At 44.9% G+C, this 72,089-nt stretch overlaps 1 protein-coding gene across 1 annotated transcript; it reads left to right on the top strand.

Moving 5' to 3' along the window:
* Window positions 1-20,492: 20,492 nt before the first annotated feature.
* On the top strand, window positions 20,493-70,081 carry LOC309553006 (alpha-2,8-sialyltransferase 8F-like; the record flags this gene model as incomplete). The annotated part of the gene is made up of 6 exons (XM_082253909.1): window positions 20,493-20,632; window positions 34,584-34,670; window positions 64,081-64,222; window positions 65,584-65,693; window positions 65,803-65,889; window positions 69,622-70,081. 6 exons carry the CDS (start codon window positions 20,493-20,495, stop codon window positions 70,079-70,081), a joined length of 1,026 nt encoding a protein of 341 aa, XP_082110035.1.
* Between the last annotated feature and the right edge of the window lie 2,008 nt (window positions 70,082-72,089).

Here is a 72,089-nt window from a genome sequence, read left to right as displayed (position 1 = left end):
GGTGGTGAAGTGGTGCTGTTCCGCAGAGCGACTCACGCGTGCGTGCTGCAGCTGAAACTCCACTATGGCCTGCTGCTGCTCGCACAGTCTTTCCAGCATGTGCAAGGTGGAGTTCCACCTTGTGGGCACGTCACATATGAGGCGGTGAGCGGGAAGGCCGAAGTTACGCTGCAGCGCTGCCAGGCGAGCAGCAGCAGGGTGAGAACGCCGAAAGTGCGCACAAACGGCCCGCACTTTCTGCAGCAGCTCTGACATATCGGGGTAGTTTTTAAGGAACCTCTGCACCACCAAATTCAGCACATGCGCCAGGCAAGGGATGTGCGTCAAACCGGCTAGGCCCAGAGCTGCTATGAGATTTCGCCCGTTATCGCACACCACCAGGCCGGGCTTGAGGCTCGCTGGCAGCAACCACTCATTTGTCTGCTGTTCCATGCTCCTCCACAACTCCTGCGCGGTGTGTGGTTTGTCCCCCAAACAGGCAAGTTGTAAAACTGCCTGCTGTCGTTTACCCCTGGCCGTGCTGAAGTTGGTGGTGAAGGTGTTACGCTGTCCGGATGAGGAGGCGGTAGAGGATGAGGAAGCGGAGTAGGAGGAGTTAGGAACAGGAGGCAAACTGAAGCGCCCTGCAATCCTCGGTGGTGGAAGGACATGCGCCAAATTGCTATCCGCCTCAGGCCCATCCGCCACTGCATTTACCCAGTGTGCCGTTAGGGAGATATAACGCCCCTGACCGTGCTTACTGGTCCACGTATCCGTAGTTAGGTGGACCTTGGCACAGATGGCGTTGCGCAGTGCACACCTGATATTTTCCCCCACTTGGTTGTGCAGGGAAGGGATGGCTTGCCTGGAAAAGTAGTGGCGGCTGGGCACGACGTACTGTGGGACAGCCACCGACATAAGGTTTTTAAAACTGTGCGTCTCCACCAGACGGAATGACAGCATTTCAAAGGCCAATAATTTTGAAATGCTGGCATTCAGGGCCAGGGATCGCGGGTGGGTAGGGGGGTACTTCCTCTTCCTCTCAAGTGTTTGGGAGATGGAAAGCTGAACGCTTCCACGGGACATTGTGGAGATGGTTGTTGGTGACCCAGGTGGTGGTGTTGCTGACAGATCGTCTGTTTGCGGGGTGGCAGGTGCCGGTATCACTACAGATGTGGCTGGAGCGGCCGAGACTGCAGCAGAAGAGGAAGCAGGATGAGCCAGAGACGTTTCTTGGTTTTGAAGGTGTGTACTCCACTGCAGCTCGTGCTTTGCACTTAGATGCCTGATCATGCAGGTTGTGCTCAGGTTGAGAAGGTTTATGCCTCGCTTCAAGCTCTGATTGCACAGGGTGCAAACCACTCGTGTCCTGTCATCAGCACATTTTCTAAAGAACTTCCACGCTAGAGAACTCCTTTGAGCTGACTTTGGTGCGCTCGTTCCCTTGCTGCGTTGGGCAGTAGCGGGCGTAGTGTCTAGGGCACGGCCGCTCCGCTTCTGCACCCTGCTCCCTCTTCTGCTGTGCTGGTGGCTCTGTGCGACCAGCGCCTCTTCCTCCAAACTACTCAGGTCACCTGCATGACGTTCATTCCATGTGGGGTCGAGGACCTCATCGTCCTCCACATCATCTTCCACCCAGTCTTCACCCCTGCCCTCCTTGTCGGTCTCCACAATGCTGAACGCCGCAGCAGTTGGCACCTGCGTTTCGTCATCATCGGAGACGTGCTGCGATGATCCTTGCATGTACTCATCTTGAGAAATAAGTGGTTGGGCATCGCTGCACTCAATCTCTTCCACTTCTGGGGCAGGGCTAGGTGGATGGCCCTGGGAAACCCTGCTGACAGAGTCCTCAAAAAGAATAAGAGACTGCTGTATGGCTTGGGGCTCAGACTGCTGGCCTGATTTGCAAGGGGGTGAGGTGAAAGACGGTTGGACATTGGCTGCAGGTGCCAACTCTGACCTTTCTGCAGTAGACTGGGTGGGAGACAATGTGAAGGAACTGGAGGCACTGTCAGCAGCAAACCAATCTACTATCGCCTCAACTTGTTCTGGCCTCATCACTTCTAGGGGCGTTTGATGCCCTACCAAATACTGATGCAGGTTCTGTCGCCTACTCACACTTGAGGAAGGTGTTTCACTTGTGCGTGTAGCTGGCACAGATCGACCACGTCCTCTCCTTGCAACAGGAGCTCTACCAGCAGCACCACGACCCAGGCCACGGCCCTTATTTGACGGTCTCCTCATATTTCTATAATTTAAGATCTTGCCCTAGAAAGGTTTTTATTGAATAGCGGAATAGGAAATATGATCCAAAAAAGTGTATGTATCTCGCACGTACAAAACCACACTAGGCCCCAATTACTATTGTTTCTACCCCTAAAAGGATGGATGAGGAGTAGGAGGAGTATGGAACAGACAGCACCCTCAAATCTTCAGAAGTATGAGATGAACCCCAAAAACTTGGAAAGGTGGATCTCACACGTACCGACACAGACTATCCCGCAATTCAATTGATCCTCAAAGGTTTTTATTGAATAGCGGAATAGGAAATATGATCAAAAAAAGTGTATGTATCTCGCACGTACACAACCACACTAGGCCCCAATTACTATTGTTTGTACCCCTAAAAGGATGGATGAGGAGTAGGAGGAGTATGGAACAGGCAGCACCCTCAAATCTTCAGAAGTATGAGATGAACCCCAAAAACTTGGAAAGGTGGATCTCACACGTACCGACACAGACTATCTCGCAATTGAATTGATCCCCAAAGGTTTTAATTGAATAGCGGAATAGAAAATATGATCAAAAAGAAAGTGTATGTATCTCGCACGTACACCACCACACTAGGCCCCAACTACTATTGTTTGTACCCCTAAAAGGATGGTTGAGCAGTAGGAGGAGGAGTATGGAACAGGCAGCACCCTCAAATCTTCAGTAGTATGAGATGAACCCCAAAAACTTGGAAAGGTGGATCTCTCTCACACGTACCAACACAGACTATCCCCCAATTTAACTGATCCCCAAAGGTTTTTGATTAAATAGCGGAATAGAAAATATGATCCAAAAAAAGTGTATGTATATCACACGTACACAACCACACTGGGCCCCAATTACTATTGTTTGTACCCCTAAAAGGCTAGATGAGGAGTAGGGGGAGTATGGAACAGGCAGCACCCTCAAACCTTCAGAAGTATGAGATGAACCCCAACAACTTGGAAAGGTGGATCTCTCTCACACGTACCAACACAGACTATCCCCCAATTTAACTGATCCCCAAAGGTTTTTGATTAAATAGCGGAATAGAAAATATGATCCAAAAAAAGTGTATGTATATCACACGTACACAACCACACTGGGCCCCAATTACTATTGTTTGTACCCCTAAAAGGCTAGATGAGGAGTAGGGGGAGTATGGAACAGGCAGCACCCTCAAACCTTCAGAAGTATGAGATGAACCCCAACAACTTGGAAAGGTGGATCTCTCTCACACGTACCAACACAGACTATCCCCCAATTTAACTGATCCCCAAAGGTTTTTGATTAAATAGCGGAATAGAAAATATGATCCAAAAAAAGTGTATGTATATCACACGTACACAACCACACTAGGCCCCAATTACTATTGTTTGTACCCCTAAAAGGCTAGGAGTAGGGGGAGTATGGAACAGGCAGCACCCTCAAACCTTCAGAAGTATGAGATGAACCCCAACAACTTGGAAAGGTGGATCTCTCTCACACGTACCAACACAGACTATCCCCCAATTTAACTGATCCCCAAAGGTTTTTGATTAAATAGCGGAATAGAAAATATGATCCAAAAAAAGTGTATGTATATCACACGTACACAACCACACTAGGCCCCAATTACTATTGTTTGTACCCCTAAAAGGCTAGGAGTAGGGGGAGTATGGAACAGGCAGCACCCTCAAACCTTCAGAAGTATGAGATGAACCCCAACAACTTGGAAAGGTGGATCTCTCTCACACGTACCAACACAGACTATCCCCCAATTTAACTGATCCCCAAAGGTTTTTGATTAAATAGCGGAATAGAAAATATGATCCAAAAAAAGTGTATGTATATCACACGTACACAACCACACTAGGCCCCAATTACTATTGTTTGTACCCCTAAAAGGCTAGGAGTAGGGGGAGTATGGAACAGGCAGCACCCTCAGACCTTCAGAAGTATGAGATGAACCCCAACAACTTGGAAAGGTGGATCTCTCTCACACGTACCAACACAGACTATCCCCCAATTTAACTGATCCCCAAAGGTTTTTGATTAAATAGCGGAATAGAAAATATGATCCAAAAAAAGTGTATGTATATCACACGTACACAACCACACTAGGCCCCAATTACTATTGTTTGTACCCCTAAAAGGCTAGGAGTAGGGGGAGTATGGAACAGGCAGCACCCTCAAACCTTCAGAAGTATGAGATGAACCCCAACAACTTGGAAAGGTGGATCTCTCTCACACGTACCAACACAGACTATCCCCCAATTTAACTGATCCCCAAAGGTTTTTGATTAAATAGCGGAATAGAAAATATGATCCAAAAAAAGTGTATGTATATCACACGTACACAACCACACTAGGCCCCAATTACTATTGTTTGTACCCCTAAAAGGCTAGGAGTAGGGGGAGTATGGAACAGGCAGCACCCTCAGACCTTCAGAAGTATGAGATGAACCCCAACAACTTGGAAAGGTGGATCTCTCTCACACGTACCAACACAGACTATCCCCCAATTTAACTGATCCCCAAAGGTTTTTGATTAAATAGCGGAATAGAAAATATGATCCAAAAAAAGTGTATGTATATCACACGTACACAACCACACTAGGCCCCAATTACTATTGTTTGTACCCCTAAAAGGCTAGGAGTAGGGGGAGTATGGAACAGGCAGCACCCTCAAACCTTCAGAAGTATGAGATGAACCCCAACAACTTGGAAAGGTGGATCTCTCTCACACGTACCAACACAGACTATCCCCCAATTTAACTGATCCCCAAAGGTTTTTGATTAAATAGCGGAATAGAAAATATGATCCAAAAAAAGTGTATGTATATCACACGTACACAACCACACTGGGCCCCAATTACTATTGTTTGTACCCCTAAAAGGCTAGATGAGGAGTAGGGGGAGTATGGAACAGGCAGCACCCTCAAACCTTCAGAAGTATGAGATGAACCCCAACAACTTGGAAAGGTGGATCTCTCTCACACGTACCAACACAGACTATCCCCCAATTTAACTGATCCCCAAAGGTTTTTGATTAAATAGCGGAATAGAAAATATGATCCAAAAAAAGTGTATGTATATCACACGTACACAACCACACTAGGCCCCAATTACTATTGTTTGTACCCCTAAAAGGCTAGGAGTAGGGGGAGTATGGAACAGGCAGCACCCTCAAACCTTCAGAAGTATGAGATGAACCCCAACAACTTGGAAAGGTGGATCTCTCTCACACGTACCAACACAGACTATCCCCCAATTTAACTGATCCCCAAAGGTTTTTGATTAAATAGCGGAATAGAAAATATGATCCAAAAAAAGTGTATGTATATCACACGTACACAACCACACTAGGCCCCAATTACTATTGTTTGTACCCCTAAAAGGCTAGGAGTAGGGGGAGTATGGAACAGGCAGCACCCTCAAACCTTCAGAAGTATGAGATGAACCCCAACAACTTGGAAAGGTGGATCTCTCTCACACGTACCAACACAGACTATCCCCCAATTTAACTGATCCCCAAAGGTTTTTGATTAAATAGCGGAATAGAAAATATGATCCAAAAAAAGTGTATGTATATCACACGTACACAACCACACTGGGCCCCAATTACTATTGTTTGTACCCCTAAAAGGCTAGATGAGGAGTAGGGGGAGTATGGAACAGGCAGCACCCTCAAACCTTCAGAAGTATGAGATGAACCCCAACAACTTGGAAAGGTGGATCTCTCTCACACGTACCAACACAGACTATCCCCCAATTTAACTGATCCCCAAAGGTTTTTGATTAAATAGCGGAATAGAAAATATGATCCAAAAAAAGTGTATGTATATCACACGTACACAACCACACTAGGCCCCAATTACTATTGTTTGTACCCCTAAAAGGCTAGGAGTAGGGGGAGTATGGAACAGGCAGCACCCTCAAACCTTCAGAAGTATGAGATGAACCCCAACAACTTGGAAAGGTGGATCTCTCTCACACGTACCAACACAGACTATCCCCCAATTTAACTGATCCCCAAAGGTTTTTGATTAAATAGCGGAATAGAAAATATGATCCAAAAAAAGTGTATGTATATCACACGTACACAACCACACTAGGCCCCAATTACTATTGTTTGTACCCCTAAAAGGCTAGGAGTAGGGGGAGTATGGAACAGGCAGCACCCTCAAACCTTCAGAAGTATGAGATGAACCCCAACAACTTGGAAAGGTGGATCTCTCTCACACGTACCAACACAGACTATCCCCCAATTTAACTGATCCCCAAAGGTTTTTGATTAAATAGCGGAATAGAAAATATGATCCAAAAAAAGTGTATGTATATCACACGTACACAACCACACTGGGCCCCAATTACTATTGTTTGTACCCCTAAAAGGCTAGATGAGGAGTAGGGGGAGTATGGAACAGGCAGCACCCTCAAACCTTCAGAAGTATGAGATGAACCCCAACAACTTGGAAAGGTGGATCTCTCTCACACGTACCAACACAGACTATCCCCCAATTTAACTGATCCCCAAAGGTTTTTGATTAAATAGCGGAATAGAAAATATGATCCAAAAAAAGTGTATGTATATCACACGTACACAACCACACTAGGCCCCAATTACTATTGTTTGTACCCCTAAAAGGCTAGGAGTAGGGGGAGTATGGAACAGGCAGCACCCTCAAACCTTCAGAAGTATGAGATGAACCCCAACAACTTGGAAAGGTGGATCTCTCTCACACGTACCAACACAGACTATCCCCCAATTTAACTGATCCCCAAAGGTTTTTGATTAAATAGCGGAATAGAAAATATGATCCAAAAAAAGTGTATGTATATCACACGTACACAACCACACTAGGCCCCAATTACTATTGTTTGTACCCCTAAAAGGCTAGATGAGGAGTAGGGGGGGTATGGAACAGGCAGCACCCTCAAACCTTCAGAAGTATGAGATGAACCCCAACAACTTGGAAAGGTGGATCTCTCTCACACGTGCCAACACAGACTATCCCCCAATTTAACTGATCCCCAAAGGTTTTTGATTAAATAGCGGAATAGAAAATATGATCCAAAAAAAGTGTATGTATATCACACGTACACAACCACACTAGGCCCCAATTACTATTGTTTGTACCCCTAAAAGGCTAGGAGTAGGGGGAGTATGGAACAGGCAGCACCCTCAAACCTTCAGAAGTATGAGATGAACCCCAACAACTTGGAAAGGTGGATCTCTCTCACACGTACCAACACAGACTATCCCCCAATTTAACTGATCCCCAAAGGTTTTTGATTAAATAGCGGAATAGAAAATATGATCCAAAAAAAGTGTATGTATATCACACGTACACAACCACACTAGGCCCCAATTACTATTGTTTGTACCCCTAAAAGGCTAGATGAGGAGTAGGGGGAGTATGGAACAGGCAGCACCCTCAAATCTTCAGAAGTATGAGATTGTGTTCACTGTACCCCACAAAGATTGAGTTCACTGCACCCCACAATGATTGTGTTCACTGCACCCCACAAAGATTGTGTTCACTGCACCTCACAAAGATTGTGTTCACTGTACCCCCCAAAGATTGTGTTCACTGCACCCCACAAAGATTCTGTTCACTGTACCCCACAAAGATTGTGTTCACTGCACCCTAAAAGGATGTTGTTCACTGCACCCCAAAAAGATTGTGTTCACTGTACCCCCCCAAAGATTGTGTTCACTGCACCCCACAAAGATTGTGTTCACTGCACCCCAAAAAGATTGTGTTCACTGTACCCCCCAAAGATTGTGTTCACTGCACCCCAAAAAGATTGTGTTCACTGTACCCCCCAAAGATTGTGTTCACTGCACCCCACAAAGATTCTGTTCACTGTACCCCACAAAGATTGTGTTCACTGCACCCCAAAAAGATTGTGTTCACTGTACCCCCCCAAAGATTGTGTTCACTGCACCCCACAAAGATTCTGTTCACTGCACCCCACAAAGGATTTTGTTCACTGCACCCCAAAAAGATTGTGTTCACTGCACCCCAAAAAGGATTTTGATCACTGCACCCCAAAAAGGATGTTGTTCACTGCACCCCAAAAATGATTTTGTTCACTCCACCCCAAAAAGATTGTGTTCACTGCACCCCACAAAGATTGTGTTCACTGCACCCCAAAAAGATTGTGTTCACTGTACCCCCCAAAGATTGTGTTCACTGCACCCCACAAAGATTCTGTTCACTGTACCCCACAAAGATTGTGTTCACTGCACCCCAAAAAGATTGTGTTCACTGCACCCCAAAAAGGATGTTGTTCACAGCACCCCAAAAAGGATGTTGTTCACTCCACCCCAAAAAGATTGTGTTCACTGCACCCCACAAAGATTGTGTTCACTGCACCCCAAAAAGATTGTGTTCACTGCACCCCAAAAATGATTTTGTTCACTGCACCCCAAAAAGGATTTTGTTCACTGCACCCCAAAAAGGATGTTGTTCACTCCACCCCAAAAAGATTGTGTTCACTGCACCCCAAAAAGATTGTGTTCACTGCACCCCACAAAGGATTTTGTTCACTGCACCCCAAAAAGATTGTGTTCACTGCACCCCAAAAAGGATGTTGTTCACTGCACCCCAAAAAGGATTTTGTTCACTGCACCCCAAAAAGATTGTGTTCACTGCACCCCACAAAGGATTTTGTTCACTGCACCCCACAAAGATTGTGTTCACTGCACACCAAAAAGGATTGTGTTCACTGCACCCCAAAAAGATTTTGTTCACTGCACCCCAAAAAGATTGTGTTCACTGCAGCCCAAAAAGATTGTGTTCACTGCAGCCCAAAAAGATTGTGTTCACTGCAGCCCAAAAAGATTGTGTTCACTGCAGCTCACACACAGAAAAATGGATGTGGATCACTGACACCTGCCTATCTCCAATCCCACACCACACAGCAATATCGATTGTAGTTTGTAGAACACAGTTTCCCTAAAATTCAGCAGACTCTGTCCCTAACAGGATTGAGAAGAGATCGTAGATCAGGATTGAGTGCAGATTCACCCCACCCCCCACACAGCAATATCGATTGTAGTTTGTAGAAGACACTGACCCTATAATTCAGCAGACTCTATCCCTAAAATGCCTACAACTCGCCCTGCCTAAACACTCCGACCTGTCCCTCAATTCTATCCGGACACAAATGGTTTTTTCCTGCCTGTCTTTCCCTAATCAGCAGCCAGCACATTGATGTGTGCTCTGTCCCTTAGCTAAGCAGCAGAATGACGCTGCTGCGGCGGCTGCCTCGAACTTATAAAGACTTGGTCACATGCTTCAGACGGCCAATCACAGCTACTAAGACATTTGCAGGCATGGCTGGGATGGCTTAAGGCACACCAGTTAAACGATTGTTGATTGGCTGTTGAAAGCCCGCCATGAAAAGAGCGCCAAAGCATGCAAAACCCGGAAATAAAACGACCGAACACGGATTTTTACCCAAACATACAGTAAAGTGTCCGTGTCCGTGTTCGGGTAAAAAAAATCCAATTATTCGGTACGAACACGAATAATACAGTCCGTGTTCGCTCAACACTAGAGTGAGTGCATTAAGCATGGTAGAGTAAAAGAGTAGTACCAGAAAATGAACACTGGGGTGACCCGAGAAAAAGGGGGTGATAAAAAGTAAAGTGGTGATGGGACATGAGGGTGACCTGCACTCCAAATACCCCAATAGGGTGCAAAAAAAGGGAAGAACGAATAACCATCAAAATAAAATGAGTGGTGCTGTGAAGAAATTACCTGAGTAGAGAAGTAGTTGTTTGTAAGTGGTCAGGCCAATGTGCAAGTGAAAAATAGCAAGTGAGAATCCCCAAATGAGGAGGTGCTTATATACCCCCTTTGGACAAGCGCAGAGAGAGCTCCCAGCGTCACGTGGCTGTACAGGAATATGGCGCCAAAAATTCCTCACAAGTGAACGCTGATGTGAAGTCAACGTGCCAGTGACACACTGCCGCCGTGATGGCGTCATGTGTAGCACGGAGTGGGCGTGGCGTCGATGCGCTGCGGCCACCACCCGCCCACACCTCCCCATCCAAAAGAACAAGTAGAAGGAAGTGAGCAGGAAGTGGCAGGGGCCCATCACAGTTCCCAGGACAAGGCAGAGCACAAGCCTTTGATCCCCCTGGGGTCAAAGGAAGCCAAAATCAAAATGGAATGACAGAATGATAACATGTGTGTGTCAACCAATGTGGTCATTATGAATACATACAGCATGACAATTGCCGACCCCAACAGTAAAACAGGGTCAGCCCCCTGGATGTCAGTGACATCAAACAAGTAACAGGGTACAATCAGAGTAGGTAAAATTCCTCCATCCCTGGAACATATATATCTATGGAAAGGGGGGTTTGGGACTTTAAATGAGGTTACAACGGATCATTGTACCTCCATCCCTATATTCGAGAACAAAAAAGGAAGAGGTTGGGACTTTGAGTGAGGCATATAACTGAGTCTGATGTGGTCAGAAGTGGAAGCCTGTTTTCGGTTTGCTGATGCAGCAAACTAATATGCAATTTTGCAGCCATAGCAACCAACTGCTAATAATGAAAAAAGTAAATAAAGTGCGCTATCCTAACATAAAGTAAATACTTGCATGTGGAATGTATTTTCAAGGCTAGAATCTTTGAAAAAAAGATTCAAAAAATGTATCACTTTATCAGTGTATATGGATACAATGTGAATATAAATGAAAAAACAAACATCAAACCATTGAAAACAAATCGAAGTATATAACAAATATCACTGAGTATAAATCAAATAATAAATCAAAATAACCTCTGTGATAAACAAAAACAAACAGTGAGAGAAAAATTCAATCCCATGAAGAGAAAGAAAAATCCACAGATAGTGACACAATGTTATTTGTGCTGAGAAGGATAATCTTCCAGGTGCTCAGAGTTCCACCCTTGTGTTGAGTAATAAAAATTGGCCGCTTACCAAAAGGCTGCGGTCATGCAGCATGATAAAAAAATCCACCACTTAGATAGATTCATACAACTTAAGTTTCTCCACAGGGCGTACTACACCCCACTTAGGCTATCCCGTATATAGCCCCAGCTGGATCCCAAATGCACCAGGTGTGGCATGGAGATTGGGTCCTTTTGGCACATGGTCTGGTCTTGCCCTATAATCCATTCCTTTTGGGAGGCGGTGGCATCTACTCTTGGTGGGCTGTGGGATATGGTGGTCCCCTTGGACCCTCTGATCCTTCTGCTGAGTCATTTTGAAGATAGAGGGGGACAGAAATACTAAGCTTTGCCTGACCTTCACCCTGTTTTATGCTAGGAGAGAAATCCTGCTGAGAAGGAAGTCTGGAGATCCTCCTACCCATAGCTCCTTGCGGAGTGCAGTCAATCCGGCTCTACCTCTGTATAGAATTACATACGGGAGTCGGCAGTGTCCGAGGAAATTTTACAAATTCTGTTCCAGATGGATAGATGCGGAAGGATAAGTGTATTTTCCTCCTTCCCTCTACTGTGTTGTTAGGTTCCCGAGACCTCTACATCCTTTGATTTGTATGGTGGTGGGTTGGGAGGGAGGGGTGGGTGAAGTCAATCTATGACATAGCATGCAATATACTGAGTATCTGTCAGGGAAATGGCCATAAGAGAGCTGGCAGCATTGCTAGTAGAACTAATGGACGCACTCGGCGCACCCCTGTATGCCTGACGTGAGAACAGCATGCAGGCGTTAGCAACGGCCTGAATTGGCGAACGCGCGTACGCAATGCGTGACAGACGGAGCCTTTTACTGGCCTATAATACTTGGCTGTGGGATGCCTCTCATTGCTGGATTATCCTCAGCTTCCCCATGTTCCTATGCCTCCTGTATTCTGCTATCGGATTTCCTGTTGTGACCCGGCTTGCTCCTGACTCTGATTGATCTGCTCCTCCTTGCTTGACCTTTAGCTCTCTCCACCGACTTCGCTTCTGCTTATCTCCTGTGCATGAACTCAGCTTCCACCGCAGACCTCGCCTGTTCCTGTTTCTTCTACCCAGCTCACCTTCGGATTGCTCTCTGTGTTTGACCCACTGCCTGGACTTACCTCTGCAGTAGGTTGCCTGGCTTCTCAGAACTCTCTGGAGGCTACTACCCTGCTGGGCTTCCAGCTCTCCCAGTAAACTCCTGGAGTTCGCCAGCTCTACTAATCTGTATCCTGCTGGCAACCCGTGCTACTTTGGGCGCTACACCTCCTGTATCACCTTCAGGGGTGTGCTGCACTTAGCCACAAGGGGAGCCCTCTCAGCACCTTGGCCTCAGATCAGGTACCTGACAGTATCTAGGGTTTAGACTTCTGTTAGGTACGATATGATTAGGGGTTTTACCCCGAAAATGTTCAAACTTTTCCATCCTTTAATTTTTGTCTGCCTTTCTCCTTTGTGGCTGATGAACTAATGTTGTGCATTTCTTGTATGCCTGTATATGTTTCTTTTCAGAGGCGGCTCTAGACTTTTTGAGGCCTTAGGCAAAATTAAAATATGAGGCCCCCCTTGCGCGATAAAAAAAATAAATAAGCAGACTATATTATTAACTGTATAAATTGCATATTTTAAGGCAAACATTAATACATCTCATAACCTCGGTATTCAACGCAACCTCTATAGGGTCCAGGTATCTCCTCATGCTACCAGTAGTGACACTGATCCTAGCCAAATGCAAAGCTAGTGAAAAACAGTCATAAAAGGAAAAATTCAGTGTCCTCCACCTGGAAAACCATTCCTGTTGCCCTGTTGCCCATCTAGTGCCCCTGTTAATTTCATGAACACCAAAGCAGCTGAAACTGATAAACAACCCCCTCTGCCATTTTACTGACCAGATCAATATCCCAGAAGTTTAATTGACTTGATTGCTATACTCTGATTAAAAAAGTGTTCCTTTATTTTTTTTGAACAGTGTATATATCATAGTTTGCAGACGTGATAACTTTTACACAAACCAATCAATCTACACTTATTGGGATTTTTTTTTTATCAAAAACATGTAGCAGAATACATTTTGGCCCAATTTAATGAAGACATTCTATTTTTTTTCATTGGATAGGTTTTACAGCAGAAAGTAACACATATTTTTAACACCAAAAGAAAAGCTCTATTAGTGTGATAAACTGTATTTGAGTATAGCGCTGCAACTGCAAGAGCTGCAATAGCCAGTTAAAGTAATGCAGTGCCGAAATAGGAAAAAATGGCCTGGTCATAAAGGGGGTAACATGTTCTGGAGCTGAAGTGGTTAAAAGAGTTAGTGAATTGTTAATTGTTTATATTAAAAACCAATAAAAAAAAGGCTGCAGAGACGTTATTAATCCAGTTTGGTGTGTCCAGTATTCTTTGTATATTTGGAGTATATGTAATGCCACCTACCGTCCCCCTGTTACATCACTTCTGCTTTGAACGCAAAACATGTCGTCACTTTGACACCTGCGATTCATGAAGTGTACCATATTTTTGACCAAACTCTGTGTGTGTGTGAGTGTGTGTAAATATATATATAAAAATAAAGTATATCAGACGGGGTTTCTCTTTTCCCCCCTATCTTTTACCACTTGCTGACCAGCCACCAAAACATATACTGCAGGTTGGCAGATTCCCGCAAAATGATGTGCCCATATGTTGCTTTGCAGGAGCGCACGCACCCATTTGCTAGGGCAGAGGCAGTGCTGTATTTTGGCCTAGGCCAACAAGGCCCAGGCCTAGGGCAGCAATTTGCAGGGGGCAGCAAAAAAGTCCCCCCCTCCACCTGAGAATCTTTTTGGCCAGTGGTTGCTAGAGCTGCCTCTCGCACCCCCCTCCTCTCTTTCTCACCCTCCCTCTTCCCTCTCTCTCATTGCCCCTCTCTCTCTCACCCCCCATCTCTCCCTCCCACCCCCCCCTCTCTCTCTCTCCCATCCCCCCTCTCTCTCTCTCATCCCCCTTCTCTAAATCTCACTCTCTCTCATCCCCCCTCTCTCTCTCCCTCTCTCTCTCTCTCTCTCTCTCTCTCTCTCGCTCTCATCCCCCCCTCTCTCTCATCCCCCCTCTCTCCCTCATCCCCCCTCTCTCTCTCCCACCCCCCTCTCTCTTGCTCTCATCCCCCCTCTCTGTTTCACCCCCCCTCTCTCATCCCCCCTCTCTCATCCCCCCTCTCTCTCTCTCATCCCTCTTCTCTCTCTCCCATCCCCTCTCTCTCTCTCATCCCCCCTCTCTCTCTCCAACCCCCTCTCTCTCTCTCGCTCTCATCCCCCCTCTCTCTTTCACCCCCCTCTCTCATCCCCCCTCTCTCTCTCTCATCCCTCTTCTCTCTCTCTCTCATCCCCCCTATCTCTCTCCCATCCCCCCTCTCTCTCTCTCTCTCTCTCTCTCATCCCCCCTATCTCTCTCCCATCCCCTCTCTCTCTCTCTCATCCCCCCTCTTTCTCTCTCTCTCATCCCCCCCTCTCTCTCACCCCCCACCTCTCTCTCTCATCCCCCCCTCTCTCTCATCCCTCTTCTCTCTCTCTCATCCCCCCTATCTCTCTCCCACCCCCCCCCCCTCTCTCTCTCTCTCTCTCTCTCTCTCTCATCCCCCCTATCTCTCTCCCATCCCCTCTCTCTCTCTCTCATCCCCCCTCTTTCTCTCTCTCTCATCCCCCCTCTCTCTCTCACCCCCCACCTCTCTCTCTCATCCCCCCTCTCTCTCTCTCACACCTCCCTCCCTTACCCACCCCTCTCTCTCTCCCACCCCCTTCTCGTGAGATCTCAGGGGTTCATGCTGGGACTTGTAGTCCACAAATTTTGGAGGGAGTGTCACATCCGTTAAAAAGGAAGGAGTGGAGAAAGTTTACATAGGAGCAGGGGGGGGAGGGGCGCCCAATTTAAGTCTTGCCTAGGGCAGCACAAAACCAAAATACACCACTGGGCAGAGGGGAAGCTGATCTTTGAATAAAATAACTGGAAGGTACCTCACTATGGAGATCTCTTTTTATACCCATGGGGGGTGCTATGTAAGAGGCACCGTGACCCAAGGACTTGACTGAGAGCCATGTTTATGCCACGGTCTTATCTTCAGAAGAAGTTCTGCTGAAGATAAGACCGTGGCATAAACATGGCTCTCGAGTCCTTGGGTCACGGTGCCTCTTACATAGCTCCCCCCATGGGTGTAAAAAAGGAGTTCTCCATAGTGAGGTACCTTCCAGTTATTTTATTCAAAGATCAGCTTCCCCTCTGCCCTAGCAAATGGGTGCGTGCGCTCCTGCAAAGCGACATATGGGCACATCATTTTGCGGGAATCTGCCAACCTGCAGTATATGTTTTGGTGGCTGGTCAGCAAGTGGTAAAAGATAGGGGGAAAAGAGAAACCCCGTCTGATATACTTTATATTTATATATATATTTACTCACACACAGAGTTTGGTCAAAAATATGGATACACTTCATGAATCGCAGGTGTCAAAGTGACGACATGTTTTGCGTTCAAAGCAGAAGTGATGTAACAGGGGACGGTAGGTGGCATTACATATACTCCAAATATACAAAGAATACTGGACACACCAAACTGGATTAATAATGTCCCTGCAGCCTTTTTTTATTGGTTTTTAAAAAAATTAACAATTCACTAACTCTTTTAACCAGTTCAGCTCCAGAACATGTTACCCCCTTTATGCAGAAGTGCAGGCAGTCTACACCATTCATCTGGGATCTGGCACCTTATTAAAGCTGTGACACCGTGACCGGCGTTTTTCCCTTGAGGCCCGGTTTACACTGATGCGATGCGGGAAGGCTGTGAATTCGCAGCCTGTTCCCGCATCGCACACGCATCCCCGGCAGTTCACACTGCCATATGCGATACGCAGGGGGTGTCAATGTAATCTTAACGACACCCCCAGTTTGATCGCATATCGCAGTGCAATCTTGCAGTTCGCACAGGATCGGATCGCACAACTGTGAACCGCTGTGAGATCCGATCCTGATGCGGCTGCAAAAAAGGGTCATGTGCGAGTTTGCTGCGGGTGCAGTGCGAATTTAGCCATACAAAGTGTATGGCTAAACTCGCACCGCACAGCCGATCGCATGTAATGAAGGAGCAGTGCGCTCCGACATTACATGCGATCGCCGCAGCAGCATCAGTGTGAACCGGCTGTGAATTGTACGGTGAGAACTTGGGGGGGATTGAGAGGGGAGCACTGAGTGGATGCACTGGATAAAAAATAAATTGTGAGGAATCTATCTGACTGAGCAGCACAGAGCACTTATATAAAGAAAGAAAAAAAACATACAATTTGGTTGTCATAAGATAAGAACTAGCAGCATGATACATGAAGCAGAAGCACTGAGACTGAGCACTTTATTATTATTATTTTTTTTTTCATCTAATTTTTTTCAATTGCATAGCGTTTCGTTTCCCATATCGACTTTTAATTTTAAGCCAGCCTGGATGGTAAGGTATTATTTAATTTATTCATTTAGATTCAGAATAAGGATGACAGGAGTCAGGACTGACACAGTAGGACACAGTACTAGTCACTGCAGGGCCGGCGGCGGGCTGGCTGCCTTTTGGACAGGAGGACAGGCCTTGTTTTTACATTTAGTCACGCAGCTCCAGACTCCAGTACTTACCTTTTCTTCTTCTTCTTCTCGTCTGCTGTTATCTGCAAGTTCTCCTCATGGTACAGAAGCCGGGAGAATGCAGGGGTGGGGTTACGTGACATCACGTTGTGACGTCATCGCAATCCCCGACCATGATTGGTTGAATGAAGGAGCAAGAGGCGGAGACAGTGCAGCAGCCCAGCCAGCCAGGAGAAACCGATCTGAGTGCGTGCGGGGCCGGGCCTGGCTGGAGTGATGCAGACAGTCTAGACTAGAGACACTGACAGTGACAGTCTCCTACGCTAGCGCGTAGCGCCGCTGCGCCGCAATGTGCGGAATGTGGAGCGCGGATGCGGCCCCCGGCGACCTGGCGTGTTGCATGGTGAAGGTCAGGACAGGACTAAAAAAAAAGAAAAAGTTTGGGAAGGATGCGAGGCCTCTTTCAGTGCGAGGCCTTCGGCGGCCGCCTTACCGGCCTAATTAGAGAGCCGCCTCTGTTTCTTTTGTTATACTGCTTTGTTTAATAAAATCTTCTGTTAAAAAAAAAAATACATCACTTATAAAACAGCTCGGGATCGGGCTCCAGCACAGATCAAGGACCCAGCCAAAGAAATATGGATGCAGGGTGACAGATTCGCTTGTTATAGGATAAAATCATATGTGGCGAAAAAGGAGCATTATCTTATGTAGCACTGTCCCCTTCGGCTGTTGCTGGTTTTTAACCCTTTTGGATTCCCCTGGGTTACCCGTAGCAAATGCATCCAGAAATCTTAGCACTTTACGTTCTTGGCTCAGTCAATGATCAGTCTAGGGGTTGATGTTTTTTTTGTTTTTATTTTATATTGGGATGGGAGAAGGGATGAATGGGATACTCCAACACTTGAACTATTCACAATTCTGAGGACTTCTAACTTGAGAATGCGGCAAGGCCGCTACTTCAGTCTGCCACTGGATGAATCTGAAGCAAATGTTCCTTCTGGTATTTCTCTTCAGGGCATTCACCTAGTACCCCCTTTCCTCCACCAGCTGACACCCGTCCACTGACTACACTACTCTGGAGTGGTCCCCTTCCTGGGCAGACTCTTAGGCAGGATCCTCTGTACTCACCATACTGCTTTCCAGATTCTCGCAGTGCCCCAACGCCTCAGTCAGCTCTCCTGGACCTCTGGGCTCAGCTCCACTCCTCTGTTTCACCAGGCCGACTGCCTGTGACCACACACCAACTACTTCAGAAGAGGAGGCAGCGACCACCATCCTTCTGAGAATCTGCTTCCCGCCAAAGACCTCGTGCACATGTGCCCCTGGCTTTATATACTACACCCCACAATGCACCAAGACAGCTGTCTGTGCCAATCCCTAGGGCTGTATCAAAGCCTGTGTCCTCATTGGCCAGGTTTCCTACATCGTCCAATGTGCCTCCCCATTGGGCACAATGGGGACACTCCCTCAGACCATATGAATCACACGCTGGGCACACTGAGCAGACCTAACTCATAGATCCTGCTCCCTGTTAAGCAGAGTGCAATATAGAATTTGCCTGCTGCTCCTCTGATAGGCAGACAAAACTATACTCACTGCCTAGCACCTATCTAGGAGGGTGCTACACTTAAAACACATTGATTTATTAAAAGAATTGTTGCACTTACATAGTTGCCAACATTTGAAAAAAATTTCCAGGGACACTTTGCAGCACAGCTATCAATTACTTACCACACCCACTTCTGTGAAGCTCCGCCCACACGGCATAATTAATCTCCGCCTACTTATCAGATTATAGTGTCTACTTCATAAAGAGAATTACAGGAAATTGAAAAGGGAATTGAAAACTTGAGGCTAAAGTAGCAGAGTTGGAATAATTCTCCCATTCAGCTGCACTACTTCTGCCTAAAGTTTAAAATTCTCATCACAATTCCCTGCAATTCTAAAGTGTCAGCTTGTCGGAAGGTGCTCTGCCTCCCCCTGCTGGCGGATTTCGGAAAGTGCACCATGCTGACACCCTGGCTTCGGTGCAAATGTTAAATTTGCGACAGACGAGAGTGAGCGGGCACCGAGAGAGAGAGACAACCTGCTGCCAGAACTACAACACATAGCTGGGGTGAGAGCGACACTGTGTGGAACAAAATTAAAAAAAAAAAAAAAAAATATATATTTTTTTTTTAAATGATTTACATTGTCCCTGATTAACAGGGACAGTGTAAATGACCCGGGACAGGCTCCTATTTGCCGGGATTGTCCCGGGAAAAACGGGACAGTTGGCAGGTATGCACTTACATCAAACACGGGGTTATAGGACATTCATAAAAACAGATGTGCCCGGAGGAGGAAGCAGTGCTGGATCAGTAATCTGTATATAAGGAGACAGTGTGTGTCTTATCAGATAGTGGAGGAGGAAGCAGTGCTGGATCAGTAATCTGTATATAAGGTGACAGTGTGTGTCTTATCAGATAGTGGAGGAGGAAGCCGTGCTGGATCAGTAATCTGTATATAAGATGACAGTGTGTGTCTTATCAGATAGTGGAGGAGGAAGCAGTGCTGGATCAGTAATCTGTATATAAGGTGACAGTGTGTGTCTTATCAGATAGTGGAGGAGGAAGCCGTGCTGGATCAGTAATCTGTATATAAGGTGACAGTGTGTGTCTTATCAGATAGTGGAGGAGGAAGCCGTGCTGGATCAGTAATCTGTATATAAGATGACAGTGTGTGTCTTATCAGATAGTGGAGGAGGAAGCAGTGCTGGATCAGTAATCTGTATATAAGGTGACAGTGTGTGTCTTATCAGATAGTGGAGGAGGAAGCAGTGCTGGATCAGTAATCTGTATATAAGATGACAGTGTGTGTCTTATCAGATAGTGGAGGAGGAAGCAGTGCTGGATCAGTAATCTGTATATAAGGTGACAGTGTGTGTCTTATCAGATAGTGGAGGAGGAAGCCGTGCTGGATCAGTAATCTGTATATAAGGTGACAGTGTGTGTCTTATCAGATAGTGGAGGAGGAAGCAGTGCTGGATCAGTAATCTGTATATAAGGTGACAGTGTGTGTCTTATCATATAGTGGAGGAGGAAGCAGTGCTGGATCAGTAATCTGTATATAAGGTGACAGTGTGTGTCTCATCAGATAGTGGAGGAGGAAGCAGTACTGGATCAGTAATCTGTATATAAGGGGACAGTGTGTGTCTTATCAGATAGGAAGCAGTGCTGGGTCATCTCAGTAATAAAGGTTACAATGTATTTTTTGTCAGGTCATCCAGAAGGAAGCCTCAGTCTCAGTCAGCATTCTTTGGGAACAGAGTTCTCTTCGTCCGTTCTTTATTATAGGAAAATCCTGCATGGAGGCAAAGTACAGGATAGGTTTTATGATGGATGATTGCGGAGATCTGGAAGATCTCAGAGGACGGGACTCATGTCAGTATACACACGGCTCTCCTATGTAGACAATATTTGTTCAGCTCGGATTCCAGACTTAAAGTTTGAACTCTCTTCTCTGTATCACTGGCGGTTGGTGAAGGGTTGAAAAAAGAAAAGAAGGTCGGGCAATGGGTCTGGAAATTTTCTAGCATGGCAGAGAAGATATGAGATTCTCTTATGGCAGGTTATATCATTAGCCAAAGTAATAAAGACACGCCTTTCCAGTGAAAAAGGTCACTTCAACGCGCACTCCTGAGATATCCACTCTGCTCTGTTCTAATATCTTATCATATAATGAGGAGGCATTGGATGGGCATCCTGACCTTGGTTACTGTCCTGGCATGTTACCTCTTCTACAAGAAACTGCAGAGCCAACCAGGACCTGGAAGTTTTCACAACCAGCTGGGATATGGAAGTCGGCAGAACCAACTGGGACCTGGATACTACCGGTAAGCCTCTGTAGATATATTATCCTAGGGGCACGCGTTGGGTTCCACCATGTATATACACTGCTCAAACAAATTAAAGGAATACTTTGTAATCAGAGTATAGCATCAAGTCCATTATACTCCTGGGATATTGATCTGGTCAGTTAATTAGAAGAGAGGGTTGTTAATCAGTTTCAGCTGCTTTAGTGTTAATGAAATTAAAAACAGGTGCACTAGATGGGCAACAATGAGACAACCTCCAAAACAGGAATGGTTTTACAGGTGGAGGCAAATTACATTTTTTCCCCTACACATCTTTTCTGAACGTTTTTCACTAGTTTCGCATTTGGCTAGGGTCGGTCAGTGTCACTACTGGAACCATGAGGCGATGCCTGGACCCTATAGAGGGGGTCAGTGTCACTGCTGGTAGCATGGAGGCCATACCTGGACCCTATAGAGGTTGCCCAGGCAGTCCAACTCCTCCAGGATGGCACATCAATACGTGCCATTGCCAGAAGGTTTGCTGTGTCCCCCAGCACAGTCTCAAGAGCATGGAGGAGATTCCAGGAGACAGGCAGTTACTCTAGGAGAGCTGGACAGGGCCGTAGAAGGTCCTTAACGCATCAGCAGGACCGGTATCTGCTCCTTTGTGCACAGAGGAACAGGATGAGCACTGCCAGAGCCCTACAAAATAACCTCCAGCAGACCACTGGTGTGAATGTCTCTGACCAAACAATCCGAAAAAGACTTCATGAGGGTGGCCTGAGGGCTCGATGTCCTCTAGTGGGCCCTGTGCTCACTGCCCGGCACCATGGAGCTCAATTGACATTTTCCATTGAACACCAGAATTGGCAGGTTCACCACTGGCGCCCTGTGCTTTTCACAGATGAGAGCAGGTTCACCCCGAGCACAGACAGACGTGAAAGGGTCTGGAGAAGCCTTGGAGAACATTATGCTGCCTGTACCATCATTCAGCATGACCGGTTTGGTGGCGGTGTCAGTGATGTTCTGGGAAGGCAAATCCATGGAGGGACGCACTGACCTCTACAGGTTAGACAATGGCTCCCGGACTACCATTAGGTATTGGGATGAAATCCTTGGATCCATTGTCAGATCCTATGCTGGTTCAGTGGTTCCTGGGTTCCTCCTGGTGCACAACAATGCCCGGCCTCATGTGGCAAGAGTATGCAGCCAGTTCCTGGAGGATGACGGAATTGATACCATTGAATGGTCCCCAACGCTCACCTGACCTAAATCCAATAGAACACCTCTGGGACATTATGTTTCGGTCCATCTGACGCCGCCAGGTTGCACCTCAGTCTGTTCAGGAGCTCAGTGATGCTCTGGTTCAGATCTGGGAGGAAATACCCCAGGACACCATCTGTTTTCTCATTAGGAACATGCCCCAACATTGTCCGGCATGCATACAAGCACGTGGGGGGCCATACAAACTACTGAGGACCATTCTGAGTTGCTGCAATGAAATTTCAGCAAAATGGACTATCCTGCTGCATCATTTTTTCACTTTGATTTTTGGGGTGTCTTTGAATTCAGCCCTCTGTAGGTTGAATCATAAATAAGGACCATGTAAGACGGGCAAACCCTGAGGAAAGGCTTTCACTTATAACGGAACTGTTCCCTCACTGGCCCGGAAACACTGTTCAATTTCGTTGATAGCAAATCAACAACTTCCAGAGTTGTATAAAGTACTCGAAACCCATACTTGAGTAAAAGTACAAGTGCTCGATCAAAAAGTGACTTGAGTAGAAGTACTAAAGTATTCAACATTTTTTGTACTTAAGTATTGCAAGTAGTTTTTTTTAAAATTTTGCTACTCAAGTACTGAAAGTAAAAGTACAAGTACTGTGTTATGTAGTTATTAAAGAAAGAAGTCAAAAGTTTGAACATCATATTGTTTTTTATTATTTCAAATGCAGCTTTTATTTATACATACAGTAGCATTTATTTTCGTATGCGCTGATAATACACATGTTTTGAGCTTCATGAAAACTGCCATCTACTGTTCTGGCAGTGGTAATTTTTATAATTGTAACGAGTAACTATGCAGCACAAAAAAAAAAATATCGGAGTAGAAGTATTGAAATCATTGAAAAAATGTAGTGAAGTAAAAGTGGAAGTAGGAGAAAAAAATTCTACTCTAGGAAAATACAGATACCGCCTTTCGGTACTTAAGTACAGTAGTGAAGTAGTTCTACTTAGTTACTATACATCTCTGGCAAATTCCTGGTCCAGCCAGATAGGGGGCAATTTTGCTGCGAGAGGTAAATGGGCACTTAGCGATGTTGTCACTGGTGAGTCATGGGCAATGCTGGGAAAAGGTAATCTAGTGCCCGTGCCAAATATGCCAATTTAGAACAGCCAAAAGGAATCGATAGCTGCTCCAATGATTACAGAGGATCACAGTGTTTTTTCTTTATTTGCTGATTTTTTTCCCCATGAAAGTAGAGTTACTCTTTAACAGATACTGTGCCACAATAGTCTACACATCAGCAGTATGATTCAAAGTGCTGTAATAAAGTTGACACATATGTAGGTGTCAGCATTGGCGATATTCGTCAGGCTACTGGTTGTCAGATGTAAGCGATATTGCTCAGATGTATTGCAAACTGGTAGATCCTCAGTGTTTAGGTTGGAAACAATCGGTTTCCAGGAGACAACTACGACTTCAAAACCTGTTAAATGTGAGTTTTAACTATTGGAATAAAAACTATTTTATTTGAACGTACTACCCAATGAGATGTCCCCTTTGTATTTATGAGCCTCATGAGCCTCTGGAGAAGTTCGGAGTGGATTTAAAGCCATATTTTGAGGATCTTTGGGAATGGAAAGGTGCCTGTGTCCTAAATGCCAAAGGATAGTGACAAGCCCTTTTGACCTTCTGTTTAGGGGGTCCACATCCTGGAGGTAGTGTGTTTGGTGTTGGTGGTGGCTCTTCTTGGACTTTCTACTTGAGCTCCATTCGCACTTGATTCTTTGTTTATTATTCAATCTTTTTAGATCTGTTGGACCTTTAACATCAGCACTTTTTTGTGATATTGTATGTTCTTATGCCGTTATTCCTGCATACGTGTTAGCAGCTGGACTTCACTGCTTATATATCATAACTAGTATTCTTGGTATCCTAGCGCAATTTTATCTTATATAATTAAATCCACAGTTTAGCTTACAAAAGGCCCAGATAGTAAATCAAAGTAGATAGCAACAGGTGCAAGTTCAGCTTGATTGTAGAAGTACGTGCTGACATAGCAAGGCAGCTGCCTAGAAACTCACTTGTGCCGCTGCCAGGCATCCCAACCTGCAAAAACTCATTTCAGGGAGGTGGAAAACTCATTTCAGGGAGGTGGCAATCCGCATCGCCAAAGCACCCCCCCCCCCCCCCGCACTAATTTAACACAACTAGAGGATGATGAAATTAAATGGAATCAGTATATAGAGGTTTACGTCAGTGAACTTTGCGGTAGTGTACCGGGATGATGCCCCCCCCCCCCCCCTCCTATCTAGGTGTACAGGGGAGCCACACTAGCTAGAGGCATCATCCCGGTACCGTGGTTTGAAGCCGACGGTCGACTTTCCGTCGGTACCGACCGATGCGGCTCGGGAGCCACTCGATCGTTACCCGGGGGGGGAGGGGACGTCCCCCCCCCTCCCGCCGCCTTCCGTGGCTTTGCTCGGGGCTCCCGTCCCACCGGGAGCCCCGAGCACCCAGCCGGCGCGTCCGCCGGCTGGATGGAGTCCCGATGAATGCCTGAAACGGCATTGATCGGGTCTCCGATGACGTAACCCGGAGGCAGTGTCCATGACGTCACGTCCGGGTTACTGTGCTGCAAAAGGCGGCAAATTTGAAAAACGGCTGTATGCAAAAATGCCGTTTTCGGCGTTTTGCATACAGGGAAGTGTAGTGGAGGGGTCTAGGGTCTTTTAGACCCTCGATCCCTCCATAAAGTGTACCTGTCACTACATATTGGTGTCACAAGGGATGTTTACATTGCTTGTGACAGCAATAAAAGTGATCAGATTTTTATTTTTTTTTAAAACTTTAATAAAGTTAAAAAAATAAATAAAATAAATGGGAAAAAAAAAATTTAGCCGCCCCCCGTCACCGTTAGCTCGCGCACAAAAAAAAACGTATACGGAAGTCGAGCCGCAAATGAAATCGCTGTTCAAACCACACATGTGAGGTATCGCCGCGATCGCCAGAGCGTGAGCAATAATTAAAAAAAAGAGCTACACTCTAACTCAAAACTGGTAACCGTTAAATAAATTTAAAGCGTCGCAGATTGAGATCTCTTTACCGCCACTTTAGCGCGACTTGTGAATTATTTTGCGCGACTCATATGACAGACGACTTTGTATTTGGCCAATCAGAATATGATGTGTTGTGACCTAATTCCCCTTTTCTGTTTTTTTTTTACTCATTTCCTCATTGCCCACCAGTGCCACGTATCAGTGTCCACTATATATATATATATACCATATACCATATAGGCATGACTGCAATGTGGGGAATGCCTGGCTAATCTCTTTCTTCTTCCTGAAAAGTCTGATAACAAGTCACTTCAATTACGATAAGGAGGCGACTCCCATTGAAGTATATGGGACAGTCGGATCACAGGTCGCCTCAAAGTAGTACAGGACCCTTTTCTGAAGTCGGAGCGACTTCAGTAGTGCCAATTAAGACGGCACTGATTGATTAACATTGCTTTTGTTATGTCAAGCAACTTGCGCTGACTTGAGGGCACACAAGTCGCCTCACAAGTCGCGCTAGTGTGAATGGGCTCTATGGGAAAAAAATTGTCAGCATTAGCGGTGTCACTGAAATAAAAAAATGTACCCCAGTCGGTGGTGTGACCGGAATGAAAAAAGATCAGTGGTGAAAGAAACACCACCACAAAGCTCTACCCCCTATTCCCTGGTATAAAGCTGTTCACTTAACCCCTCAAACCCCCCCCCCCCCACTATAAAGCAGGGGTTGCAATTGCAACTGGGCCCCATGCTCCAGGGAGCCTGTGTGGCTCCCCTGTACACCTGGATAGGAGGGGGGGGGGGCAGCATGTAGAGAAACACTGTCCTACTTTTTCCTCCTGTAGCTGCAGGTGGAAAATGGAGAAGATTGGTTCCTCTGTATGCTGCCCCCGCCCCTCCTCCAATCCAGTTCACTTGTGTTCTGCTGTCTCTGGGCCCCTGTGTGCTCCCCTGCCCCTCTACTGTGCTGCCCCCCCCCCCCCACAATAGAGAACCAGTAAGGGTTCTGTAAATATGCTCCTTCCTTTTCTGAATGGACAGAGTCATAGTCAGTGACATTGGAAAAAAATGAAAATAAAATGATAAAATAATAATACAATTAAAATACCAAAAAATAAAAACTACTGATACCAGTGGGTGAACTTCCAGGATCGCAAATGTCACACTTGCAACCGGGCCCTGGCATTCCACCATCTTGGGGCGGCCCCAGGATGGCAGGAAGGGAGCCCACTTCAAAACTTGTGAAAGGGTCCCACAATGAGAGTAAAGGGCCCCAGGATCAGTGGGAAGAGCCCCAGACTTGAAGGGAAGGGCCCTTCATGATTTCTTGCACCGGTGCCCTGAAGGTTCTAGTTACGCCTCTGTTTCAGTCCATCAGTCAAGTCCACATAAGAAGGCCAATCAAAAGATCACCAAACAGACAAATTCCTTAGCACTTATAAAGTATTGTAAAAATAAGGGACCTAACTAAAAGCCAAATTCTAAAATGGTCGGTGCTTCTAATCTACAAAGCACTGGCCCTGGTTTTAGGAGGTGATCCTTCTCCTATACCTCCAGCTTGCATAAAAAGAAGCCAACCAAACAAATGCAGGGAAGTAAAGGGATAAAGCGGAGTTCCGCCCCCCCCCCCCCCCCCTTAAAAAAAATCAAAAGTCAGCAGCTACAAATACTGTAACTGCTGACTTTTAAATAGTAGAACTTATCTGTCCAGGGAGCCTGCGATGTCGGCACTGGAAGCCGATTTACGTATCAGCTCTCGGGTGCCGCCGCCGCCATCCAGGATAAGGGAACCCAGCAGTGAAGCCATAGGTTTCCTACAGCGCATGCGCATAGCGCAGCACGCTTTGTAATTGCCCGAGCGGTGGAGGAGGGAGGAGGGGGCCGAACTTCCGAGGGACATTGCCGCGCTGTCTCCCAGGAAGTGGGAAAGGGTACCTTTCAGCTTCACTGATGGTTCCCTACTGCGCATGCGCATAGCCCAGCGTGCTTTGTAATTGTGTGGCTCCTGTCACAGGCGGACTGCATTTCATATCACTCCTCCTGTGACAGAGGTGGAACTATACAGGAAGCAGCGGCTCTGTCACTGACATCCTTAGTCTTCCGCGGCAGCCGGGAGATCGCAGGGCACTTGCGGGGGTCCGTGAGCCACCGACCAAAGGCGGGAGATTCCCACAAGTCACGGGAGACTTGGGATGTCTGTGCTGCAATCAGCATATACAGCCATGGCCAAAAGTTTTGAGAATGACAAAGGCTTTTATTGACAATGACACTGAGTTTATACAAAGAGTCAATATTTGCAGTGTTGACCCTACTTTTTCAAGACCTGTCCAATTCGCCCTGGCATGCTGTCAATCAACTTCTGTGCCACATCCTCACTAATGGCAGTCCATTCCTTCATAATCAATGTGTGGAGTTTGTAAGAATTTGTGGGATTTTTTTTGTTGACCCACCTCTTGAGGATTGCCCACAAGTTCTCAATGGGATTAGGTCTGGGGAGCTTTCTGGCCATGGACCCAAAATTTTGATATTTTTTCCCCAAGCCACTTAGTTATCACTTTTGCCTTATGTCAAGGTGCTCCATCATGTTGGAGAAGGCATTGTTCCTCACCAAACTATTCTTGGATGGTTGGGAGAAGTTACTCTCGGAGGATGTTTTTGTACCATGGCCGTGTTCTTAGGCAAAATTGTGAGTGAGCCCAGTCCCTTGGCTGAGAAGCAGCTCCACACATGAATGGTCTCAAGCAGGGCCTCTGTTAGAAATTATGGGGCCCCATGCAGCCTTCCTAAAGGGGCCCCCCAACACCACCCACCCCCAGGGTGCAGTGAAACAGCGGCACTGACTTGATCCGCCTACGCCTCAAAAATGAAATAAAAAGAAGTCCCTCTACTGCTCCTACCTGGGGCCCAGGGAAATGCAAATTAAACCCTGGAAAGTGAGTAAGAGCAATGATGTGGTCTAGTAAAATGGATTTAGGCAGAAACAATAAAGTTACTCTGGGTCCCCCTGTTCACTTAATGGGTTCTAGGCCCAGTACAATAGGACTGGTTGTACTGCCTTATCAGCATCGCTGGTCTCAGGATGCTTTACTGTTGGAATGACACAGGACTGATGGCAGCACTCAACTTTTCTTCTCTGGACAAGGTTTTTTTCCGGATTCCCCAAACAATTGGGGATTCATCAGAGAAAATGACTTTACCCCAGTCCTCAGCAGTCCAATCCCTGAACCTTTTGCAGAATATCAGTCTGTCCCTGGTGTTTTCCTGGAGAGAAGTGGCTTCTTTGCTGCTCTTCTTGACACCAGGCCACCCTCCAAAAGTCTTCTCCTCACTGTGCGTGCAGATGACCTCACACCTGCCTGTCGCCATTCCTGGGCAAGCTCTGCACTGGTGGTGCCCCGATCTTGCAGCTGAATCAACTGCAGGAGACGGTCCTGGCACTGTGGATCCCCTGAAGCCTTCTTCACAAATGCAGTGGAAATGTTTTTCATAGGATTAAGTTTATTTTCATGGCAAAGAGGGACTTTGCAATTAATTGCATTTCATCTGATCACTCTTCAAAACATTCTGGAGTAGATGCAAATTGCCATCATAAAAACCGAGGCAGCATTGTTTTGTGAAAATGAATATTTGTGGTGTTCTCAAAACTTTTGGCCACGGCTGTACACTTTCCTTGAATCCAGGAGCTAATTTCTAGGTTCTTACCACTTCTACAAAGTCACTGTGGGGATGATTTAGGCTCCATGCACATAAGTGGTTTTCAAGAAAAGCTAGAAAAAAAATGCTGGATGAAAATTGCTGATGATAGCATTTTTGTCCCTGCTTCTAGTAGCATTTTAGTAGCTTTTAGAAGCTTTTACGAGCATTAGCATTTTGTTAGCGTTTTTTTTGCCATTAAAACACGAAGAAAAAATAAAATCAAAAAAGCTGTTTTAGTAGCAATGTAGTAGCCTTTAGAAGCAGTTCGGGGGCATTTAGAAGCATTCATTTTTTTTTCTGCTGGAAAAAAGCTCCAAAAAACTCTACAATTTTTATTTTCTGCTCCTAGATGCTGAAGCTCAAAAAATGCTAATAACCTAAAGTAGTTGAAGATATTGGGTCAATGGGTAGAACAATTAAACAAAATAAGTGCCCACATCACGAACTAGAAACAAAACCAGAAAAATTCCCCCTAATTCGGACTTTGGAGGGCAGTAACATGTAGTAGACAGGTAGCTACCTGTCTACTTCATGTTACTGCCCTCCAAAGTCCCTCTCTACTTCATGTTACTGCCCTCCAAAGTGCCTCTCTACCTCATGTTACTGCCCTCCAAAGTCCCAATCAGAGGGAATTTTTCTGGTTTTGTAGCCTAAAGTTGTGTACATGGAAACATAAGATAACACTGTTTAGCTTCTAGAAGCAGAAACAAAAATGCAAATAACAGCTTCTAGGAGCTCTAAAAAACGCTAGTGTGCATGGAGCCTTTCTAAAGTGGAGAGTGCAAAAATCTAGTGCAGCTGTGCTTGGTAGCCAATCAGCTTCTAGCTTCAGCTTGTTCAATTAAGCTTTGACAAAAAACAAAAACAAACCTGGAAGCTGATTGGTTTCTCTGCAGTGCTGCACTAGATGTTGCACTCTCCAGTTTTAGTAAATAAACCCCTGTGTATTCCCTGTATCGGGCTCGCTCCCGGGCTAACATAGCCGGTCTGTGTATCTAAGGACTACTGCCACTGCTGCTCATATTTTGGTTGACTCAGGTGACAGTTTGCCAATATGACAGATGATGGGTGTGGGCGGGGCTCAGAGGTGTCACTGTGACATCAACATGTTTCACCCAATCATTGGGCTTCTTCAGGACACTGAAAGGAAGGCTCACCAACCTTTTACACATGTATAGTTGCACCAGATTCGGTGTGTACCAGTTTTAGTAAATCTCTTTTCATTGGTCAAAGTAGGAATTAGACCTTCCCTTAGCAAGCACGGTTTTGAAGATTCTTAAAGGTATATATTGCTTGGAGTGGCACTTCTTATACTAAGTATTTTAACCTAATTCTCTACAAAGTAACATATCTTCAACCTCTTTATCCTGATTACACAGCAGAAGAGAAATGACAGATCAGTATCCAAAAACACCTGCAGATTCAGTTCAGTGTTTAACCAATTAGATATTAGCATGTTAAGCCTATAAATCCATGATTTCTTATGTTGTAAAATGATCCTATTGAAGTACCCTTGTGTTTTTGGCAACAGTGTTAATTTCTACGTGAAATTTTAATTTAGTTTTAGTCATAGTCTTTTAATTATGAAGGAAGAAAAAGGAAAAAATAAAGGAAGGAAAGAAAAAGGAAGGATGGTAAAGGGAAGGAAGGGGGAGGAAAGGGATGGAAGAAAGGTAAAGATAAGGATGGAAGAAGAGGAGGGAAGGAAGGAGAAGGAAGGAAACAGTTTTAATTTTTACGTCAAGTTTCAATTTAGTTTTAGTCATAGTCTTTTGACTAAAATGGCATTTTAGTTTTAGTCATATTTTGGACATCTGAATTTTTTTTTTAGGTATAGACGTATTTTAGTTGACTAAAATCTCCCATACCACTGTTAATTTTATTAAAGAATATATTTTTGTTGAAAATTAACACTGTAAGGAAGGGGGAGGAAGGGAAATAAAGGAAAGGGAAGGAAGAAAGGTAGATAAAAATAAGGAGGAAGGAAAGTAAGGGTGAGGAGGAAGGTAGGAAGGAAGGTAAAAAACAAAATGAGGAAGGAAAGTAAAGGTAAGGAGGAAGGAAGGAAAGTAAAGGTAAGGAGGAAGGAATGGGAAGAAAGCAAGGTAAACATAAGGGAGGAAAGAAAGAAGAGTTAAGAATTAAGGAAGGGGAAGGAAGGTAGGTACAAATAAGAAAGAAGGAAAGTAAAGGTGAAGAGTAAGGAAGGAAAGAAGGTAAAAATAAGGGAGGAAGGAAAGTAAAGGTAAGGAGGAAGGAAGGGGAAGGAAGCAAAGTAAAAATAAGGGAGGAAGGACAGTAAAGGTAAGGAGGAAGGAAACGGAAGGAAGCAAGGTAAAAATAAGGGAGGAAGGAAAGTAAAGGTAAGGAGGAAGGAAGCAAGGTAAAAAAAAAGGGAGGAAGGAAAGTAGAGTTAAGAATGAAAGAAGGGAAAGGAAGGTAGGTACAGATAAAAAAGAAGGAAAGTAGAGGTGAAGAGGAAGGAAGTAAGGTAGGTACAAATAAGCAAAAGGAAAGGAAAGGTAAAGAGGAAGGAAAATAAAGGTAAGGAAAGAGAAGGAGGGTAAAAACAAGAAAGGATTAAAGAAAGGAAGAGATAAGGAGGAATGAAGAGAAAGGCAGGGGAAGGAAGGTAAAAAGAAAGAGGGAAGAAGGAAATAAGGAAGAATGAAGGGGAAGGAAGGAAAAGAAAAGAAGACAAAGAAAGGAAGGAAGGAAAAAATACAGTGAAAGGAAGAGGAAGTAGGAAGAAGGAAGAGAAAGGAATGAAGGAACCAGTGTTAATTTCATTGCTGAAAATATTTTTGTAGACAAAATTAACACTGGATGGAAGGAAGGAATAACAAGAAAAGAGAGGAAGGAAGGTAGGTAAAGATAAGGAAGGAAGGAAGGAAAGAAAGAAGGAAGGAAGAAAAAACATTATAATATCCAGTTTGTTTTCGCAGGTCAAGAAAAAAAGAAGCCACACTATCAGCTGCTGAATGTTCACATCTTCAAACCCTTATATTGCATTCTACAATGAAAACGTGAGTTCCATAAATCATCTGTTTGCCTTATTTTTCAGTATAAAGGTGTGAGAACATTATGCAGTCTATTTTTAAAACACCACAAGAATTCACACAGCCCTCCCAAATTATCTCCGTATTATCTGTAATATATTTTTCCTATAACCATCAGCCCCATCCAGTAGCTGTGATGCTGTAAAAAAAAAAAAAAACTTAGACTTTTGATACACAATATGGAAACTCTGACAATACCCGTATCAAATAATTTGCCTGGTGTACACTTAAAAAGTCACAGCCTGGCAAATTATCAGCCCCTGATCTTTACAGACAGTTGTAAAATCACTGATTTTTACAAACTGTCCATAAATTTACTGACGGTTGACAACCCTGAACCTTGGTCCCTTTTATTGAGGGAGTGGTGGACAGCATACCTTGAGCATCACCTGATCTTCTTTGTCCCTCTACCCCCTGACAGTATCAGCTCACAAAATTTCCCAAAGAATCAAACGGGTATTTTTTACACTAATCAAACAGATATAACAAAATGCCATCAATGGCATACAAGTGCCTTGAAAAAGTATTTATATCCCTTGAAATTGTCCACATTTTGTCCACATGTTACAACCAAAAACATAAATGTTATTTTATTGGGATTTTATGTGATAGACAAACATAAAGTGGGACATAATTGTGCAGTGGAAGGAAAATGATCAATTGAGTCAATACTTTGTAGAACCGCCTTTTGCTGCAATTACAGCTACAATTCTTTTTGGGGATGTCTCTACCAGCATTGCACATCTAGAGAGGGACATTTTTGCCCATTCTTCTTTGCAAAATAACTCAAGCTCTGTCAGATTGGATGGAGAGCATCTGTGAACAGCAATTTTCAAGTCTTGCCACAGATTCTCAATTGGATTTAGGTCTGAGCTTTGACTGGGCCATTCTAACGCATGAATATGCTTTGATGTAAACCAGTGGTCCTCAACTCCGGTCCTCAGGGCCCACTAACAGGCCAGATTTTAAGTATTACCTTGGGGAGATGCAGACTAGAGTACTGCAATCACTGAGCAGCAAATTATATCACCTGGGATATATTTCAGTTATCTTGCAAACCTGGCCTATTAGTGGGCCCTGAGGACCACTGATGTAAACTATTTCATTGTAGCTCTGGCTGTATATTTCTGGTCATTGTCCTGCTGGAAGGTGAACCTCTGCCCCAATCTCAAGTCTTTGGCAGACTCTAACAGGTTTTCTTCTAAGATTGCCCTGTATTTGGCTCCATCCATCTTCCCATCAACTCTGACCAGCTTCTCAGTACCTGCTGAAGAAAAGCATCCCCTCAACATGATGCTGCCACCACCATGATTCATTGTGGGGATGTTGTGATCTCTGCAGCTCCCCCAGAGTTAGCATGGGCCTCTTGACTGCTTCTCTGATGAATGCTCTCCTTGCCTGGCCTGTCAGTTTAGGTGGAAGGCCATGTCTTGGTAGGTTTGCAGTTTTGCGATACTCTTTCCATTTTCGGATGAAGGATTGAACAGTGCTCCATGAATTGTTCAGAAATTTGAATATTTTTTATAACCTAACCCTGTTTTCAAATTCTCTACAACTTTATCTCTGGCCTGTCTGGTGTGTTCCTTCATGATGCTGTTTGTTCACTAAGGTTCTCTAACAAACCTCTGAGGGCTTCACAGAACAGCTGTATTTATACTGAAATTAAATTACACACAGGCGGACTATATTTACTAATTAGGTGACTTTTGAAGGCAATTGATTCCACCAGATTTTAGTTTGGGGTATCAGAGTAAAGGAGGCTGAAAACAAATGCACGCCACACTTTTTAGATATTTATTTGTAAAATATTTAGAAAACCATTTATCATTTTCCTTCCACTTCACAATTATGTGCCACTTTGTGTCGGTCTATCACATAAAATCCCAATAAAATACATCTATGTTTTTGGTTGTGTAACGGATCAACCGGCACCCCGGACTGGGTACCTCTGTTGACGGATGCTCCTAGTGCTTCCCGAGGGCTCCAAGCACTCCACCAGACACCATAAACACCTCAGACCCCACAAACTGCCACAGCTTGGTTAGGGTCTTGCCGTCTCCTACCCACCCTGGACCTACGACAAGGCTCCAGGTTCCAGTGGGTGAACCTCTCTTTCCCCAGAGAGTGCAGCAGGAACAAGCTCTTACACAAGCTCTTAATAGAGCTTAGTGATTATCCAAGGAATATGAAGTACATAGCAATCCCTTGTAATATATTCCACCAATGAGAGACAGGACTCTAGATTGAGGGTGAAGTATAGCTCTTTATTAAACAAGAAACAGACTTTTATACAGTTTTCCCTGACAAGGTTTCCGCCCAGATGGACCTTGTTGAAAACAGGCCCTGACATTCACAATCCAATGAAAACAGAATTTTACACTCCCATACAGTATACACAAAGATATACACTGTGGGACAATCCCCCCTCCCCCTTAGCAGCCAATCCACAAACACATATTAATCCCATAATAAGCTTATCTTAAGGCAGACAGAACAATGTGAGGTTATTAACATTTAACAATGAGACATGCACAATCCACATTCCCTCCCAATACACAAACAATAGGGAAGTTTGCCAATGACAGTCTATGTGTGTCTCTCTCAAGCACATGGAATACACTGTGTAAGGTGGTATTAAATCTTCATATTTCTATATGAAGATATGGTTGACAAATATTACTGTCCCATCTGAAGCAATTCAAACCATTAAATATCTGCTCCTCACCTCCAGTGACGGTGAATACCGTCACAGGTTGTAACGTGACAAAATGTACAAAAATTTCAAGGGGTATGAATACTTTCTCAAGGCACTGTATTTATCAGACATAAGGAGAACACATAAGAAAAGTTCTGTATTAGAGGTTTGCATAGCAACTAATGCACTCTTTTCCTAACTCCCCTTCTGATCTGTGGACAGAAGGAGAATTCAGGTTGTTGATTTTTTTTTTCTGCAGATTAAAAAAAGAAGAATTTTTTAAGACAGTTAAAGCACTACAAGGGTGTCCTTGGATGGAGAACACAACAGAACACAAGCTGCTGCAGTAAGTATGTGTAGCCCAGATACATTTTGCTTTAAAGACATAAATACAAGTGTTTGCACTATTTAAATGGATACAACAAATAATTGGTCGTAGGACCTGGATTAAATGTACCATTGTCCGTCCACTAAGGCTCTATGCACAAAAAAGAAAAAAAAGAGACAAAAAAGAAAATGAGCTCAATAGAGATACTCAACACCAAATCCCAATGTAGATACAAACAATAAAGAAAAAAGGAGGTGGGACTTTAAAGAAGTGAGAACCTTCTCTCAGAATAAATATCCGAACACAAGCATTGGTTAAAAAGGTAAATTTATTGTTACAAAATTCATTAAAAATGTTTTCGGGATACATATCCCTTAATATCCCTTATATATATAAGCTAATTTTTCAAACCCCAACACCCCTGAAGGTCATGATTCCTCCCACAATGTGAATATAGTGATATAGTGTTAACAAAAATGTTTCACAACCAAAGTAACAAAAGGCAATCAACTTTGAGATATCCCACTGGGGAGGGTAATCACAATCCCGACGTGTTTCGCCTTGTCGGCTTCTTCAAGGGTTGCAGTAAGAAAAGGGTTGCTAGAGAAAAAAAAAAACATAATTCATATCCAAAGCATATTGTTCTTAAAATATTTCAATATCATTTGTTTAGTTATAAAAGACTTGCAATAAAAATTAGATAGAATGTATCCCTGGAAGAGCCAGAAAGATCTCTCCCATTGCAGTCATGCACAGGATGGGGATAGGATGGTATACACCAGATGAATGCAGAAAGCTAGGAGGACACCCTCCCCAACATGCATGCTTTGTGCATTCATCTGGTGTATACCACCCTATGCCCAATTATCTAATTTTCATTGTAAGCCCCCGTTCACATTGGGGCGACCTGTCAGGCGACCTGGTCGCCTGACAGGTCGACGTAGGTCGCCTTCCATAGAGAAGCTGCGGACCCGTTCTAATAGGAGCGACACAAGTCGCTCCGACTTAGAAAAAGGGTCCGGAGCTTCTTTGGGGCGACACGGAGCGACCTGCATAGACTTCAATGTTATGAAGTCCGTGCCGGCCGCTCTGAGGTCGTGGTGCGAGCAGCGCGCCGCGACCTATGAGGTTGCCCGGCAAAGTAGCGTCGCCCCAGTGTAAACGGGGCCTAAGTCTTTATAATTAAACAAATATTATTGAAATATTTGATGAACAATATGCTTTGTATGTATATTATGTATATGTTTCTTTTTTCTCTAGCAACCCTCTTCTTACTGCACTCCTCTAAACCCTTGAAGAAGCCAAAAAGGCAAAAGGCGCCAGCTTTGTGGTTACCCTCCCCAGTGTGATATCTCAATGCTGATTATCTTTTGTTACTTTGGTTGTGAAACATTTTTGATAACACTATATACACATAGTGGAAGGAATCACGACCTTCAGGGGTGTTTGAAAAAAATGAGCTAATATAAGGATCTGATTTAGGTTTCTTTGGTTTTAAGGGATACGTATGCCTAATACACTTCTAATGAATTTTGTAACGATAATATTTCCTTTTTACCTATGCTTGTGTTCAGATATAGAACGAAGGACACACTGACAGGTAAGCTCAGAGATAGAGACTGAGGAGCAGCCAGCAACTGATAGGAGAACGAGGGACACACTGACAGGTGAGCGCGGGGAAAAGGACTGAGGAGCAGCCAACACCTGATAGGAAAATGAGGGACACACTGACAGGTGAGCGCGGGGATAGGGACTGAGGAGCAGCCGACACCTGACAGGAGAACGAGGGACACATTGACAGGTGAGCTCGGGGATAGGGACTGAAGAGTAGCCAACGCCTGACAGGAGAACGAGGGACACACTGACAGGTGAGCGTGGAGATGGGGACTGAGGAGCAGCCGACACCTGATAGGAGAACGAGGGAAACACTGACAGATGAGCGCGGGGATAGGGACTGAGGAGCAGCCGACACCTGATAGGAGAACGAGGGACACACTGACAGGTGAGCACGGAGATAGGGACTGAGGAGCAGCCGACACCTGACAGGAGAACGAGGGACACACTGACAGGTGAGCACGGAGATAGGGACTGAGGAGCAGCTGACACCTGATAGGAGAACGAGGGACACACTGACAGGTGAGCGCAGAGATGGGAACTGAAGAGCATCCAGCACCTGACAGGAGAATGAGGGACACACTGACAGATGAGCGCAGAGATGGGAAATGAAGAGCATCCAGCACCTGACAGGAGAACGAGGGACACACTGACAGGTGAGCACGGAGATAGGGATTGAGGAGCAGCTGGCACGTGACAGGAGACAGAGGAACACACTGACAGGTGAGCGCGGGGATGGGAACTGAGGAGCAACCAGAACCTGACAGGAGAACGAGAGACACACTGGCAGGTGAGCGCGGGGAGCAGCCGGAACCCGACAGGAGAACAAGGGACACACTAACGGGGAGCAGCGGACACATTGTGAGTGAGGGAGCAGGACACAATTAATTAATGACTGATAGCCCAGGAGCATATTTTTAGTAACTTGGAGTACTGGGAGTAATATTTGTAGTAACTTGGCGTGCTGAGAATATTATCTGTAGTAATTTGGAGTACTGGGAGTATTATTTCTAGTAGCTTGGAGTGCTGGCAGTATTATCTGTAGTAACTTGGAGTACTGGGAGTATTTTTATAGTAACATGTAGAACTGGGAGTATTATTTGCAGTAACTTGGAGTACTGGGAGTATTATGTGTAATAATTTGGAGTGCTGGGAGTATTATTTGTAATAACTTGGAGGACTGGGAGTATTATTTATAGTAACTTTGTGTACTGAAGTATTATATGTAGTAACTTGATGTACTGGGAGTATTATTTGTAGTAATTTGCTGTACTGGGTATAATATTTGGAGTACTGGGAGTAATATTTGGAGCACTGGGAGCAATATTTGTAGCAACTTGGAATACTGGTGGTAGTATTTGTACTGACTTGGAGTTTTAGGTGTAGTATTTGTAGTAAGGTGTAGTATTTGTAGTAACTTGGAGTACTGGGAGTAATATTTTAATAACTGGGAGTACTAGGAGTAATAGTTGTAATAGCTTGGAGTACTGGGAGAAACAGTTGTAATAATGTGGTGTACAGGGAGCAAAAGTTGTAATAACATGAATTACTAGGAGTAACAGTTGTAATAACGTGGTGTACTGGGAGTAATAGTTGTAATACCTTGGTGTACTGAGAGTAATAGTTGTAATACCTTTGAGCACTGGGAGAAAATTCAGTAAAATATTGTAGCATCCGGCAGTGACTTGGAGTGGCTTAAGTGACTTAGAGGCACTTTATAGGAATTGGGAGTAACTTTGTAAATACCTTGTAGTGACTTGGAGTGACTTTGGAGTAACTTTATAGGAATTTGGAGTATCTTTGCAGAGACCTTACAGGGTCTTGGAGTGACTTTGTAGTAAGTTGGTAGTAGCTTTGAGTACTGGGAGACCTTCAGAGTACTGAGGGTGACTTGGAATAGTTAGAGTAACTAGAAGTAACTTATAGTATTGGTAGTAACTGTGAGTAACTTGGAGTACTGAGTGGTGACTTGGTGTACTGAGAGCAACCATAAGTAATTTAGAACAACATTGGAGTACTGGGAGTAATATTGGCAGAGTGCTGGGAGTTACTTGGAGCAACTTATAGTATTGAGTAGTGACTTGCAGTACTGGGTAGTGACTTTGAGTATTGGGTAGTGACTTGGAGTATGGAGTGATAACTTTGCTACAAGGAGCGACTTGGAGTACTGGGAGTGACCTGGAGTAACTTGAAGTAACTTAAGTACTGGGAATGACTCTGAGGAACTTGGAGTGGCTGTAGCACCTGGAGTAACTGGGGGTAGTGTAGAGTACCAGGAGTATCATTTGTTTTTCTATTTCTTTCTTCTTTTTCCCATTAGACTAGCGAGTAAAATGTCCAACAGGATTAGTAATGCAACGGAGTGCACATCTTGCTCCATGTATGCGTTCCTTGAAGAGCCCTTCGAGGGGTGAATACTGCTGTGCGTGATGTGAGCTATTTGTTTTTCTGGAAGCCCAGATCCTGGATCTAGAGAATCAGCTGGCAACACTGAGAAGTATCAACAACCTGGAAAGGAGCATGGACATTACCCAATCGTTTCTGGAAGGCGCTAGACTAGAGGGGGTGAAGATATGGAGATACAGGAACCATAGGTAGGTAGCTGGGTGACAATTAGAAAGAGGGGTAAAGGGAAGAGCCCCAGGGAGGCCAGTCCTAAATTGGTACACCCCAACAAATATGCCAAGTTGCGTTATGTTGGGGATATCAGCTCAGGGGTGGCATCGCTGGAGCATGCACCCTCCCCTAGCTGCCAGGGCAAGGATACAGGCAAGGTTAGACAGGTATTGGGGGTAGGGGGACTCAATTATTAGAAGGATAGAGAGGGCAGTCCATGATCCATGATTGCCGAACAGTATGTTATATACTGGGCCCTCGGGTTCGGCACATCGGATGGACAGATTATTGGGTGGAGCTGGGGAGGACCCAGCTGTCATGGTACATGTTGGCACCAATGACAAAGTGATTGGAAGCTAGAGAGTCCTAAAAATTGATTTCAGGGACTTAGGGAATAGATTGAGGAGAAGAACCTCCAAAGTGGTTTTCTCAGATATTCTACCTGTACCTCGAGCCAAATCAGAAGGGAAGCAGGAGCTTAGGGAAATTAACAAGTGGCTGAGGAGCTGGTGTAGGAAGGAGGGTTTTGGTTTCCTGGAAAACTGGGCTGACTTCTTACTTGGTTACCAGCTCTTTAGTAGGGATGGGCTACAACTTAATGGAGAGGGTGCAGCTCTGCTGAGAGAAAGGATAGCAAATATGCTTTTAACCACTTGCCGACTGCCGCACGACTATTTACGTCGGCAGTCAGCCCCTCACAGGCAGAGCGACGTAGGGCTACATCGCTAGCCGGTAAGGGTGTGGGGAGCGAGTGCACGCCGCCGGAGGCTCGCTCTGGCTCTCGTGCGGTCACGGACCCCCCCGCGCGTGTGCCCAGCAGACCCGATGTCCGCCGGGCACTCGCGATCGTCCGTGACAGCGGGAGAAAGGCAGGCGGCTAGTGTAAACAAAGCCGCCTGTCAGTTCTCTCTGTGTAAGAATGATGATCAAACGGTTCTACTATGTAGGACCATTGATCACTGTTCTTACACACACAGCCACAGCCAATCACAGTTAGAATCACGCCCCCTAGGACACACTTAACCCCTCCCTCTCCAATACAGTTAATTCCTTCACTGCCAGTGTCATTTTTACAGTAACAGTGCATATATATAGCACTGATTACTGTAGTAATGTCACTGGTAACCCCAAAAGTGTCAAAAATGTCAGTCAAGGGTCCGATCTGTCCGCCCCAATGTCGCAGTCCCGCAAAAAAAATCGCAGATCGCCGCCATTACGCGTTAAAAAAAACAACAAAAATGACAAAAATCTTTCCCTTTGTTAGTAAACGCAATAACTTTTGTGCAATCCAATCAACATACGCTTTTTGCTTTTTATTTTACCAAACATATGGTAAAAAAAAAAAAAAATTGGCCAAAAATGTTAAAAAAAAATGATTTTTACATTTTTTTGGGGGTGGGGGGGAATTCATATAAAAAATGTGAAAAATATTGTTATTTTTGCAAAATTGATGCTCTTTTTTTGTTTATAGCGCATGATCAAAAAATCACACAGGTGATAAAATACCACCAAAAGAAAGCTCAGTTTGTGGGAAAAAAAGGACACCAAATTCATTTAGGTACAGCATCGCAAGACCGCGCAATTGTCCGTTAAAGTCAGGCAGTCCGTTAAAGTCAGGCGGGGCTTAAGTGGTTAAACTAGGTGGTGGGGGAGGTCAAAGGTTACTAATGGAGGCACTAGTGATAATATATCCATAACATCTAATCCTGGTGTAAACGAGTTGACAAATCAAAACCACAGCCTCAGAATACCTAAGGAGAAAATAATTTGCACTCGTACAAAACTCAGGGGCACGTACTCAAATTCCAGGAGTCTAGCTAACAAAATAGAGAAACTGGAGCTACTATTACATGAGGGGGGTTTAGACTTGGTGGGATTAACAGAAAGTTGGTTTGACAGTTTACACTGTAAGAAATTACCATGCCCACTAAAATAGATATTTCCTGGAAAATTATGTACCTAATATATTTTATGGTATTATGATGAGACATGGGCCTGGTTTGTACTTACAAGACTGTCTCCTGTCTCTCAGTAGACAAAAGCTTTGGCTTGGTGCCTTCAAAGCTAAATGTTGGGCATTGTAATTAGGATTGCCTCTTTTGTTTTTAGGGCTGCTGACTAGACATTGTGTCTACATTTGGGTATAGGACCTTAACATGCTATTATAGGGACTGTTTATCATAAAGTCTAGGGTGATGGCAGACTAAAGTGGGGTACACACTAGTAGAAAATCTGCCGAAAATTCCCGTCCGAGGTAAAATCGTACGATTTTCGGCTAGTGTGTGCACAACTTTCAGCAGCCGATGCTGACATTTTCAACAAAAAAAACCAGGGACAATCACCAAAATTTTTATCGTCCGTCCCCAGATGACCAATTTTCGTTTAATGTGTATGCAGTACGTCCGTGAAATATCGAATACGAAAAACTGTGCATGATCTGAAGTTGCTGACAACCCAGAAGTCTATAAACAAATGTCCCAAAAAAAAAAAAAAAATCGGACGAGAAATTTTGTGAACATTATGCACCGTCAACTAAAAACGGTTACGAACGCTGAGCAAGAGAGAGAAAAATCGGAGGATATTTCGTCCGATTTCCATCGAGTGTGTACGGGCCTTTAACAAACATAAACATGTTGTAGACATCTGGTCACCAGAGATCTTAATTATTGTGTGATAATCAAGATAGCAAAGCAAACTTGAGTTCCAGCCAGTCAAGTTCTTGAGAAAGATTTGATTATAACTTTGGGCCAATCAAAGTTTACTCAATGAGGGTGAATGGAGGGAACTTATATAAGAAGAGCAAAGACTGGACTTGGAAAGTAGGCTGGGCGAAGGAGAAAACCGTCCCTGACTAAAAAAGCCAGATTGGATGGAAGGTAACCTGACTGTGAGCTGAACTGGTAACCTGACTGGGGTGCTGGACTGGAAGCTGGACTGGAGACTTAATTGGGAGACCTTGCTGAGGGGGACCTTGACTGCAGACTTGAAGGGCTGGCCTGACTGAGGAGTGGTATATTCCATGTGCTTGCTACCCTGTTTCCCTGAAAATAAGCCCTACCCTGAAATTAAGACCTAGCATGATTTTCAGGGATGGCTGCAATATAAGCCCTACCCCAAAAATAAGCCCTAGTAAAATCCTTGATCTCAGCCCCTCCTTCTGCAGTATTCGGAGAGAGGGAAAGTAGAGCTCCGGAGGGTCACGTGAGTGCCCAGCGGTGCTGTAAATATGGTATTTTCCACAATAAAGTTACAAAAGGAGACACGCTGCACATTACATAATCTTTTTACAAAACCCATTACATATTTTTACAATGACTTTATCCAAGGTTTATTTTTGGGATTACAGAATGCCATAATGCTGACTCCTGAGCTGACAGGGAGAGAACTTTTTTTAACATTTTATTATTTTATTCCAGCTTTTTTGGAAGAGGGCTAAATGACACAACACAAGCACTGTGCTGTCTACCATGCTTTAAAGGATCAGGATATTTATTTATTTTAGGGTTACAATCCCTTTAAGTTCGTCTTTTTACATACCATAAATAAATAAGACATCCCCTGAAAATAAGCCCTAGTGCGTTTTTTGTAGCCAAAATTAATATAAGACCCGGTCTTGTTTTCGGGGGAAACACGGTAGCTAGAATTCCAATTGATGAGTGCTTGAATGTTGTCGTGGGTTTCATAGGTATTGGTCTTCTTAGGTGCCGGGGCTGTATTAGCCAGCATTGAATGTTGCGGTTAATCTGGGTCAGTAACATTTATACCTCCAAAGTATAATAATTTATGTATTCCCTTATTTGTGACAAAGTTGTTCAAGTTAATTATTTGTACAATATATTATTTTTGCCTACAGTGTGTGTTGTGTGTTTCATTGCCAACCTACCCCTAAAAAGAACGGTGAGAAGTGGGGGCATGGATTATTAATATTGATATTATTTATTAATATAAAAAGGAGAAAGATTCAGCGCTGAATATATAAATAGTCTGTAGACCAGCAGCTAACACTCAAGGGCAATCTGGACACCTTCAACATATAACATAAAACATAGTGCAGCGCAGTCTAATAAAGAACCTCCTACAGATGGGATGAAATAACATTTAAAAAATGACCCAAATTTGCAAGACGATGGCTGCGGGCGGATGAAGGGGATTCGGCCACGATCCTGGAGGCAGCTCATCTGGGCTCATTTGAGACTCTCCGGTTGGCCCTGTTTAGGGGACTTGGCTCGGATCTCCCGTTAACGTTGACCATGAAAGCCACGGTGAGAGCTTGGGCGCAGTCATTGCGCTTGACCTGTCCTAGCTATGTTGGCTTCTCTCCGTCTACCCCCCTGTGGATGAATCCTACCCTCCCCCACTTCCATAAGTTTCTTGACCCGGTGGTATGGGCGGTGAAAGGGGTTAAGACCTTGGGGGACATTACAGCAGCGGGGGATCTTCTTCCTTTTGACCGTTTGAAAGACAACTTTGCCCTGCCCAATCATTATTACTTTAGATATCTCCAACTGCGACATGCTTTCCGAAGCCAGTTTGCCACGTCTCACGTGGAAATGTGCTGTTCGGATCTTGAGTGTGTGTTAACTTGTGACACCTCGCTCAAGATCCTTTCGACTGTGTATAAGGATATGTTTAGACTGACCCCCCCTAGCATTACTAAATGTAGAGACAGATGGACGTTGGAGGTGCCCGACCTGCAAGGTGACGACTGGGATGAGGTCTGGACTGAACCCTTTAAATATCTGGTGTCCGCTAGGGACCGGCTCATACAATTCAAATTCCTGCACCAGATCTATTACACTCCGGCCCGCCTGGCCAGGATTTATCCGACCTCGTCCGCTGAATGCTGGCGTTGTTCTACTTCTCCGGCAGACGCGACTCACGTCTTTTGGGACTGCAGCCAGATCCAGATGTTTTGGGGGGCTGTGACTGACTGTATTAACGAGGTGTTGCTGACCCCTATTCCACTGACCTCGAGGGTCTGTCTCTTGGGTTTGGTGGAGGAGGTGGTCCCTTCGGTGGCCCACAGAACGTTGCTCAGTATACTGCTGTTTTATGCCAGGAAGGCGATCCTGCTCCATTGGAAGAAGGAGGCTCCTCCCTCGCTTTCTTTCTGGAGGGGCTTGGTCAATGCTGGCTTGCCGCTCTATAAGGCGACATACTTATCTAGGGGTTGTCCCAAAAAATTTGAAAAGGTCTGGAGGGCGTGGGTTGACTCATCTTCATCAATTGGTTAACTTTGCACTTTTTGGGGGAGGAGGCTTGACGCTGGCCCTGCGTCCTGTTATTATGTTATGCCATTTGCATGTTGATTTGCTGGATTTATGTACTTTATTTTATATTGCTGCCTAGCCTGAACTATACTGCATGACAGCTGTGTTTTGGGTGTGCACTGAGGGGGGTTTGATTGGGTGCTACTGAGGGGTGCTCTTCTCTCTGGGTCGGAGCCGGCCTGCGTTTGTTTCTGGCGTGGGCCGGTGCTGACCCTGCTGGCCTCGGTCATCCGGGATGATGTTGGGGTGCTGGTGTCTGTTTTGGGGGGGGGGGGGTTTCTGGGGTTGGGTAGATGTTTTTGTTTGATGTCTGCCTTGTCTTATTGTAACCGTTGTTACTGTTTTCTTTTTGTATGTTCTTGAAAACTGAATAAAAATAATTTTCCAAAAAAAAATGACCCAAATTGCAGAGTCAGAAGTAAGAGAGACAGTCCATGGCTTGAGATCAGTGTGACTTTGGTGCTCACAGCTTCCCACCACCAAGCAATATCTGCCTCTCACCTTAATGATACGACCCTGCAGGGTCAATACGCTTATTAAACCAAATTCACAGGGAACACAGATTCAAACGCTCACTCCTCAGATATTGCAAATGCAATATTGTATCCAAAGAGTAAAAACATAAAGAAATGCAGAGCGTGCAGCGTGCTGTGCTGTGTTGATTCCTGGATAATTACGGCCGTGGATCATGTGACCATCCCCCGTACGCGTTACGTCCGGGTGGGCGTAGACTGCTATCACAGTTAGAAATGATGGCGAGGAAGGGAAATGACATCATAATGGGAGACTTCAACTATCCAGATATCAATTGGGCAGAAGGGACAGCTCACTTTTTAAAGGTTTGTCATTTCTTAAATGTCGACTTGAAAGAATGGATTGCTAGACCTAATATTTAAACAATGAATCAGATCTGGTCATAGATGTGGAGATACGGGACAACTTGGAACCTAGTGATCACAGGATAATTAAATTCAGCATAAATCATAGTAAAAGAAGGCACAAAGGTAGTACAGGAATAGAGATGGCCTCGCGATTCGCCCGGCGGTCAGTTCGCGGCGAACTTTGCTCGTTCGCTGTCCGCCGCCATATTCTTTTACATTGTGAAGAACTTTGACCCATGACACATCCATCAGGTGGAACAGGACAGCCAAATGAGACATTTCATTACATGGATATACCCACTACCTTATAAATAGACCTGACCTGGCTGCCATTTTACATTCTGTATTTTGTCAGTGTAGGGTGAGGTTTGTTGTGTGGAGCAGGGACAGACTGTCAGTGACACAGATTGCTCGGTAATAGGTCCACAAAAGTCCTTTTAAAGACTGGTAAAGGTGTACTGTCTATATTCTGTCTTTTGTCAGTGTAGGGAGAGGTTGCTGTGTGGAGCAGGGACAGACTGTCAGTGACACAGATCGCTTGGTAATAGGTCCACACAAGTCCTTTTAAGGACTGGTACAGGTGTACTGTCTATATTCTGTCTTTTGTCAGTGTAAGAAGAGGTTTGCTGTGGGGAGCAGGGACAGACTGTCAGTTCTGGTTCACACTGATGCAATCACAGAGATCGCATGTAACTCTGAGTGCACTGCTCCTAAAATTACATGCGATGTCTGTGCGGTGCAAATTCAGCCATACAGTTTGTATGGCTGAATTCGCACCGCAATCGCACTGAACACACACAGGACCCTTTTTTTGGTCCGCAGCAGAATCAGATCGCATGGTGGTTCACACCAGTGGGATCCGATTCTGTGCAATCTGTCAGATTGCACTGTGATATTCGATCTGAGCTGGGGGTGTCGTTAACTTTGAATTGACACCCCCATCGTATCGCATATGGCAGTATGAACTGCCTGTGCTGCAGATATATTGGCAGTGTTCCTGCATCGCATCAGTGTGAACTGGCACTGAGTGACAAAAATCGCTCGGTAATAGGTCCACAAAAGTCCTTTAAAGGACTGGTATAGGTGTACTATTGTTTGGTGTGCAGTATATAGGGGTGTAATACACTTATAATATACTTTCTAATATAGAAAGCATATTATAGTGTATTTGGGTACTGCAGAAATTTTGCCTCTTTTGCTGCGTTAACTCTGCTACACACAGTAACAAAAGATACTAGAAAATATTTTTCATAACTGGTGTGATAAACCAGTGGCCCCCCAAAACGACAGATTGAAGCGGGTGTTATTTACCTTCTACCACATATACGGCGCTTCTCTAGAGACTTTTGTCACAGGGTCATTTAAAAAATGACAGGCAGAGGAAGAGGTAGGCCCTTCCACAGGGGTGGTAGGGTTAGGGCAGGAGCACCAGGCCGGAGCCAAAGTGGGAAGTTGCAGAAGGTGCATTCGATTACGTCAAAGGACGCACCAGACTTGGTTGAATGGCTCAAACGGCCTTCCTCTTCTGAACCCTCCTCATTCTCTCTATCTGCACCCTCTTCACTCTCTGCTGTGTGCACCCCCAAAGACACCACCACCACCACCACCATATACCCTCCGCTTGAGTCACAGGAATTATTTTCTGATCCATCACAAGATATTTACGATGCGCAGCCATTCTTGGCATCGGATCAGGTAGAGAAGGTAGCAAAAGCCTCCACTCAGCACTCTGACGACAGTACCCAGATCAGCCGAAGGAGGTTGGTCCCCGCTGTTGCTGCCTACTCCGAGATCTCTAATGTTAGTGGTGGGGAAGCTGACGTTGATGATGCAGAGGCAAAATTTCTGCAGTATCCAAATACACAATTATGAAAGCATATTGTTATATTACACCCCCGCTTCAATCTGTCGTTTTGGGGGCCACTGGTCTATCACAACAGTTAAAATACTTTTTTCTTATTGCGTTTGTCACTCTTTGTAGTTGTAGTATCGCTGCAGAACCGCCCACCAGTCACAATGCTGCACAATACAAATCCACTAAAATATGCTTTCTATATTCATCCAGCATCGCGACTTCCTCATCTTCCTGCTCCTCGACGGCTTGATCAATGACACGACGCAATGCACGCTCCAGAAAGAAGGCGTAAGGTACGATGTCACTGATGGTGCCCTGGCTGCAACTGACCAGTTTGGTGATCCTATCAAATGGCCGCAGAAGTCTGCATGCGTCGCGCATTAGCAGCCACTGGCGTGGTGAAAAAAAACCCAAGGTCCCCAGAACCTGTCCTGCCTCAGAGTTCGTACAGGTAGTCGTTAACTGCACGTTTCTGCTGGAACAGCCTATCAAACATATACAAGGTTGAGTTCCATTGCGTCGGGCAGTCACAAATAAGACGTCTGACGGGCAGGTTGTGTCGCCGCTGAATGTCAGCAAGGCGAGCCATGGCTGTGTAAGATCTTCTGAGATCTTCGGGGCTGAGATTTTCCTAGCCTGCCGCAAGACGTCCTGGACCCCAGGGTATTTGACAATGAATTGCAGCACGACCAAGTTCAGGACGTGTGCCATGCATGGCACATGTGTAATTTTGCCCTGTTTCAGCGCGCTCAGCAGATTGACACCGTTGTCACACACCACTTTACCAACTGTCAAATTGAGTGGTCTCAGCCACTGATCTGCCTGTGAAAGCAAAGCTGAAAGGAGTGCAGGACCAGTGTGGCTCTTGGCTTCCAGGCACAACAGACACAGCACAGCATGGCAACGTCTCACCTGGCATGCCGAATAGGTTTTGGGGATCTTGGGTGGCGCAGCAGAATAGACTGTAGCAGAGGAAAATGAGGAGTCAGCCGAGGAGGAGAGGGAGGATGGAGAAGGAGGAGGAGAAGAAGAGGCAGGCCTGCATGCAATCCATGGCGGTAAAACCAAATCTACACGGGTGCCACAGGTTACATGCTTGACGGCCGTCAGAAGGTTCACCCAGTGGGCAGTAAAAGTTATACCTTCCCTGCCAGTGTTTGCTAGACCATGTGTCTGTGGTCAGATGTATCTTTGTACCGACACTGTGTGCCAGAGATACATTCACTTGCCACTGAACATGGCCATACAGCTCTGGGATGCTCTTCTGTGAGAAAAATGTTCTTCCTAGGACCTTCCATAGTGGTGTTCCAATGACCGTTCAGATCCGACTGTCCGTTTTTTTGCGGATCTGAACGGTCTCCCCATGCATGTCTATGGGGCATCGGATGTCAGCGGAGACATGTCCACTGACATCCGATCTGATCCGTCAAATCTGGACGGATGTAAACCCTATTTTCCATCCGTCCAGCGGATCGCCCCAAGGTGAGTGTTGGGCTTAACGCAACTTATGCGTTGACTGCAAAGGCTCCAGCATCAGGGAACGCATAGACCGAAAGGTGTCCGATTACATCGGGTTAACGGCTGATGTGGACGCTCTGAGAAGTTATGAACCCCTTGACTACTGGGTGAGCAGGTTTGACCTCTGGCCAGAGCTTACACAATTTGCAATGGAAATTTTGGCTTGCCCCTCGTCCAATGTAGTGTCCGAAAGGACGTTCAGTGCAGCAGGGGGGATCGGGACCGATAAGTTCACTCGCCTAGATCATGACAGTGTTGACTACCTCACATTTCTAAAAATGAATGAGGCATGGATCTCGAAAGGAATTCAACACATGTGACCAGTAGACCATGTTTGATTCAAATTCCTCATGACAGGCCACAAATATCTGCCACCACCCATAACAATTCATGGTCCCTGTCTTAAGTAAATACAGCGGCATAAAAGGCCTTTTATGTTCGTTGAAAGCCTAATTGCTACAGTCTGTCCCTGCTCCACACAGCAACCTCCAGCCACAGAAAACAAAATTCTTTGCTGTCAGGTGAACGCCTGTGGGCTAATTTTTGGGGCATGTACTGGCCGACACTTTCTTCTGTATCCTGTGAATGCCTAATGTACCTCCAGCCACAGAATACAAAGTTCTTTGCTGTCAGGTGAACGCCTGTGGGCTAATTTCTGGGGGCTGTAATGGCCGACGCTTACTTCTGTATCCTGTTGTACCTCCAGCCACAGAATACAAAGTTCTTTGTTGTCAGGTGAACGCCTGTGGGCTAATTTTTGGGGCCTGTAATGGCCGACACTTACTTCTGTATCCTGTGAATGCCTAATGTACCTCCAGCCACAGAATACAAAGTTCTTTGCTGTCAGGTGAATGCCTGTTTGCTAATTTTTGGGGCCTGTACTGGCCGACACTTACTTCTTTATTCTGTGAATGCCTAATTTTTCAGACTGGAATTGAAAATCAATGGGTCTGTAAACGTTCCGCCAAATTGTGGAACGGATGCGGACCCATTTTACAGACGTGTAAATGGACCCTATATGCATTTGACAGGTATTTACCGGCTGCTGTCAGTTCTGGCTGATTTGGAAAAAAAATAAATACACTTTTTGGCTGAAAAAAAATATATATTTTTTTTATGGCAACTTTTCCAATAGCAATACTTCTGGTATGTCAGTGTCCATGTTATGGGACTATGTGTGCACAGCTAGTAAGTATTTTGTGGCTGCAAATATGACCTGGATGTTTTTAATGTTCGCCTGCCATTAAAGTGCATGGGGTCCGCCGCGAACTTGCGGTTCGCGACCATTTGAGAAAGTTTGCGGATCGCGTTCGGGAACCGCCCCGTCCGATGTTCGTCCATCACTATACAGGAACACTAAATTTCAAAATAGCCAACTTTTCCAAACTGCGCCCAATACTACAAGACATTAAATGGGACCAAATCCTGGAAACATTGAACAGAGAGAAAACATGTGAGTGCTTTAGAAACATAAAAAAAGGTATTACACAGTGCATTCCAATGGTCAATAAATATAGAAGAGCGAAGGTTAAACCTGGGTGGCTAAACTATAACGTAAAAAGATATTAACCACTTTAGCTCCAGAAGATTTATGCCCCTTCATGACCAGGCCATTTTTTGCAATACAGCACTGCATTACTTTAACTGACAATTGGGTGGTCATGGGATGCTGTACCCAAATAACATTGATGCTTTCTTTTGGTGGTATTTGATCACCTCTGCGTTTTTTTTTTTTTTTGCGCTATAGGCAAAAAAGACTGCCAATTTTGAAAAAAAAAAAAAAACAATATTTTTTACTTTCTGCTATAAAACACATCCGATAACAAAATGTAAAAAATCTAATTTCTTCATCAATTTAAGCCAATATTTATTTTGCTTCATGTTTTTGGTAAAATAAAATCTCAATAAGTGTATATTGATTCGCTTGCGCAAAGTTAGAGCATCTACAAACTATGGAATTTTTTAATTAAATTTTTATTTATGTATTTTTTTTTACTAGTAATGGTGGCGATCAGCGACTTAAAGTGCGACTGCGGCATTTCGGCAGATAAATTGGACACACAGTGACACATTTTTTTGGGACCAGTGATACTAATACAGTGATCAGTGCTAAAAATATGCACTGTCACTGTACTAATGACACTGGCAGGGAAGGTTTTTGACATTGGGGCGATTAAAGGGTTAAATGTGGGGATGCTTAGCAGAAACACAGGATCTCTATCTTCCCTACTTACAGAACGGCTGTTCTGCCTCTCTCGGGAATGACTGGTGGATTCCAGTCAACATCGGGTCCGCAAGACCTGCTGATTGGCTCCCCCTGTGTCCAATCACAGTTGGAGCAGGTCGCCGGCTGCACTTACCTGTACGTGATTCTGCGCAGAGGAGCCTTCAAGCCACAGTAAATGTAGGTTGGGCGGTCGGCAAGAGTTTAACCACTTGCTGCCCACCCACCGTCAAATGACAGTGGAGTGGTGCAACCATTGTTCTGGGACGCCGTCATATGATGGCGCACCAGAACAGACTCTCTCGCGTGCCCCCGGGGGCATGCAGTGCGTCGATCATGGGCGCGCCGTGTTACTAGGACACGGTGCGACCCCAATCTTTGTAAAGAGCCAATGACATGGCTCTTTACCCATGTGATCCTCCTCACAGGGGAGACCAGGACAGGTAATCAGGGCACTGATCATCAGTGCCCTGATTACAAAAAAGTGAAAAACAGTGCCAATCAGTGCCCACAGTGCCCACAATCAGTTCCCATAGTGCTGCCAGTCAGTGCCCATCAGTGCCTGCTCATCTAGGCACCGACTGGCAGCACTATGGGCACTGATGGTGCTGCCCATTAGTGTTCATCAGTGCCGTCCGTCAGTGCCCATCAGTGCCGTTGATCAGTTCCGTCCATCAGTGCCCATCAGTGCCACCTCTCAGTGCCCATCAGTGCCACCTATCAGTGCTCATCACTGCCGCCTATCAGTGCCACCTATCAGTGCCAATCAGTGCGGCATATTAGTACCTCCTCATCAGTGCCCATAAGTGCCACCTCATCAGTGCTAATAAGTGCCACTTTATCAGTGCCCATCAGTGCAGCCTATCAGTGAAGGAGAAAAATGATTTATTTTCAAAATACTGCATACTCGCAGAAAATAATAATTTTTTTTTTTTCAAAATTTTCTGTCTTACCTTTTTTTTTTTTTGTAAGAAATAAAAAACCCAGCGATGATTAAATACCACCAAAATAAATCTCTATTTGTGTGAAAAAAGTGATAAAAATGTCATATGGGTACAGTGTAGCATGACCGCGCAATTGTCATTCAAAGTGTGACAGTGCTGAAAGCACACGATAAGAAAATCTGTAGGGAAAATTCATCCGACGACCGATCTGTCGATTTTTGGATTGTTAGTATGGTGCTTTCGACAGCCGACTCTGACTTTTCGGCTGACAAAATCCTGATGTGCAGGCTATATAATTTTTGTCATCCGTCAAACAACGTCTGATTTTTGTCATATTAATACAGATTTCGATGAAAAAAAATCTTAAGAGCAAGACTAGGCATGCTCAGAGACGAAAGAACACATACAAAACAATCCAGCACATGACATCACTTCTGAAGTAGAATTCTGTCGTATGGGAAAATTCATATGAAAATAACCTCTTCACTTTCCACATCAGACTAGCATGCCACAAAAAATGGACGACAGATCGTTTGATAATCTGATCGTGTGTACGGGGCTTTAGCCTGGGCAGGAAGGGGGTGAAAGTGCACTGTATTGAAGTAGTTAAAGAGAAAAAAATGGCCTTTAAAAAGTATAAAGCGGAGGGGGCATTGTCAGCATCCCAACACTACAAGGAATGCAACAAGAAGTGTAAGAACACAGTCAGGGCAGCTAAAAAATTCTATGAGAGACACATAGCGGATGTCACGTACTTTACAGTGGAGCCTGACGTGCAGAGGTCCCTCATACAGCCCCAACTCTGAGACCACTGAAGTTGCGATTATGGTCGTGAGAGCACAGCGAGCTATGAGTGCCTGTAAGATGTTCCATCAGCGGTGGCAGTAGGTAGCAGGTGTATCGCCAGAGAAGGATCCGATCTTCTGGAACAGCAGAGGGCAGCAGAGACAGCAGACCCCAGGTTGGGCAGACAGCAGGCAGCAGGTGTATTTATGAGGGGTAGCTAAAATGTATATACTAAATGCTAAACTAATGTCACATATACAGTAAAGTTCAGACATCAGACGACGAAATGTACGTTGAGGTGTAGTATTCTGGTCACGTCACTTCCATGTTCCAGGTGGAACGCACGCCAGCTCTTTAGCGTGAGCTCGGCGGCGATGGTGTCTCCAGAATATTCCATGCGGGTGTTTCTTAGTGGCGGGTATAGGCACTTCAAAATGTAGGCATACCATGTTTTAGTAAATGGTATCAAGCTATTGGTTCCCCCTTTTTTTTTTTGCATTTATGTGGTGCTATGGTGGAGAGGAGGAGAGATATACAAAACTCCTGAGAGGGGCAGGAAGGAACTAAAAGAGATATACTAACACAGGTGATATTTGACCCTCTTTTTAGCGAAATGGGTTATGGTCCTCTGGTGATTAGACATCCAACTGAGCACTTCTGGGTGTTTTTAATACATTGAGGATGGTGATAACGTACCATATTGAAGATTGGTCTTAATGATATAGAAGAAGTCATGAACTGAATTTTCAAGAAGGACTTTTCACTTATTGCCAATTTTTGATGGATTGATTTTTACTACATTGCACATTTGTTTTGAATAGGTTTACAGCTCAAACACATTGCACTTTATTTTGGTGTAGCACCCTCTAGTGTGCTAGATTTGTAGATAGCTTTTCTTCTGTTAAGTTTAGGTAAATTTGTGCAGGCTTGGCTCGCAACCAAGCTTGTCTGTGTTTTTCCAGCGTTGGGCAGAGATCCACATAGAGGTAGATGACTCACAGGCAGCATCCCTGAGACCTCCCCTCTACTTCTCGAACGTTCTGGAAACTTCCAGAAGAATGGGAGGGGAGGTAAGGTGGAGCTGCCTGCAGTATTCTGAAGGCCCTGGCCAATCCTCAACTTGAGTTGGCAGGGGGCAGGCCCCCTCAAATACTCTGGGTCAGCCCAGCTAGGTAGGAGTTGTTTGGGTGGAAGCTGAAGATGGAGTGCTAGGCTGTCGGTGGACTTTGAGGGAGCTCCCCAGTCTGGGAGGGGGTGATCTTGGGCCTGGGCTTGGATGCAGACAGGAACTTCTTTAAGACACACGGAGGTGTCCTGGCCAGGAGGCACGGGAGCAAGCAGAGGACAGTGGGAGAACACTGCCAGGCAAGTCTCCAGAAGGAACAAGAACAGCCTAGAGGTCTGGTGAGTGACACACAGTCAGGAGAACCGGGAGGCACACCTGAAAGGACTGGGAAGGTGCCATCTGGGATGGATGTAGAGCCAGTCAGGAGGACTGTGGTGGCACGAGCAGGAGAAAGAGGCAGCTACAGCCCGGAGGGTTAGCAGTGCCTGAAGAGGTGGTGCTGGGATCAGTAGCCACAGATAGGACAGCTAGCAACAAAGACTCCTATCTTTTTTCTACACCATAGGGGCCCGCGATCCCTGTCTACAAAGGGCATTTACCCAGATGTAGCTGAGACAGTACTGGATCTGAAACCTGTGCTAGCTGGTCCTGGGAGTTGTTCTGCAATCAAGATGGCACTGGAGGTAGAAGAGGAAAGTGTGTTTATATACTGGAGTGTATATAGTTCTAAGCACTGATGTGGCCTTCTCATCTAACATCAGTGCCTGACCTCACAAATACGCTTCTGGAAGAATGGTCAAACATTCCCATAGACACTCCTAAACCTTGTGGACAGCCTTCCCAGAAGAGTTATAGCTGTGAAGGGTTGGCCAATTCAATATTGAACCCTACGGACTAAGACTGGGATGCCATTAAAGCTTGTGTGTGTAAAGGCAGGCGTCCCAGTACTTTTGATAATACAGTGCATGTATTTTACAGGTGTGCCACTTCCTATGGAGGTTTAGGGCATCTCCCAGCATCTAATTTAAAGGAGTTTTGTAAAAAAAAAAATCTGTTTCATTTTAAAAAATTGCTAATCTCCATTGAACAGAATATTTGATTTTTTTTTTTGCTATGATACATATCCACCAATGCAATGTCCAGACCCCTATGACCTGTGATAGACAATTTCATTGCCTAGTAGCCTTGAACATGTCCAGAACTTATTTTAAAGATTCCCCTGCCCTTGATTTTAACAGGGTTCGAATAAATGTTCAAACGTTAGCACAGAACCTCCCATGACCCAAACCCAGGTATGTTTTGCTCTTCCCTAGATATAATGTATTATGAATCAGGATATAATGTACTATGGTGGCATTGTATAAAGTGTTGGACTGTCACCATCAAACAATGACCATGAAAAGAGCATTTTTTTCCCTAGCTACTCACATTAATCCACACCCACTATTTGCAATGGATTTCTTTGTGCACCACTATAAAGTTGGGTCCCCACTCTCATTTCCTCTGATCTGACCCAGTGTCCCAGTCTGACTCTGAGAAGAGAGAGAGCGAGAAAATTAAATGATAGATGGACACAGAAAAGGTTAGAGGACAGAGAGAAAAACACTCATCTCAAAAGATTCTCTGCTCTCACCATATGTTACAGTATGTCTGAGAGGGATGTATGAAATTATGGATCTAAATATTCTCTACCTGGACTCATCTCATGCACACTTTATATTATCCCTTACCCGTAAAAATGTCCGTGGACCTACTTCCTATCCACCCACATACAGTAGGTATTCCTCATTTGCTTTGGCAGAGAAAGAGAATGAGAGAGGGTAAACACAGACATAGAGATAAAATAAAGAGAGGAAGAGCAGGAGAGAAAGAAGAAGAGATACTGTAGAGAGAGAAAGTGAAAGTATGGTGACATACTTGTATGATTGCAACGGTCTCAATAGTTACATTGTTTGTAAAGTTGAATAAAGACGCCTGTCCATCCAGTTCAACCTGTGTAGGTGTGAATGTTGATAATTATTTCCTGTATCCCTGCCTACTGTGTTCGCTAAGATGTACGTCCAAGAGTTTTTTTTTAAACTATCAATACTTCCTGCTGATACATCTGTAACGGATCAACCGCCAATCTCTCTGGAGGCGTGGGTTTGAATCCCATTGCTGCCACCAATGTAATGGATCGACCTACACCCCGACCGGGCACCTCTGTTGACGGATGCTCCTAGTGCTTCCCGAGGGCTCCAAGCACTCCACCAGACACCGTAACCACTTCAGACCCCACGAACCGCCGCAGCTTGGTTAGGGTCTCGCCGTCTCCTACCCACTCTGGACCTACGACAAGGCTCCAGGTTCCCGTGGGTGAACCTCTCTTTCCCCAGAGAGTGCAGCAGGAACAGGAACAAGCTCTTACACAAGCTCTTACAAGAGCTTAGTGATTATCCAAGGGAGTATGAAGGACATAGCAATCCCTTGTAACATATTCTCCCAATGAGAGACAGGACTTTAAATTTAGTGTGAAGTATAACTCAACTTTATTGAACAAGAAACAGACTTGTATACAATTTTCCCCCACAAGGTTACCGCCCAGGTGGACCGTGTTTAAAACAGGCCCTGACATTCACAATCCAATGAAAACAGAGTTTTACACTCCAATACAGTGTATACAAAGATATACACTGTGGGACAATCCTCCCTCCCCTTAGCAGCAAATCCACATACACACACATACATCCCATAATAAGCCTATCTTAAGGCAGACAGAACAATGTGAGGTCATTAACATTTAACAATGAGACAGGCACAATCCACATTCCCTCCCAATACACAAACAATAGGGAAGTCTGCCAATGACAGTCTGTGTGTCTCTCTCACAGACAAGCACATGGAATAAACTGTGTAAGGTGGTATTAAATCTTCATATTTCTATATGAAGATATGGTTGAAAAATATTACTGTGCCATTTGAAGCAATCCAAACCATTAATTATCTGTCTTTCACTCATAGTGATGGTTAGTACCGTCACAACATCCAATTGTGGAAGAGAGTTCTACATCCTTACCGCCCTGACAGTGAAAAACCCCCTATGCAGTTTAAGGTTAAACTGCTTCTCCTCCAGTTTCATTGAGTGGCCTTGTGTCTTCTTACACCCCCTGAGACTAAATAGTATTTTCCCTATGCCAGAATTGCCATTGAGGTATTTGTATATTGCTATCATATCTCCTCTCAAAAGTCTCTTCTCCAGAAAGAATAGGTTTAGTGCTTGTAGATTTTCTGTGTAACTGAGGTCCTTCAGTCTCCTTACTAACTTTGTTGCCCTTCTCTGGACTCTCTCCAGTTCCAGCACCTCCCTCCTGAGGATTGGTGACCCGAAATGGACAGAATACTCCAGATGTGGCCAAACCAGAGTTTTATAAAGTGACAGGATTATCACTTTATCTCTGGAGTAAATCCCCTGTTTTGCTGTTGTGAAGTTATTTCCCTACTTAGCTCTGTGTAATCAACAAACACTGAGATGGGGTATTTATGTCATCCTCTATATAATTTATTAATAAATTAAACAGAATTGGTCTCAGGACAGAGCCTTGGGGTACCCCACTTACCACTCTAGACCAGTCTGAGTATATGGTATGTATCACCCTTTTGACATGGCCCTGTAATCAGTTTTCTATCTATGTACAAATCATTTGGTCCATATCTACAGGCCTCAGTTTGTGAATTAAGCATCTATGGGGGACTGTATGAAATACTTTTGCAAAATCCAGATACACCACATCCACTGGCCTTCCCATATCAAGACGGCAGCTCATTCCTCGTAGAATGTTAATAGTTTGGCAAGAATGACCTTTCATCAACCCATGCTGATTACTCCTAATGATACTGTTTTCATCAGAAAATTCTTGGATATAGTGCCTTAACATCCCCTCCAACGGTTTACATACTATTGATGTTAGACTGACAGACCTGTAGTTTCTGGGAATATATCTCTGCCCTTTTTTGATTATTGGTACCATGTGGGCTTTTCACCAATCAGCTGGTACCATTCCTGTCAGTATGCTGTCCATAAAAATAGTATAATTGTCTGGCTATAACCTGACTGAGCTCTTTGAGGACTCTCGGGTGTAATCCTTTAGTTCCTAGTGATTTATCTATGTTAAGCTTTTCTAGTCTTTTTCTAGTTACATCCTGTGGCATGGTACTAACAATACAGTCATGGTTGTTATATCCCTTCTTTTCCTGTTTAAAAAAATGAGAAGAAAGCATTTAGTACAGTTGCCTTCTCCTTATCATTTGTAACCAACTTCCTGCCTGTTAATCATCATCCTTTATGGGGCCAATATGCTCTGACTTCCCTTTTTTGCTGTTGATATAATTAAAACAAATTCTTGGGATTTTTTTTTTTTTTTTTTACTCTCCTACGCTATGTGATTTTTATGTTATATTTAAGCTCCCCTGAGTGCATTGCTACATTTTTTATTGCATTTCCTGGAGTGTTGGATTGCTGACAATGACCCCTCGGCCTTATACAGTATTTCTTGAAGGCCATTTTTTTTTTCTCTTTAATATGTCTTTTTACATTAAAGTTTGGCCACCCAGGTTTACCCTTCGCTCTTTTATATTTATTACTCATTGGAATACATTGGATGATACCATTACTTAATATGTTCCTAAAGCACTCACATTTTTCCTCAGTGTTCAATGTTTCTAGGATTTAGTACCATTTATTATCTTGTAGTATTGAGCGCAGTTTAGAAAAGTTGGCTCTTGTGTTCTTTTCCTATGATTTATGCTGAATGAAATTATAATGTGATCGCTGGTTCCCAAGTTGTCCCGTATCTCCGCATCTTTAAAGAGTTAGCCGTTCTGTGAAGGATGCCCTTCTATGTCTGTTCGCATGTTTTCCTCTCCCTGCTTAAAAGACTATATTGAGTATTCGTTTATATGTCTGTGACAAACTCCCCTCTTTTGAGTTGGCCACGAGTACTTGGAGAGGACTACTTGCCAGCCTCTTACCATGTGATTATGGTCCCATGTTGAAACACTTGTTTTTCCCCTGCTGTTTAATCTGTATGTATGTGATCTGAGCGCCAACCATTAAAGCGGTAGTAAACTCAAAGAAAAAAAAAAAAACCTGCAAGACAAAGGCATAATGAGCTAGTATACTAGCTCATTATGAAACACTTACCTTAGAATGAAGCCCCGACACGGACCCCAGGACACCGCTGTGGGAGCTGACATGATCCCTTAGGCGTCTCTTTCAGGTTCGGCGGCTCTGGCACTTTGATTGGCCAGAGCCGCGATGACGCCACTCTCGCGCATGCGTGCGGGAGTCATTTTTCCAGCAAGGAACTCTGAAGGTCCGCCGTACCTTCAGAGCGCATGTGCCGCACGCATCAGTGGCTGCGTGCAAAGCAAATATCTCCTAAACCATGTAGGTTTAGGAGATATTAATTGTACCTACAGGTAAGCCTTATTATAGGCTTACCTGTAGTTAAAAGTCAAAAAAAGCGGTATACTACCGCTTTAATGATGTGTGCTCAGATCTAAGCTCTCTGGGGATATGTTGAATGTACCTGTTTTATGCAATAGCCGCATAGTTATATAGTTTCATGTATTTTGCTGTCTTTTGCTACCATGTGGCTAATGGAGTCTTGCCTCTGTCCTTGGGAGATCACTTCTCAATTGTCTCCAGGACAAAAGACTGTGTAGAACCGGTTTTGGACAGAAAAGCCATGTATACAGCAAGGCCAAAGAGACTTTTAATAACTTTTGAACCCCTGGTCTGATTCCTGCCATTTTTTAATATGTTGTTCCCCTGAATTGATTGATTGTGAATATGTATTTGTATAAAGATTGGATGTATAGTATAGTTACAGCATGCGGGTAAAACTGCATTTTTCCTGCCTGTGATAATTATGTTAACCATTGTGTACCATAATTACATCACAGACAGAGGGGAGGATTTTTTGTGGGTTGTAACCTTGGTGTTATTGGTTAATGTATATTTGTTGTGGGTGTCTCCCTTGTATGGGAGCAGGGTATAAAAGAAATTGTAGTTTTGAATGCCTGTGGTTGCTTCCACTAAAGTGGTTCCAGCATTCAGCTTTGGCTCATGTGTGGAGTTATTCAGCGATACCAGCGATTTCTTATTTGGCGAATTGGGAATTCTTCAACTATTGGGGATTAATGAATTACAAGGCGGTGAGATATAGTGATACCGTCACACGTTCCCTCTAACCAGTCAATATCTGGAAAGTTGAAGTCCCCCATTATGACGACTTTTCCCTGTGATACAGCTGCTCTCCCCTTTCTGTTTTTTTAACATCATTTCCAGCTCACTGTGACAAACCATGGAAAGACAGCTCATCACACTGTGGAGACAGGTCAGTTTCTTCCCGGGCAGATTACTTCCTGCCTTTCATACAGTGTTTGGGTTTCTGATATGTGTAGTCTAGGGGAGGACTGGGAAGGGGGGCAGGGTGGCAATTGCCCCCCAGGCTGCTCTAAAGCCAGGTAGAAAGGCCACCCTCAGGGCTGAATTAATGTAGGGGCCAGACACTGTATACAGCTGCCAGTCGCCACTACACAATGTTATATTTGCAGAGCTGCAGCGGATTGGTATCGGTGTGCAGAGTACGCTCCTGCACCCAGCTGGCACAATACTAACACAGTCACTTCTCTATCAGGCAGAGTGATCTCCACCCGACAGGAGCTTCCTAGGCCTGCCTGGCGTGATGTCATGTATTTTTGTTAAACCTCCTTTGTTGCTATTAACTTTAAATTATGTTACCCCATTGGGGGGCGTGGCGACCGCTGGACAGTATGGCCGCTTGAAGAGGGAGCTCCGCCGCATGCCCGCTAACAACCGCATCTACGGCCCATCCATGTGAGTGTCTGACTGCCTAACCTACAGAGATCTCTGGGGGAACACCCGAGGCACCCTCGCATCATGTCGCGGAGGAAGTTAGACTCGCCAGCAGTCCGCAAATTGTCCGAATTTTTTTCACCCGGCGGACTCGGGACTACTGAAAAATGGCGCCGGAGCCCCGCAGCAAGCTAGCGACACCCGCCCTCTAGTGTCTCCCAGCCATGTCGCAGCCGTGACGTCACCGGCGCGCTCAGACACAGCAGATGCGAACAAGCAATCGAGACCGGAGCGTTCTGCAGACTCCTCACCCTCCACGCCATCTACTCACAGCCCGGCCAAATCGAAGCCTCGGTGGGAAGACAGCCACCACACAGCCCGCTCTACATCCATGGAGGTGAGTGACCAAGACCCTGCTATAGCCTCTGCATGGGCCTATGTACCTGCACCAGACCCCTTTGCCTCCATCCCTACCACAGGACAGCCTATTTCTGACACTGCCTTAAGAGACATGCTGTCCATGATGCATAAATCAATGCAAGCCACTGTATCATCCTCCATAGCTTACTGCCAAAAGGAGTTACATGGATTGGGCGAAAGGGTTAATAATGTGGAATGCAAGATGGATGAATTTGCTGTCTCATACAATGCCCTAGTGGATTCTCATACAGCCCAACAGACTGACATTGACCGCATCCAAGCCAAACTTGCCGACCTGGAGGACAGGTCCCGGCATAACAATTTAAAGCTTCGTGGCATTCCAGAAACTGTCCTCCCCAACCAGCTCCCGAACTTTGTACGTGACCTTTTTCAACTGGTCGTTCCTGCCTTAACCAATGCGGATCTAACCATAGACAGTATTCACAGAATCCCAAAGCCCTCCTTTCTTCCGCAGGATGTCCCTAGAGACGTTCTGCTCCGCATACATTTTTTCCAAGCTAAGGAAAAGATATTGGAAGCTTTCCGACGTAGAGATCATCTTCCGGAGCAAGCGGCGACGATCCAAGTGTTGCCAGACTATTCCCAGTATACACTGCAGCAACGCCGCAACCTCAATACTATCACCAAGGCGCTTCGCAACCATAAAATAATTTACAAATGGAAATATCCTGCAAAATTATGTATAACTCACCAAGGCTCGAACACGCAGGTCACCACCATAGACCAAGGACTACGGGTTCTTCGCCAATGGGGTATTGTACCCGATGCCCCAGAATCCTCATCTGCCCGTGTTATGCCTCCGCTACCACCCCGCGTGAAACCTGAATGGCAAGTGGCGTCAAGAAATTCAAGATCCTGCAGTCGCCAAAAGTGACACTCACAGTCCAACATTAACGGGCGTGCCAAGCCCTCCTTGCTTGCCTTAAAGTAGCACTCTACACCGTGCTCTTTTACCCCTCTGAAAATTTTGTAGCCCCTGCTACCCATTTGTCTTTTTTACCTGTTAAATGTTTGTTTGTCTGTTCGTCCCATTTGTTCTATTGTTTGGATGAGTCCCTCATCGCTAACCATACCGTGCAAGTGATTGTGCCTTACTTTTTATATGCATGCAGTTTCACCCTCCTCCGCAGCTTCCGAACAACTAGCCGTACTGAGCCTTCCTCCATCTACCACCCCAAGCACTGTCAACGCAGAACATCCAGGACTACCTATCCTATGGCCTCGAGCGGGCCCTACCTTCCGCCACCCGGGAAGAACGCCTCAGGTACACTTTTGTTACCCCCTTCTACACACCTTGGGCCCTGCACGGACCGGCTCAGACCCCCCCCCCCCCCACTTCTTCGCATGCTCCTTACACCCCTCTGCTGCTGGGACATCCATGATTATCCTGGATCCTTTTATAACCTCCGATGCCTATTAACTTTTTGTCCATGAACGTTAAGGGGTTGAACCACCCCGCGAAAAGCCACTCGATGTGGAAAGAGGCATGCTCAGCTAAAGCAGACGTTTTAGCAATACAGGAAACCCACTTTCTCCTGGGAAACGCTCCCCGGGGCACCCACCCGGATTACCCACATGTGTTTTATGCTTCGTTTACTGCAAAAAAAAAGGTGTGTGATGTTAGCTTTTAGCAATTCCTTGTCCTTCTCCCTTTCCAGAGTGGTGGAGGACAAGGAAGCCCGTTATTTGATTGTTAATTGCACTATTGATAACCGTGTATATACCATAGTTAACGTATATGCCCCCAATGTACGTCAGCTATCCTTTCTGCGCAAACTGTGTTCAAAAGCTATGAAACTGAGGTCAGGTAAATTGATAATTTGTGGGGATTTTAATCTCGTAGCCAATCATGCCTTGGACTCCTCGGCTAGGCCACACTCTAAACTTCCCTCTCTAGCCGCTCTACTACACTCAGAAGGGCTCCACGATGTTATGAGATATCAGCACGCGGAGGAGAGAGACTACTCTTTCTTCTCTGCAAGCCATAACACGTACTCCAGGATCGACATGTTTTTGGTCGACTCTGCCACACTACCACTCCTTGTTGATTCTTCCATCTCCACCATCACCTGGTCAGATCACGCCGCTGTCCACATGACCCTATCCACCAGCCCACCTGCCACCTCCACCTTTATTTGGAAATGCAACAACTCCTTACTCTCGGACCCTGACACCCTAAAACATCTACGGAAAAACTTACAAGAGTTTTTCCACCTAAACCACACACCAGAAGTTTCCCCCTCCACCCTTTGGAACACGCACAAGGCGTTCATAAGAGGACTACTGATCCAATTAGGTTCCCGGTTAAATTATGTTACCCCATTGCATCATGTTTGTCTTGCTTCATAACATCAATATCCATTATAAAAACAGGTGGGCATGGATGGTGAGTTGAGTCGATGGTTCAATGGGCCACTTTACTGGTCTTGCCCCCAGGCCTAAGGCTGCCAGTCCTCACCTGGTGTAGTCCTACGGGATCATTGTTCAGGGTCATGGTACATTGTCTACAGCCAATTACAGCTTCTTTTGGAACTCTTATTTCTATCTGACTTACAATAAATCTTTTAGATTTATCATCATCATCCATGGTGACTGTTTCCATTTTGTGGAACTACAATCAACAGCCCACTTTTAACAGCCAGAAAGTGTGAACACATGTACTATGATTGGGCTGGACATACTCACATCCCCTAGTGCTCCACATAGAGGTTCTTTTGTTGTTTGTTCTGAGTATTGGGACCGTTAAGGTACCCAGGTGTTCCTCTCAGCTGTGGGTGGATACTCAATTAATGCCTTTCATGGTCCACTATAGAGCATCATAATCATTTGTTTTTTGCATTTTAACTGTGATAGGAGGGCCAACTCCTCCTCATCCTTCGGATTAGGGGGTTTGTAGCATACCCCCACTATGAATTTCCCGCTTGTCTCTTCCCTTTGAAGCTCCACATACAAGGATTCAACCGCCCCCTTTCCCTATTTGCAATGTCGTCCCTCTTGTTCACTAACAAATTATTTTTTATATACATACAAACCCCTCCTCCTCATCTACTCTCCCTGTCCCTCCAATACAATGACTAACTCTGGATAGATGCTGACCAATTATGTGAGCTGTTAAACCAAGTTTCTGATATACCCACAAAGTCAAAACTTTGTGTATCAGCAGCTCCAATTCCTCAATTTCGTTAGCTAGTTAAGAAAGAAGCTAGTTAAGAAAAACAGTTTGGCAATGGCAGCCATTATGTTGCCCTGACAAGTTCCCCTTTAAAATATACACTTAAAATAAAGGCAGCTGAATCAGTAGGTTTGATGATTGTAGCTCCCAGGATTTAATGCTTACTTTCACATCTTGTTCAGGTCAAAGTTCCAAAAATGTTGCAATGCCTCCTACTCAATGATTGTGACACAGGAGAACACTCCGATTGGACATATTATTCATTACGAGGCAGAAAAACGAACCAAAAATATCACTGAGAGACTTTATAATCTCTTTCCAAAGGTGAGTGTGGGAGGGAAATTTTCTGAAGGGAAACCTAATTTTTACGTACAGTTTTCACAGCTGCTATCCAGGATTTGTGAGAGAGATTTCGCATGAGAGACAGAGAGAGCAAAAAAGATCTTACAACAGCTTCCACACCGGTACGGTTAAATGGGACAACAAGAGGAATAGTATGGGTCACTTTAACCGTTTGGTTAAACCAGCGTACATACAGTAAATAAACATCTTGGGCAGCAAAGTGTTATACCAGAATCATAGCTGCAGCCAGGATCCAGGTACCATTTTATTTTGAGTCAGCTATCATCTTTCCTGTAAACGTGATATGGGATGTTTTACACCCAATCACTTTTACAGCACTGCAGAGCCCCCACCCCCTGAATTCCCAGGCTGTCCCATTCCACCAGGCAACCTGGGACTGCAGTAAGCGGTCAGGATGGTTTCCCACAGAGGAGATGTAGGAAAATTAGTCCTCCTATCTCGTGGAGAAAAAACTAAATAATAAACTGTAACGCTAAAAAGTGAACTGGTGCAGAATAGAAACAAAAGCATATAGTTTGTACAGTATGTACTGGTGAAGTCAAATACAATGTTCAGAGGCGCCAAAGCAAGTGTCCAGCTGGGGATAATAAAGTCCTACAGCATGATTTAGCAAGTAAAACGGTTGGGATCTATATGCTAATATGCATTAGCCGAGAATAGCCATACATCAAATGCAGAATCCACAAACGACTACCAGGGGGAGGTTGAACCTCAGAACAGGGAACACAGCAAAGCAGAGCACAGAATGATGTTATCAGCATTATATACTTTTGTAGCGCCCTCCTAATAAGCTGGTAGTGTTTAGCTAAATTTAGTTTTTGGCCTCCCTGTAGGCGAGCAGTGATCGTTTGCTTTTGCCCATTCTGAGTTCTGCTGGTGTAGGCTCATCTTCTTTTCCCTGCATCTTTCTTCAGGCTTCTGCTGACTGGCCTAGAAGGGCCAGCAGTCCTATCAGCCTGGAATCTCTAGGGAAAAGAACCCTGCTGCTCTCTGCTTTAGACTATTTATCTCCTCTTAGCCTCCTGCTGGGCACTCCCCACCCCCCAGGGATTGGCTCAGAGGTCATAAATGTTCAGACCCCCTTCTAGCCCTATATTCCAAAACCTACTAGAATAGCGTGTCTGAGCCTGCAGCCTTTGAGACCCAGAGCAGCCAAACTAATCAAATGTGCTCCACTGTTTACAGAGCAGCCCCCCCCCCCCAAAAAAAAATAAAAATAAAAAAGAACTACATTTCCCACAACCTCTTTCTAGCAACCTATTCTAGGAGGGTGCTACATTTAGTATCACTTAAAACTATTATTTTTCTCTCTCCCATTGTAGAGGTCTCCTTTCCAGAAGACATACCTAAGCTGTGCGGTGGTGGGTAATGGTGGAATTTTAAATAATAGCTTTTGTGGCAATGAGATTGATGGGGCCGACTTTGTTTTCCGGTAAGAATAAAAATATTGAAGGGACAGCTTATGAGACGTGGTTACTAGTTGAGTGATTTACCTTTTATACCAAATTAGTCCTCATCTCTTCCCATTATATCTTTTTTAGGTTAAATGTACCTCCCCTGAATTGGACGAAGGATGTGGGGACAAAGACTGATCTTGTCACTGTAAACCCGAGCATCCTAATTAATAAGTAAGTGGCGGCGTCCTCACAATATGGAATAAACTGAAGTAGAGACAAGGACCTTTTAATAATCAGATTTTTTTTTTTTCATATTTGTTGGCTTTCCAAATCCCAAAATGCTTTCTCAGTCCTTAGCATATCTTACATTTAAACATACATATACAATATTTGTAAATCACAGCGGTAAGCTATCATTGGCCCCAATTAATTTCAGCATTGCCAAAGCAATTGATAAATTATTATAGATTGGATATGGGGGAGGTGGGAGAAGGCAGTCAAGGAGAATATCTGGAAATAGGGGGAGTCCAGGATTGTTGTCAGGTTAAGGGGTAATACAAAGGGGATAGGGGGTTAGTCCATGTAGGGAATATATAACTCCAAGTTTTCTCATGTTCCTCTTAGTCTGTAATATGCTGTAACATATTGATCAACTACTTTTACTATTAAATCCTCTTCTCCCAGTAGAATGTGGAATTTCCTCCTCTCCTTTATAGAAGTGAAGTCCGGGTAAGGCCCCTTTCACACTTGTGCGACTTGTCCTGCGATTTGGGGCTGCAAAGTGGCATGACAAGTCATACTCCATGATTTCCAATGAGTACCGTTCATATCTGTGTGACTTCAAGCTGCAACGACTTCAAAGTAGTCCCGGCACTACTTTGGTCCGATTTCAATGTGTTTTTAGGTCCATAAACATAGGCATTGATTCAAGTCCTGTCAAAATTGCGGCAACAAAAATTGCGGTAAAATTGTGGCAAAATCTCACGACTTTTAGGTTGCACAAGTGTGAAAGGGGCTTTAGTGCTGAGAGTCTCTAAAAGTGAGTGTCTTTCACTGCTGATTAACCTAAAGGACACCATAGCAGAAAAAGGACTTCATCTTCCAGGACCTCCTGGTCACCCCACAGACATAATCTACTCTCCTTGGACTAGTAAGGCTTTCTGTGCCTCCTTGATTAGATTTCCAGACTGCATTGTCTACATCTTAACTTGTTCAGGATCTGACATCTTTAGGGTCTCTCTCTTTCTTTCTCTCTCTCCCTCGCTCTCTTTCGTTCTCTGTCCCTCTTTCCCTCTCTCTTTTTTTCTTTCTCTGTTGCTCTCTTTCTCTCTCTCTCTCCCTCTCTCTCTTTCTTTGTTGCTCTCTCCCTCTCTCTTTCTTCTCCCTCTCTCTTTCTCTGTCGCTCTCTATCTGTCTCCCTCTCTCTATCTTGCTCTCTTTCTTCTCTCTCTTTCTTTTCTGTCGCTCTCTATCTCTCTCCCTCTTTCTCTATCTCTCTCCCTCTCTCTCTATCTTCTCTCTCTCTTTCTTTCTCTGTCGCTCTCTCTCCCTCTCTCTCTCTTTCTTCTCTCTCTTTTTTTCTCTGTTGCTCTCTATCTTTCGCCCTCTCTCTCTTTCTCTGTCGTTCTCTCCCTCTCTCTTTGTATTCTCTCATTGCCTCTCTCTCTTTCTCTGTCGCTCTTTTTCTGTCTCTCTCTTTCTTCTCTTTCTTTCTCTCTCTCCCTCCGTCTCTTTCTTTCTCTGTTGCTCTCTCCCACGTTCTCTCCCTCTTTCTTTCTCTGTCTCTTTTTTTTCTTCTCTCTCTTACTTTCTCTGTCACTCTCTCCCTCTCTCTCTCTTTTTTCTCTGTCGCTCTCTCCCTCTCTCTTTCTTCTCTCTCTCTCTCTCTGTTGCTCTCTATCTCTCTCTCTTTGTCTGTCGCTCTCTCCCTCTCCCTCTTTCTCTGTCACTCTCTCCCTTTTTCTCTTCTCTCTTTCTTCCCCTGTCGCTCTCTCCCCCTCTCTCTTTCCTCTCTCTCTTTCTATGTCGCTCTCTCCCTCTCTCTCCTCTCATTCTTTCTCGATCGCTTTCTCACTCTCTTTCCTCTCTCTCTTTCTCTGTTGCTCTTTCCCTCTCTCTCCTCTCTTTCTTTCTCTGTCGCTCTCGCTCTCTCCCTCTCTCTCCTCTCTTTCTTTCTCTGTCGGTCTCTCCCTCTTTTTCTTGCTTTCCTCTCTTTCTCTCTTTCTCCCTCTATCTCTATATTCTCTCTCTTTCATTATCAGTCACTCTATCCTTTCTCTTTCTCCTCTCTCTCTCTCTATCGCTCTCTCTCTCTTTCTCTCTCAATAGTGGCATCACCAAATCTCCCTCCAGATCTGGTGAGGCAGCAGATCCTTAGATGATCTCACACTGCAGATATACAGCTATAAAGGCAGCCATACATGGATCAAAATTTACAATGCAAAAGCACTATGCTACTGATCATGCTTCAAAGGAACAGGAGCATTTTTTATGGTAACAACCACTTTAAGCCAGCCATAGATGGTTCAAATTTCAGCTGGTTCAGTAGGAACCATCTATTGGTAGGCTGGTTGTCCATGGATCGACTTCAGTACAACCGCCTATAGGCAGGTAGAGGTTACTGTTGCCCCGGTGGGGAAATTAGGGGTTACTCAAACTCCCAGGGTTCGTCCCTCCGGTCCTGTGTGCTATAAAAGAACGAGGGCCCGATCCCAAGCACTCTCTGAGATCCTGGAGAGAGGGCACATACATACAGTCTGTATGGGAGAAAAGACGTAGGCAGCCAGCAAGATGTCCATTGAATCTTCACACTGTATTAACTGATTCAAACTGCGACACAAAACCAACTTTTTTTTTTTTTAAAGTGCCAGCACTGCAATTAATAACAGCCACAGATAATGGCCGCAAGGGCCTCTCCCCAATCCCAGCGACACAGCAACACTTCCTCCGAACAAATGTCCACTCACTCTCGGTTGCCCTTGGCAAGGCCAGCAACTGGCACTGCAGGGGGGTATCCTTGCAGCCTCTGTCCCTGACTCACAGTGTGCTGTTCCAGTCTCTCTCATGATCTCTCTCATGATCTTGATCTCTCACTCTCTCCCCATAGTCATCCCATGGTGCACTTGTCAACCTCCTCATTGGTGCTTGGCTGCAGCCAATGGGGAGGCAGGAGGAATCAGAGCGGGCGGCGTTCTCTGCAAGCGCTGCTCTGTCCCTGTCCAGCGCTGCTTGGCAGAAGGGAGGCAAGCGGGGAAATACACTGACAGTCCAAGCTCGCTTCCCCCCTTGTCACAGTGCCACTGTCGTGCGGGGGGAGGGAGAATTAGAGAGCCCAGGCATCAGCAATGGCAGCTTCCCAGTATAGCTGGGATGCCCACAGAGAGGGCCATGCATGCCAGCTGTGGCACGCTTGCCATAGGTTCGCCATCACTGGCCTAGGCCATCTTTATGTAGAGCAACAATTCTTTTTTTCAGATCCTCAGAGAGTTCTTTGCCATGAGGTGCCATGTTGAACTTCCAGTGACCAGTATGAGAGAGTGAGAGCGATAACACCAAATTTAACACACCTGCTCCCCATTCACACCTGAGACCTTGTAAGACTAACAAGTCACATGACAACGGGGAGAGAAAATGGCTACTTGGGACCAACTTGGAAATTTTCACTTAGGGGTTTTCTCACTTTTGTTGCCAGCAGTTTAGACATTAATGGCGAGCAAATTTGCACTGTTATACAAGCTGTACACTCACTACTTTACATTGTAGCAAAGTGTCATTTCTTCAGTATTGTCACATGAAAAGATAGAATAAAATGTTTACAAAAATGTGAGGGGTGTACTCACTTTTGTGAGATACTATATTTTTCTCTACATGAAGGGTATCTACATAAAAAATATACACCTGTCAAGGGAGTGAGTGAAGATGAATATTCCTTTTACATGCAATTGTTTATTTCTCCTTCATTAGGTTCAGCAGTCTCAGGGAGGAGAGGAAACCATTTATCACCATGGTGAAGAAGTATGGCTCCTCTTTGATTCTCCTACCAGCTTTCTCATTTTTGATGAACACAGAGGTCTCCTTTCGGATGCTCTACACCATCAAAGACTTTGACATGAGAAGCAAAGTTCTCTTCTTCAACCCGGACTACCTCCGGAAACTAGCTGCTCACTGGAAAAGTATGGGACTCAAATTTCGACGACTGTCTTCAGGTCTTATGATGGCAAGCGTGGCGGCTGAAATTTGTGAGAGAGTGACGCTTTATGGATTCTGGCCCTTTTCTGAGGACCTTAATGGAGTTTGGATCCCTCATCACTACTATGACAATGTCCTTCCGAAACCTGGATTTCACTCAATGCCGGATGAATTTTATTGGTTCTTAAAAATGCATGTGCAAGGGTCTTTGAGTCTAAACCTGGGACAATGCTAATATTTTTGTGATACAGCTGAACAATTTTTTAAATTAGGGATGAGATTAGGATTTTGGTCAAACATGGTCTCAGGATCTGAATCTGGCAGTATCTGGCTGTAGCTCTTTTTATTGGGCCATCTGAGATCCTTGAAAGTGCCCAACCTGATCCCTTGGACAATCTTGCCTTCTATCTTGTTTCTCTTGAACCTTGAACCCTTTGCTCCTTCCATGAACTACCTGATTTAAGCCATGTCTCTGCACTTCCTGCTTGACAAATTGATGGGCTCTCTCCAGCCAATATCTTGATCCTTGCATACCTGCAGCATTACCACTTTAAAAAACACTGGTCCGACCGCATCTGGAGTATTCTGTCCAGTTCTGGTCGCCAGTCCTCAGAAGGGATGTGTTGGAGCTGGAGAGAGTCCAGAGAAGGGCAACTAAATGTATTAGTTGATTGGGGGACCTTAATTACAAAGAGCGTTTAGAAGTGCTTCATTTATTCTCCCTGGAGAAGAGACGCCTGAGAGGGGACATGATAGCAATTTACAAATACCTCAATGGTGATCTCAGCATAGAAAAAAAAATATTCAGTCACAAGGAAGGCATGAGGACTCGAGGGCATACAATGCGCTTAGAGGAGAAGCATTTTAACCTCAGGCTATGCAGGAGGTTCTTTACAGTAATGGCTACAAGACTATGGAATTCTCTGCCACAAATGGTAGTAACTGTGGGGAGTATGGCTACGTTTAAAAGACTCTTGGACGTACATCTCAAGGATTAAAAAATTCAGGGGTATGAGAAATGATTACGGCCAAACACACCTACAACAGGTTGAACTGGATGGACTATTGTCTTTATTCAACCTCAACTGCTATGTAACTATGTAACTATATTTGCTACCATTTGGTACAGACCTTTGGCCTGTTCCTCTACAATGATTTTGCTTGATCCCAACCTGCATCCACTTGTTACTGACCTCTTTGGCTTGGGTACTGAATATGCCTCCACTTGATACCTGCTACATCTGTTACTAGACCTCAGCTTTCACACTTCCTTGTGGGGTGATCCTGAGGACTGCGGCCTGGCACTAGCTTGCAGTAAAACCCATCCTCACCATCAGGAGCTCTGGTGAAGACTGTTTAGGGCTTAAACCCCGCACCTTGGGTGAGCCTGCATCATCCACCATGTTGACCTGCTCATTTTCTTGTCTCACTGGTTGGTGGGAGCCTCTTTACTGCTATAGCTACTGGTCTATATGCCTGACCCATGACTATGGCACATGGGTTCAAGGCAAACCTAGTCTAATAAAAGTTCTTGGACTTAAACGAATTCACAAATTCAACGACATAGCAACCAAAAATTTATAGTAAACGTTTTGGTCTTTAAACTTTGATTAGGTAGCTTAGAGGAGCCAGTAAGGTAAAATTTAGATAAGCCAGTCCCCTTACTATAAAAGGTTTGGTTTCCAGAAGCCATTTTGACAATATGCTAGCCATGATGACTTTCTATGCTAGGTTGCTAACAGTTGAGGAGAATTTAGTTTCTGGCTCCCCTGTAGCAGAGGAACAGTGTTCATATGCTTTTGGCTGTTCTGGGTTCTGCTGGTGGCAGGTTCAACTACTTTCCCCTGATTTCTGTAAGGTTCCAGAATTTAGTGAGTGGGAGAGACAGACCCCCCACCTCACAACATCCCTGGCTGGGAGGATGACTGGTAGGGGGCTGAGGTGGGTATACATAGGATGGGGCCTGGAACAACAGGGTCCTTGTTCCTAGAGAACACAGAGTCTGAGGGCTGAGGCCCTCTGGGCTGATAGCTGTAGCTTAGAAGAAGCCATTCTGGGTTCCAGCACCAGCTAGAGCTAGGGGATTCATGTACAGAGCTCCTGGAGAAGTATACAGGCTGGGGTTTGCATTGGGTCACTAAAACAGAATACTGGGTGGAGTGCATGGGGTCACTGGAGATGGATACAGGTTGGAATGCATGGGGTAACACTGGAACACTACACAGGTTGAAGGGATTCTGTGA

This window comes from Pelophylax lessonae (genome assembly GCF_965119305.1).
Source record: "Pelophylax lessonae genome assembly, chromosome: 4".
NCBI classification, from domain to species: domain Eukaryota; kingdom Metazoa; phylum Chordata; class Amphibia; order Anura; family Ranidae; genus Pelophylax; species Pelophylax lessonae.
The sequence above is the reverse complement of the archived record's forward strand: the minus strand, read 5'-3'. Positions and strand labels throughout refer to the sequence as shown.